Below are 72,089 nucleotides of genomic sequence, written 5' to 3' on the forward strand. Positions count from 1 at the left end.
TTCCAAAAGTGCCAGAAGGATGAAAAGGTCAGACGACTGCAGGAGGGAAGAACAGTGATGGAATGAAGGGACAAAAACCAGAATAATTTCACAAAGTCCAATATATATATATATATATGTGTGTATATATATATATACATATATATATATATATATAAGGTGAGAGTAAAACAGTGATCACAATAATGTTTTTCTATAGTCACATACCCGCTGGGGGCTGGATTTAACTACCACTGTTAATCATGGCAATGAATTAAAGCAGTACTAAAAATTAAATCAAGCGTCACCACACCATAGTCAGAAGCAAGATGGGGTGATGGGGACTTCCAAACTTCAACCCTGTGACGGTGGCGACAGGGAAAAGGGGACTCCAGTACGACTGCAGAGGGATCTGCCCCAGCCAAAGGTGTCACCAGGATGGACCCAGCTACACCGTGACTCTTCAGTTGCTGACAATTCTTTCATTACTCTGTACTTGACATCAATGTAAACAGGCAGTTAAAAAATTTAGTCCACCAAACACATACTCCCTCCCCCCAAATTAACATACAAAACCCAGAATCATCGTCACATGATAAAAGAATGATTTATTAGAGCAACTTTATGATAAAATTATATAAAATAACGATTTGCTTTTTAAAGACGTCCACAATATCACCTTGAAACAAAATGTACAGATACTGCCTATAATCCAAACAAAAATAAATTACCATTCAAAAAAAATAAAAGGTGAAAAAAAAAATCAGGGCAGGAGAAACAAATCAAAATTATACACAGCATTTCAAGAGGGTGTGGAAAAGAGAAAGTCATTAATTGATTCAAGTTATACAAACGTGTTTCAGCTTTACTCTCAGACAGCTCAGCTTGCATTTGTGTTGCATGCAAATGGAATGATCCAGTGAACAGTTCAGAACAGCAGAATCAGCAGCATAACAACAGCAGAGAGTGAAATAGGCACAATTCAGCACGGGGCACATTGAGAGTGAACAGGTAGCTCTGTCTGGTCTTTGCAAAAGTTATACACATTTACGGAACTTCAAAAATAGCTACTGTGATCTGCAAAACAAGAAAAAAACTAGTAGTATCTCGCACTTAAATACTTTACACTTTATCTTTTTTTTTGTCTCCTCTTTTTTTCAGTAGGCTGTATGTAAACATTCCACTAGTTGTACCTTTACTAAAATACTCAAAGATGATGCAGACGTTCTTTTCTCCTGGAGCACGACCACGAGGTGACATCACCACAGATCCATTTGGGTCCCCGCTCACAAAGCTCGTACATTCTCGCTGGAATTTACATTCATGCCATGAGCACAGAGTAATGGGTTTTTACATTTGAAAGCGTCAAACTGAGAACATGATTTTCAAGTATACTGGAGGAGCTGAGGGCTGGGATTTTGAAAGGTGCTCACGGCATTAGGCACCCAAGAGAGCCTGGAAACCCAAAAAAAGGACTTGAGCACTTGTCTTCCCTAAGACTTTGAAAATCCCACCCTCCATTACATTTCTTTAGTCAGACACAACACACAGACAGCAATATGGTACGAGAGTGACCCACGGGGCAGTGTCACCCCTACCGAGCTTAACGCAAGGCCCATGCGCAGCTCTGGGATCAGCCAACACTGATCCTGGGCCACCCAGAGGCACCGCGACACATCTGTGACAGTCACACCACACCTGTGACAGTCACACCGGGGTCACACAGAGGCATGTTTTTGTGGTTCCATACAGTACTGCTTGTAAGAGCGAACAGTGACTGAGGGAGCTATGGTCGGGTGCCTCGCTCTTTGGCTTATGTGGAGCAGACAAGTGCAAATGGGGTGTACTTCCAAAGCAGCGAATACAAGAAAAAAAATACGTTGTGTTTCGTCATCGTCTAGCAAAACTGTTCTACACGCAAAGATCCAAGGATGGATGTTGTGTCAGGACACAGCAGCGTTTTATAGTTTGGCTGAGTTGCAAATCAAACAAATCAAGCTGCACATCCTCCCTCCCCCTTCACACACACATTTCCAAATTATAAACAGACACTGACTGTTGCACCCTTATCAGTCACTTGAAGAGGTACCATATTTTGTGGGTTGATTTCACTGATGTAAAGTGTCTGCGGGCTCTCCCTCATGTTCAGAATAGAGCAACCAAGGAAAAAAAATCCATCCCTGATGTGTTCGTGAATGAAGGAAGAATCAAGCAATTTTCATATGAAAGTAAACAGAAGCCCCATCAAGGGCATGGTGTAGAGGAACAAAATCCACTAGAGCATAGCCATGAAGATGTGGGAACATGGCTAACAACTACTAAAAGTCAGATGTCTGAGTAACTCACGTGTCTCTACAGCAAAACAGAAACTAAGCACAACACCTTATCTGCGAAGGTCCTTCAACTCCTAGTGAGTTGGGGTAGCACCTGGTCTGTTCAAACCCTAACCAAGAAGGGCTCGAAAAATTGTGTCTCATATGTCAGGAATGATACCACCACTTACGATATTAATCAAGGACACAGTCAGGTATTTCAAGAAAAGACAGATCAGAATAAAGGACTGAATGCACACGTTTAGATAGTGCGCATATTACAAGCAGAAGAACATCAAGAGCAAATTCTTTTTTTATTCTGCATTCATCTATGCGAAATCTTCATGGAAGAGTATCCCCACACAGGCAGATGAGTCTTATAACCTACTGGAAATCTTGGAAGGATACTTGCACCTACTGTTTACCAGCCAGCACCTTGCACACTCAAAAGACACTAATGGCCTGTTGGCAGACTCCCATTTGGGGAACAATCCTGTTTCTGCTGAAGTGGATAGAAAGCTCCCACTGGCTTCACCAGGAAAGCAATCACGGGCTTCACTAGTGAGATCAAAGACTTTGTGAGCATCCCTATTTATTTAAACTACTTTAGCAGGTTCCCACTGTTATGACATTCTAGCAGAAAAGCTCAGGTAACTACTGAAGCTAACTAAGGAATCCACTACTCACCCCAAAATATAAAGTCAGCACACGAGAAGCAGTCAAACTTGGGAAACCATTTTCACTGGTTAAACTACACACTGTATGAGGGCAAAGTGGAACTCATCTGCTCACCTTTCCCAGTAAACGCATCCTCTGCAGCTACAAAAGAATTTCTTTACCTGATTACTGTTTATTGACCAGAATGAATGAAAAAGGAATCGATGAAAGACAGAAAAAACTGGGAGCAAACACATTTGGAAGAGGTCCCCTCAAAACCAAAACTTTTGTTCCTGAAGAAACAAAAATTGGTTAGTGTTCTGTGGTTTAACAGAAAGACAGAATACAAACCCCAACTTTTTTAAAACAAGAAATTGCTCAGTGCAACTGCACATAATCCTTTGTGTTTCAAGGATTATAACAGACCAAAAATAAAATCCAGACAAAAATCCCAAATGTAGCAGCGCTTGATACTGTTGAATGGTTTCTGAGGAACACCACAAAATGGTCTTCAAGAAACTCTGAATTGAAAAAGAAACTCATAAGAGAACCAGCCGTCAAGGTGGAGCTACATTTAAGCCATTATTCTTTTCAGTGCTGTCAAGTGAGCATTAGTTCACAGCAACTGTGCAATTAAGTTTATTACATGAGCCATTGGAACAGATGTTTTTCCTAACAATCAGCTAATTGCAAACATCTTAGTCTCTGGCCCAACCAAGAGCATTTGTAGCTCATTGTAAGAAGTCAGTATACTTTTTCTTTTTTCTTAAAAAAAAAAAGCAGCTTAAAGACAACATTTGTACCGAAATAATGAAAATTTGGTAAGCTAAACTGTAAAATCTGACTTTTTGTACCTGCCTCAAACTTTGGGCCTGAAATACCATCAAAAGTATTAGTAATTTTTACATTCATAGCATTAGTAATTTTTACACTTTCCCAAGAGAAAAACAAGAGGGTTTATTCTGTCTTGTTTTGGCATTTGGACTGAAAAAAAGGATGCAGAGCTTCAGTGTGGTTGCCTTTTTACAACTGCTGAAAAGGACTTTACACAACTGCACTGAAGGTTTCTCCTAGAAACCCGCGATATTGCACCATCATTCTGTTGGATTTGCACATTGATTCCAACATATGCTTCACTTGTACACTTCGAAATAAACCCAAACAAACAAATAAATTGAATACAGTACCAAAAAAAGTGTTATTTTAAGTTGTGCCTCATTACAATTGAATAAACAGGCCAACGCAAGAACACTTTAGCTTCGGCAGTACTGAATGGAGTGTATGAAAGCCTGTTTTCTTATGGCACGCTGGAAGAATAAGTGAGTAATTTTCTAAAAATCAGTTTGCCTCTATGCTGAATATGTGCTGCTCCACAGTGCTCGTCTTGTTTAAAAGGCATAAACAGACTTTCCATCCACCCTCACAGCATAGATTATGTTTTGTTTTGTGCAATGTGCTAGCAATCTAAACAACTGCTTCACACAAACTGTCCACAAACCACTCATACACAATACTAATGCGACAGTAGATTACAATATGATAGCAATACAAAATATTGTATCAGATCACATATTTCTCTCCGTCTGGAATGAAATTTGAATCTTGTAAGCTAGAAGACCCACAGTTCGATTTCTGCGTGTAGTTTCTCATCTGTGCTGGGGACAAAGTCTCCAGTGTGGACCCAGAAGTGTTAGCAGTCCTGATTTTAGTGGCTGTAGATTGTTTAGCAGCAGAAGATGCTTTGTTACTGGCAACTACATCCAAGTTTCCAGTAGGGTCAACGATAGCGTTTATGACTGGGGAAAAAATAGAAGAAAAGAAAAAGAATAAAAAAAGAGAGAGACATATGAGCAGCATTCAGCAGTTTCTAAACAGAAGCTTGTTACCTTCATTTTGAAGGCAGCAGAACTGTAGGCAGTACTCTCATTCATTTTAGTCACGATATTTTCTTCATTAGTACCTTCAGGCCTAAGCTGCTTTAACAAGCAAAACCTCTCCCAAACTGAAGCTACAAGGACACTGAACTTTCTGGTTAAATTGTGAAAGACAAACTGCAGCAGCCAAATTGCAAGCTTAAAGCACAAACCCCAAATGATGCCTTTATGTTTTAGTATGTCTTTATTAAGCCTCTCGATGATGCAAGAGCCTGTCTTGCCTTTTCTAGAGCTCTCTGGGCAAAACTGAAGTTCAACAAGCGTAGCACAGCTTATTGGCTGAAAGAGCTGCCAAATATTATTTCAGCTAAACAGACCTTTGTCCATTCATTTTATGGGAATATACTAATTACTACAAACAAAACATTTCCACAGCAACAGCTTCCACATTTCAAGAGTCAACAACTTTCTCAAAAATTTGGCAGCACAAGATAATCTAGTGTTCATTCCATATGCAGTTGTCAGAGAGCACCGTGCTAACAAACTAAACTTCTGCGTCCTTTCCCATCTTTCACTGGTACATCAAGCCACATTATTTTATTTTGTGCAAGTTACTGGCATCTGAGATTAAAAAAAATAAAAGAACATTTTAAATAACCAACCTTCAAGCTGTTTCTGCACTCTCCTGAGCTCCTTCAGGATAGAACTGATTTCCTAGAAACAAATGCACAAGAATAGAAAATTAAGCAAAAGTACTCAACTGATGCAGGAATGTAGTCTTACTCCTGCCTTATCTGATCAAGAAGATTCAAATTGTTTAACAGAAAAGATGAAGCTAGTTATCTGTATCGAGGTGCACGGGGACCTTTGCTCTGCACCATTTCACCAAGTGCTACACCACCACCCAGTTCCCAGCCACAGTGGATTTTAGATTTGAAATGCTGGTCAGGTCAACTGAACAAAGTCTCCTCCACTTCCTCCTTAATGCTGAATACATGAAGATATTTGTAAACTCAACTCTTAGACCAGACAAAGCAACCGGTCACATATATACTGCTGTAGCACCAAGCTATACAGGTCCTGCACGGTGTTAAATGTACATTTAGGATCAATCAGATTTGCTGGGTCCGTTATTGTACTTAACTCCCCACTCACAGTCCGCACCAACAGGAGGTCATGAGCACAAATACCACCCTGGGACTGAAGTTTTTTTCTCAACCTATTATCAAACTGCTACAGGTGAAAACAAAGATCCAGGACAAACAACTGTGTAGGATTGAAACTGTGGCAACCACATGGCAGGTGAAGCTTTGGTAGCTGTTTAAATGAGGCCTAACGACCCTGAACTTGAACACCTGTTAAGGGACTGGGTCTTTGAAGACGAATCACAAAGGGAGAGGGGAAGAGTGTGGTAAAACCCAACAGCTGAAGGAACACATTCTGTCGCCCTTCAAACAGCAACAAAAGCTAGCAGTTCAACACATGCAAACGGACTAGAAATTTCAGAAAATTATTTGAAAATGGCTAGAGCTTGTTATTTTGGTCTCTTACAAAGCTTTCATGGACAAAGGCCCTCCATATTTCATTTGTTTGTATGGTCTTACCTTGTTAGATGTCTTCAGAATTGGCACTTCATTTTCTGAATTAATTTTGGCCTCCATCTCCTCCCAGGTCCTTTCTGAGTTTTGAAACAGAATCCTGCAGCACAAGAAGTGGAGCAGGTCTTAAAATTGCCATCCAAAAGCTGCTTGTTTAAAAGACTTAATTATCACAAGATGTGGCAACAAAGGAGATTAGTGGATTAGCAACTGGACAAAGCGCCTTTGAGCTGATTTAGGAACAATCCAAAGTCCTTCCCTAACTGATCTCTTCTAGAACTACAAGCTTTGAAGAGACTTCACAAGCTTGGTGACCTGCAGGCTTTCCAAGAGCCTTGGGACAGAGAAGACAATCTACCAATTTTCTGCTGTATGTTTGCAAAGGCAATATTTCAGGGTTAAGGCAACAGGCATCACAAATCCAGCATGAAAATTTCAATGGGCAAACATATGAGGAAAAGAGATGGCAAATAATCATACTACCCCTTGTTCACTACACACACAGTTTCCTTCTTCTAGCTTCCCTGTGTCTTGACAACCAGACTTTCTGAAGTGACAACAGCCTTATATTGTTCCCAAGTGGCCAGCCCCTCCTTCCATGATCTGTAAACTCCCCTCTTCCCCTTGAGCTTACCCAGCAGCTCCCTGTTTAACCACACAGGTCTCCTGGCTCCCTTCCTTGACTTCCTACGTGTCAGGATGCTCTGATCTTGAGCCTGGTAGAAGCAGTCCCTGAATGCCAACCAACTATCTTGAGCCCCTTTACCTTCAAGTAGCCTTTCCCACAGGATTTCCCCATACAATTGTTTGACAAGGCCACAGTTGGCCCTATTGAAGTCCAGGGTTGTAATCCCACTTGCTATTCTGTTCCTACCACATGAGATCCTGAACTCCACCATTTCATGGTCGCTGCAGCCAAGGCAGCCCTCAACCTTTACTGCTTCCACCAGACCACCCTTGTTAGTGAGGATGAGGTCCAGCAGTGCACCTCTCCTATTCGGCTCCTCCACCATTTGCATCAGGAAGTCATCAATACACTGGAGGAACCTCCTGGCCTGCGACTGGCTGGCTAAGTAGCCCTTCCAGCAAACATCAGGGAAGTTAAAATCCCCCACAACAACCAGGGCATGTAATCGTGAGGCTGCTCTCAGCTGCTTATTATCTTCCACAAGTAGCAAGTAACAACATTTCAGGATAGAGACAAAGTTACTTACTTCATTTTTTCAGCTAGGTTTTCTGTATTTTCACGGATTGTATGTGATAACTGGGACACCGGGTTTAACATCAGATTGTCAAATATCACCTAAAATATAAGGGCAAATCAGAAAACTTTTTAGCAAAAGTGGCATATTACGAAACTGGAATTTTTTTACAGTAAATGATCTCCACTGAAACATCTTTATCTATGTGGATAATACTTGAAGCTCAAGAGAGATTAAGATGATGTGCAGCTTTGTTGCAGCACTTAGGCAAAAAAATACTAACTCATTCAAATTTTTTTCTAGAGACAGAGAGACACAGTGGTTTGCAGTAACGTCAGCATTTTAAGCATTTCTGAAAGAAAAGCTGAAGGCTTTCCAAGCCTCACAGGCACCTTCCCTCCCCAAAAAACCCCAAAAGCCAAATCACAATGCAAGAAGGCCCACAAGCAGTCTGACTGAAACCATCTAATGTGATTTATATGAGTTCAAGTCACCTTCACAGCCAGGTATCCCACCACGTTCCAGTCTGCTTTACTAAAAACAACAGAACCAAGAAATCTGAAACATTCAAGCCCTGTGGCTCAGCAGGGCCCCCCGGCTTCTGCCGGGAAAGCCCATATCAGCTGAGGGCACTCTGAACCTGCACCTTTTATTCAGCCTTGGCACCTGTCCACAGCAGCAGGACACTGCTTCCACCAGCCATGGGACAGGACCAGTACCTCCCAGTTCTCCCCAGCACCATCACCTCACTACACCTTGAGTTTCAGGCTTCCTCACCTTTGAGCATCATCCCAGCGACTACCCTGCTCCCACAGCCCAGAAAAACTGCATCAGATTGCGTATGTTGGAGGGGGCGATGGAGAAAAAGTGGCTTGCTGTCTGCATGGCACAGCACCCAGCTGCGCCGCAGCCCTCCAGCCCAGCTGCAGAAACTCCTCCTAAGGTCCAGATTCTGCCACTGCTGCTCCGTGGGCAGCTCTAACCAGGATGCCGGTTGCAGTTTCATGGCATCTTATTTTTCTATCCGTGCTGCAGATTTCGAAGTTGAGATTTTTGTGGTTTTCTTTAAAATAGCAGTGAAATAGCTCAAGTGGGCTCTGATACCGAATGCCTCCTCCCAAATGAGTGGAGTTTTACAGAAGAGAGGAAACTTCCAGAGAGTATGGGCAAGAAGGGTGATTCTGTTTCACCCCCCCTTTTATTTTTAAACACTATACTACACCTACAAGTCAAGGCTAAAAGCCATTTTTTTTCAGTAGCCTCCTTTGGCAGTTTAGAAAGAGTAGGCACATATACTGCAGCTTAAAGCCACAAATAAAGTAAAGAAAAAGGTGGCCTGCCTCCTCACGGTTTCTTGTCCTTGTTTTTCTTGAGGGATCCTCTTCTCTATTATCGTTCATATTTTGGTCAAAATCCTTCAGTTCCACTGATCCCGGAGGCACCTTCTGGTAGTTCAGACTTGCTTCTGGAATGTGCTGCACCAACTTGGAAACAATGAGTAATGAGTCATTAAAAATGAGCAGGGCAGGAGGCACACAGGCACTCACTGCAGGTATTACAGATTTTCAGGCAAGCCCCAGAGGAACACTGATTCATTTACGTCTTGTTCAGACAGGTATGGGTTCCTAAGCAAATTACTGGACCCCAATCCTGCAAGCATTTACCCACTGGAGTAATCCTACTTAGTGGAGCTATTCCACTATAATTTTGAGTCTTGAGCGCATAGTTGAAAGTACATCTTTGCCTTTTTTGAATTTAGGTAAAACTCAAAAAGGGCCAGTTTTTCCATATCTTATGTTTTAATATATCAATGCAACATTAAAACCACACTAAAATTAATCAGAAACCATTTAGTAACACATGGGAGAGATGAAAAAAGCAATATAAAACCACTGACAACACAAATAATTAACAGGAAGAACAGAAAAGACAAGACTGGTTGACTGACAGGCAAAAACTAAAAGAAGGGGAGGAAAATAACAGTGACAAGACAGAGATATAAAAATAATGGGATGGAAAGTGCACCTGAGATGGATATGCCAGCCGAAAAGATCTACGAGCAATCTGTGTTAAAACAGAAACAAAGAGATCAATGCTAGTGAATGGCTGTGACAGCAAGTATCAAAGAGAACACATGGTTATTTTGTGTTGACGTTCCCAAAAGCGCATTCCTGAGGACCAGGGCTCGATGCCCACCCCCCGCATGCACCGAAGCCCATGAGGTCCTTGTCACCAACCAGCTCTGTGGCCTTGGGCAGCTTCCCAGTTACTGCAAAATGGACTGTGCTGAGTGAAATCCAGCAGCCCCCGGAGCACAGAGAAGGGGCTGAACAACCCATCCACATGGCCCTTTGGTTGGCAAAGCACATGGCTCTTGCAAGAAGACCGTGTGCCATCCAAGGTCCGGGCTCCCCACACTGTGCAATAGCACTTGGGTTACACACAGGCAGAAGGCAGGAGATACGATGGCACAGTGGCACAACAACCAAGATATTTAGCTAATAAGCTTCTCTCTTTCAAGCATCTTTTTGCAAAGTGCAGAAACAGTAAGTCAGGCTGCTTGTAGCAGTGAAACAGTGCCAGAAGGGAAGGAGATATTCCTACAGTCCAGTAGTTCTCAACACAACCAGCTGAAAACACAGTGAGGACAGCACCTGCTCCACCATCATCAGGAGATTTCATATGTCACCTGCTCTCTTCTCCTCACACCTTCTGTTCTGTCACACCCATAAGTATTTCTGCTTGTCACACCACCACTCATACTGAGTATGTTAAACAACAACTTAACGAACATAACTGGGCTTTTAGGTTTTTGCTATATCATTATCAACTTTAAAAACAAAAAAAAAGACCAAGCAAAACGATTCCATGCAGAGCTAAAATTTGCAGAAGTGGCCAGCGATGTGGGGTGACCCACTTGACATGTTACATTCACAGCAGCTGCTCGGCTGTGCAGAAAGCTGAGTCCTGTAAAACCCACACACCCACAACCCAAGGCTTCCCAAACAACCCCTGCCTTTGGTACACAGGAATCATTAAGGTTTCATCCTTGCTGAACTCTTTTTTTGTTTGTTTGTTTGGGGTTTTTTTGGTTAATTTGTAGCAGTACTCAGCTCAGTATGCAAAGAATCTGGGTTATTATAAACTATACAGCTGGGGCTACAAAAACAAACAAAACCGCTCCCAACATGAACTGGGGAAACTGAAAAGCCAACACTGGACCTGAAAAGACAGGACATGCAGAATAAGGTTTAAATTTAAGGCTCCATCTTAAAAGTTAAGAGAACACTCATTATTTTAATCTTTAACCAAGCTTTGTAACAAAAGTAATTTGAAAAGCAACTCATTTGAGGCTGACAACTGCTGTGCCACACACTGGTCCAAAGTGAAGCTACTGGTACAGCATTAAACCCTCAAAAGTGATTCCAGCATCAGTACTTATTTTTCCTGCATTTTTCCCCACTTTTTTAGAACAGATATAAATATGTAATAGTAGAAAGTTGAGAGCTACCAGAATGGCAAGAGCCAGAGTGGTATATAAGACAGTCACACGCAGCAAACATTTCTTATTCACACACTTCCTTTTATCAGATGTTTCAATACATAACTATTATAACTACAGCAGCTATTTTTCGTGATTATGTCCTTTCCTAGAATATTTAATATAAAGTTGTTTAATACACATTCACAAAACTCACAGTGCTTAGCATCACACAGACTGATCTTCCGATATTTCTTAGCAGCTTCCCTGTAATAAGCCCAACTAATTATTTTAGCACAGATTCAGCAGCACCTAGACGGAGGGAAGCGTGTCTGCTGATTCTAGTCCAGTTCCAAAGACGAGATGTGCATTTATTAAACCCACATCAGTTTATATTTCTCCCATTCATAATGTGACCCCCAAGCTGCACTTTTCAGCATCCCAAGCTATTCAGGATTCAGCTCCACATCTCAGCGTCGCCAGCAGAAACTCCTGCTGATTTAACCTGCTCCTGGCTATCGCTAACACAGGGCAGCTCCACTGATGTGCGGTGGCATTTTGGATGTAACCCAAATGTGCTCCCAGCCACCGGCCCTGCTGAAATCAGGGTGCTATCCAACCCTGTTTGGAATGGATCTACTTAAAAGCCTTTAGGGTGGTTTCAGTCACCCCTGGCTGAACACACCAAAGGTTATGGCCCCTGATCTGTCTTCATAGGCTCCTGCCACTGCTTCTTCCTTTATGCCACTGTGAGATGTCAAAAACTGGTCAACCACTGGGTACTGCTGGGAGCATTGCCTACAGTGCAGCACAGCCCTACAACTGCTGTCCTGACTGTGGTGAAGGGATGACAGGTATGTCCCAACAGCAGCACTGTGAAGCCACATCGCAGATAAACCCCCAACTTGCCTGGGTCTGAGCAATCCTGGCTTTGTGACCCTGCCATTCAGCATCACAACCATCATTTCTGCACCAAAATACTGTGTTTTGCACGTGTTTCTCCTCTAGCAGCAGAGGACGTGTCCCCCTGTATGGGCTGACTTATGGTTGTACCCTTCAGTGGCACCCAACCAAAAAATAGGCTGGAAGGAAGCGAGTGCTGAGTACTGGCCACTACCAACCCACAGCAAACATTTCATTTGCAAGTCAGAAGTAAGGCAGACATGTCACCTTAACTGCTTGAAAAGAAAGGCAGTTTTTCAGGTGTGGCACTTGCAAGGAAACAAAGCAATAAAACACTATCTCAGAGCCTAAAGTTATTGCGAAACATTTGTGCACTGCAGCTCCAAACAGCCCCAGGAAAAACCCCTCCCTGAGGAGGCTGCAGCTCACCTCGGCTTAACACAAGCACAGCCACACTGCCCTGATCTGCTGTGTATCTCCCTAAACTTCTGCTTTGCACCTTCAGTAATAACCACACCAGGGTCACAGAGTCCCCAGGTACTCTCTTGGCAGGGTAACAGGTTTGGTCCTTAGCTTTGAACTCTGTTTAGGACAGGTCTGCAGTTCTCACAACAGAGGGTCAGAAGGCCCATGTGAATGGCAGATAAAGAGAGTTGTGTATTTTAAGCCCACACTGGTGGTAGACAGGAGGGAATTTGGATTTAAATAGCAGCAAAGGCAATTTTGCTTTGGCAGCTGGAGCGGCCTGGTGACCTTGCAGCCAAGTTTGAGCTGAGCCGAGTCCCGGCGCTGCGGCACTGGTGAGCCAAATTAAGAAATTGCCTCTCCCTTCCCTACTCCAGTGCAGACAGACTGTGTTACGCAGTTTGGGAGCTTCACTCAAGTGCTGGAAGACAGCACTTCCCAAGCTAACTTGCTTTCTTCCTCGCCTAACTTGGCAGCTGGAAAGCAGAGCCCCTGCCCTCACCCATCAATACACAGATGGAGAGGAGTCAAGAAACACCTGCACAGTGTTTCAACAGCCCTGGCACAAAGGACACTGCAGAAGAACAAAACACAGAGCTGATACAGAGCACACAGCCATCAGCGCCTTGTCATAAACAAGAAGGGAGGCTCAGGCTCCCTGGTACAGCAGCACAGCAGCGCACACCCACCCCATCCTGTTCTTCAGATGCAAACTTCAGCAACATTAATCCAACCTGAGGCCATGAGATACTCAGCAAATAGTACGAGGAATCTAACATTTTGACACTGGGGCACTCCTGCTTTCTGGAGGCACAGTAAGAATGCCCCAAACAAACGCTAAACCTTCCCAGATCTTGACCCATGCAGCCCACTCCCACCTCTTGCAGGGTGGGTTGTGGCACAGGGGAGGTCAAAATAAAGAGCACCCTAAATAGACTGCGGTCAGTCTTTCTGGTGGTGTTTTTAAGGGATGAAGGTTTTTCAGTGCAGATGCTGCCCTGGTCTGCCACCACAACTGTGCCCCATGTGCTTACAAGTGTTCAGAGGCAGAGATTTCTGTCCTTCAGAGTCTTACCTCTTCCCTCGCTGATATGGTGGAAGCAGGAGTGTTGGGCACAGAGCTGAGGGAGGTGCTTGGTCCCGTCCCCGAAGAACTCTGCGAGTCCCCATCTCCAGCAACATCGTGAATCTCTCTAGCAAGGATGGCAACATCCTTCACCAAGGTTTGGCTGAGCCTAAAGCATGGGGAAAGCAGCAGAGTCATTAGGACACATGATGCAACAAGCCTCATATTCATAAAATATAAGAAGAGCAGCCACAAAAAGTTTGTGGGAACTTCTGCAGAGGCTATGTAGAGCAGGTTTTTTTTTGGGGGTGCCTTGGCAGGGTGCTGAGGAACACTCTGTCTGCATACAAAATACATCTGCTCTCCTCCTGAACCCAGCTTCAAAGTAGAGATTTGATTAAAAGCTAACTACCAAAAAGTACTGGAGACAATCCATAAAGAAGCTTTATGTTATTGCTCCCCCACGCATCCACTCTATTTTTTCTTCTCTCTCACTTTTTTAGGAGCAGTCAATTTTTATTCCTGGGACTTCTTTGTTACTTAAATAAAAAAAATCTCAAATCCTCTTTCCTTCTTTCTTGTGGTATATACCAAACTATGCCTCCACGTTCTCCAGAAGGGCTGAGGGATTACCAGGGTAAGCACAGCATACCTTAGAGAGATCTGGTTTTCAGAAACCAGGTCTTGAGACTTCAAGCCCCTTGACAGGTGTCCAGTCAATACTCAGTGATTGCACCTTACTTGCTCTAGATCTCAGAAACAGTTTCTAAGTCTCTGGATTGTTGCCAGCAGAGCTTAAAAAAAACCCCAAACCTTCAGACCAAAAGTAGCTGTTGTGGTAATGTTACAGAAAAGTTTCTGAGAAAAAAAATAAATCTTACAGCTAGCCAGCTTCATCTGAGACACTTTCTTTAAATGAAAAAAAAAACAAGCGAAGTGATAAAACCATCAGTTCATCAAAACATGTCTTCAGAAAGAAAATGCATAATTGAACTAATAAAAAGCAGTTTGATCTGCCTGCCTAAGGTGCCCCCTGTCCATGCTGGTTCGGATAGAGCTGTCACCCAGCACATCCATTATGTGATTCACTTACGGTAAACAAGTCGCATTTTCCCTTTTAACTCTCTCCGACTCCTCTAAACCCCTCCCAGATAATTTGGGACCAGCAACGGAAATCAGAACTGCAATTATGAAGCAGACTCTGTGACCGAGCCCTGCAATGTGCAGCGCCAGACAAGTCTGACGCAACCATTTATTTATAGCTGCCACAACCCAAAGCTGGGAATGCTGCCGGGAGGGAAACCAGCGTCTCCCGCACGCAGAGTTTGTGTGGCACAGGTAACACGGACTGGTTTGGAGGCTGACACACTTTCTAGCAGCCTGACAGCAACGTTCACGCAAGAAAATCCCTTTTGAGATCAGTGCAGCAAGTGACACGAGTGACGTAGAAATGCTGACCCAAAGAAGACAGAAGACGGCTTCCTCAGTCAAAGGTATTTCAAGTATGACCAGTACAATGGAAGACCAGTATTTCTGGAAAGTTGGCATAACACAGTTGCATATTAGAGATGTCAAACCTCAAATGCCACTGTTTAAAAAAAGAATCTATTTGCTTTACTGCTGAGAGGTCCTCCAGGCAACCACCAGACCACCAGTACACAATAGGTCCCGTATCCAGGAACATCAAGCTAAGAAATGACTCATTTATACACAGGGGCCCAGACAGATTTTCTTGTTTGGATTCAATTGTGCAAAGCAAAGGGGTTTCTGCCCCGCAGCGACTGCTGACTGCTCCCTCACCCGCCTCAGGCAGAGCAGCTTCAACAGTTTACATGTTCAGTCTTTGCTAATCCATTTGACTTCCTCTGCAGAGAATTAGGACAGTTCACACCAACCAGTCCGTGCACACATGGTGACTTCCAGCAGAAAGCAAAGATAAGCAGATATAGACAGGTACGTCTTTTGGCAGAGCTAAAAGAGGATACCCATCCACAGCTTGAACAAGAAACAAAGCAAGATACAACCCAGCTTCCCTGCTCCTTGGCGTTTGCTAGAGAGATGGTGCAACCAGCACAGGCTGTAAAACTTCATGAAAACCTTCCAAGTTTGAACATACTGATGTTCAGATACATAGGAGATGGGGGACATGCAACAAGAGTGTCTCTTCTTCTGCCTCCACCCCTCCATTTGTTTTGAACATGAAAAAGCCTCAATCCATTTTCAGCATGAGTCAATGCACAAAACCCCACCTCACCTGGCTATTTCTGCGATCTCTGCTGTTTGCGCCATGAAGTTGTAGGGGTCTGGGTGGTCATCAAAATCTTCATCATCATCCGTTTCTCTGCCGTTGTGCTTCTGCTTGCTCAGCCCAGAGCCACGTAACCTCGGTGTCTGAGTGGCTGTTGAAGTATGGGAGCGTTTGTGTTTAGGGGAGCTGTGATTTGAGCCATATTCTTCCTCCGAAGTAGAAGTGTAATCTGAACCCTGTGGTCTCCGCCTTGATGCTTATAAAAAATGAATTGGTTTCAGACCGAGGACAGTAGTAAAGAATAACTACAACAGGGCAAAAAGGTAACACGAAACAAGCCCGAGAACACACTGAGAGTTTCTGTGCAGATTTTAAGCCAAACGGCACATTCTCAGAGCTTATTTCAAAGCTGAGTGCTTCTATGGCTCCCATTCACTACACAAATTCAGAGTGGGAGATCCCAATGGAAAAGTAAAATGACTGTGTTAACAACTTCATGTAGTAAATTATCACAGACTTGGCTTTCCATGCACAGAAGCTCTGTGTATAAGTAGCACACATTTGAGACTCCTCATAGTCCCACAGAAGTCCTCTTCTAAAAAGAGCCCAATTTTCAAGCCTGCAGACGCCTTTCCAATTAGCTGAAAGTACAAGCAAAAGGAGGGGTCTTTGAGTGAAGAACAGACTATGGTGTTTGGTGTTATTTGCAAGAGTCCACACCCTCACATTCACCTCCTGCCTCACAATTCACCATTAATGTGTTCATCCAGTCAGGTCTGGCTCCGCTGCCCAATTCTCCCAACCGCTTCTGCAGATGTGGAGACACCCAGGTCCTCCTTGTATGGGAAGGATTGAGATGTCCTTATTTGAAAACTGGGCTCCTGCTGTTTGCTGCCTCCCTACACTCTCTACAAACACGGCTTCATTCCCTTCCATCCTTCCCTGGAGAATGAAGACCCACCAAACACAGAACCAGTCGGGTTATTTAAAATTACAACACCTAAAAGCTTCACTGTGTTATCAAGATTATCATAACACTGAAATACTGCAAGCAAATTAAGCCAGCATAATAGATCATACAAACAAAAGTAATTTGGCATATAAGATGCAGGTAGAAACTATAGATAATTACTGTATAGTGAAAAAAAGTATTCCTAGATATTGCTATCTCGGCTATAGCTATATAAATGTCTTGTCTTAGGATTTTTATATATATATATACACGTATGTAAAGAAAAAATAAATTTGCTCATACTCCATCAGTAGATACATAATTTATTTTAAATACAGGTTTAGAATCAAGAGGTCACCCGGTCATTGAAAATCAATTTTGAAATGAAGAGCCTGATTTTCAATCCCTGTACACCAAGGGAAATCAGAATTAACACCCTTCATACCATCCAAATTACACTGTGTAAACAAATCACATACACAGAGCAGCAGGGGAGACAAGGCCATTAGCTTTCCAAATTGGTAACTTGGATTATTCTGTTATCTGTGCATTTCACACGAAGTTACTTCAGATGGCCAGGCAATCTACTGGCATTTCTTGTCTCATGGCCAGATAGTTCATTCTGTTCTCTGTTAGCAGGATTAACTTTCTCTCACTGGGAGAGTTGGAAACTATTCTGATTAGCTAAACACTTTAAGAAATCCTTGAATAAATCAGCCGCATCTGCCTCCTTACTCCCAGGGCTTTGACACTCAACGCTTGTATCATGCTAAAAAATCTCTTGATGCCACAGTGCAACACTTTGGTTTATCAATGTTTGTTCCAGGAACAGGGTGCTAGGTGTTGATTCATTATATCTATAATAGCATTAGTACTGGAACATGCATCATGCACTTGGTGCAGCACTAGGAAGCAAGAAGCACACCAGCACACTGAGAGCTCGTGCAAGGCCCACAATCCGATCAAGGAATTAGGAGGTTAGTATTTTAAGAGCAACTAATTCAGAGGAAGGATGAGCATCATCTGCTGCAACTATGCACAAAGGAAGGTGTTAGCGTGCTGCTACAAAGCGCTGGAAATCAAAAACCAATTCATTTAAACCAACTGATCATTGTTCTCCAAATGATTTGCAGTCTGTGGTCCAAAGGCAGAGAGGGTGCAAAGAGTTCCTCCTGTATGGAAAACTCTGACCACATGATTTTGCTTTAAATTTGTTACTGTTTAACAAGAAGTCAATAATAGCATCATCTCAAAAAAGGCAAGAGAAGAGACTGTATATACTCTTTTAGCTCGTCCACATTCTGATTTACATGCATATACAAATGTGTAAGAAGAAAATCATTGAAAGGGAAGCTGGATGCACTAAAACAATCCAAATCAAAACAAGCAGCAAATAACATTTTTAGCATGCAATAAAAATGAATACCGCAAGAAGGATAATTATTTTAACTGTATGAAAGTATACAAAAAGTATACAACCCAGAACTCTATGACTCCTTACAAAAAACACAGATCTCGTGAAAATACCATCCCTCTCAACAGGCCTGGGAAAACCAGCCAAAGGTGTCTTCCCATCCCTTGTCCCCTCATCATTAAAGAAAACCTAAGCAAACACATCTGCTTTGCCACATCCATGGTAGGTCAAGAAGCATGGGTATAGACCAGGACTTAGACCAAAGGTGTCAGGGACAATCTCTGATTCCCAGTTACCAGGTGAGAGTGGTCATCTGCATTGTCCACACTATTTAATTAAAGGCTGATTTCAATATGAGAAACATTGATATTGCAAGGGTCTGCTGAGTGCACAGCTAGGGGACAAGACAGCCCCCAAACCTCCACCATGGGGGAAACACAACCGTGCACCTGCCTCACCTATGGCAAAAGGGAAAGAAATGACACAGGAGCGTAAAACTCCTGGGACAATCAACGTGTAGTGTCCAGCTCCACATTTGCATTTACAGGAAGAACATGGGAACAGCTTTCACAAAAGGGCATTTATTTTTTGTTCTCCTGTTTCAGAAACTTCAAACCTGTCACGTTGGACACCAGCTGCCATCAACACCACTGTAAGCTCTCTTGGAGTAAACTTTGAATCTTAGAAGTCAAACTAAACAGAACAGAAATCTTTGTAGCACTGAAAAGGCATTAAATTCTTCCTACTTAACAGAAAAATTGCTAATGTGCTCCTGTCAAATGGCAATTGGTAATTCAAAAAACAGTCACTGAAAAAAAAACCCAAAACATAGCTATTGCAATATCCTCACAGACAACTCCACAATAATATCTCACTGGGTATGAGAGATGCTCTGCTGTCTCCAAACCCACAGGAAATCTCAACCTCTGTATCACTCCTTAATTCTGACTTTTGTACTCACTGATGCAGCGCTCGTGTTACTGAGATACCAATCCTGGGCAACCATGTGCAGCCTATAAATCAGAAAGAGGGCAGCAGGAGACGAACATAAAGCACGAGCACTTACTGGATGAGGAGGAATACTTGACACTGCTGGAGCGGGTCCTGCTGAAAGGCTGCTTCACGGAGGCAGCGGCTGCTGTTTTCCTCGCTGCGGCTCTCACCTCTGAAACACCCGTCTTCCGATAGGACTCCACACTCCGGCCTGAAAACCCCGTCCTCGACTGTGCCGTCTCGGAGTCACTGGGCACTGTAAACGAACCCGCTCGTTTCCTCGGCATGGCGAGGATGTCCAGCCGGGAGAGCTTCTTCGTCTCTGTAGACTGCTTGGGGCCCTGAGTGGTGGCTTCAGGGTTGGAGGCTGTTTTCTCAGTATCAATGCACTCATTGTCTGAAGCATCTCCCAGCCGGGCACGACGTAGCTTCGAGGCCCTTGTGGGTCGTGGGGTGGACAAACTGTTGGAGCGGGTGAGAACTTGCTGGATCTTCTGCACATTCGATGTAGTTTTGCTGTGGTCCTCCTTGGTGGCCTGAGCAAAAGGTTTCCTTCTGGGAACTGGCCGGGTTACAGAGTGCTCGTGGTCAGACACAACCGCGTCAGGAACCGGCAAGTAGGGCAAGCTCGAGCTTCTCTCATCATCCGTGAAGTCGAGCGACCCCTGCGTCCCAGCACTCCGCTTCATCTGGAAGCGTTTGGTGGCCTCCACGTGGTTTGATGCCTCTGGTGCTTGTGTCTTCCGCTTCTCCGTCAGCCTGTCCCGAGCGCTGGGCTGCCCACACTGGTCCTGGATGGAGGGTGTGGAGGAAGATTTCTCCTTCTGCAAGCTCGCAACCGCTTTGCGCTTCGGGGCACTCGTCGGGACATTTTTGCCACTCACCAAGCTGACCGTGCTGGCAGTGTCCACGTCCGAATCTCCCGACAAGGAGTCCTCCAGCTGACCAGCAGTTTCTGAGGGCTCCAACTGTTGGCTTTGACTAAGTAATTTGGCTTCCAGTGCTGCCAAAGCAGTTTCAGTGTCCTTAAGGAGAAGATGAGTCTCCTGACCAAAGTCCATACGAGTTGACCGAACAGCCTCTAAATCCTTAAGCAGAGGGTGACTTGAAATATGTGGAAGTTTATTTTGAGGAACACCAGTGTTTGATTTATCTTTGGTAAAACTTTCTTGTCTAGCAAAAGATGATGTTTCCTTTCCTGCCATGTTTTCTTGATCTTGAGGAAGAGTCTGATGAAGGGAAATAACCACTTTCCCAGCTGCATTTATGTAAGCACTAACATCTTTGACTGGTGGTTTTCCAGGAGCTGGTGTGCCAGCAGACTTGAAGGAAAACTCCTGATCCTTGCTGTCTTTTTCTGCTCGAGCATGGGACACGCTCAGAGAGAACTTGGATGGAATCCCCACATCATTGCTGTCATCACCAATGTAGAACGAAGTAGAAACTGGCTCACTTACAGCTCTCACATTTGAGACTCGGGAGGATCCTGGCTGCCGGCTCTCTGATCTTGTGTCTTCCGCCATCTGCTCTAGCATTTTATTGTTCTCTTTATATTTCTTGCCTTTTTCCAGGCTGAAGCCATCGTCAGATCTGCTGGCATCACTGAGGCTATCTGGATCCAAATCTTCTTGGATGAAGAGGCGGCTGCTGGTATCACCATAGGCTTCCACACAGGGGTCCTTCACGATGGTTCTCTTGGTAACCTCAGAATAAGAATCTTGGCAAATCAGGACCGTGGGAGCGGGGCTATCTGATTTATCGCTTGGTGGGAGTTGGGGAAGAAGGCGCCTTGTTCTCAAGGGAGCAGCATTTTCTGGTTCCCCAGGTTTTGGGGCTGCACCGCTTTCTGAAGAGAGTTAAGTGGACAAGAATCAACTGTTGTACAACTATAGCACTTATTTATTTAAAAAGAGCTTGATCCCACAAAGTACAAGTCCACAAAAGTGCTTAGAACTAAGCTTTTATGCAATATGAACATCAGTGGGGCCTGGCTGGTGCTTGCAGCCTCAGGTTTATCAATACACACACCATACTTAATTCCTTTGGTGGATCAGAGTGCTCAACACCTTCCGTGTCTCAAGGCAGAATTTCAGGCTCATCTTCCCAAATATACCTCTCAGTACAAGCACATACTTCAGAGGATAATGGCGGTGCGGGCATTTATCTACCATAACGGCTGGACTTGATGATCTTAGAGGTCTTTTCCAATTAAAATGATTATATGATTCTATAAATCAGGCCACGGGAATAAGACAAAAGGCCATCAGGCAAACCTCTGTAGTTATGCAGTGTTTCAGGTGTCATTCTACACAACACAGCCTATTTGACTAAACAGATGATGTTTTTCACAAGTGTAAGTTCTCATATAATCATATCCCACAGCAAAGTCTGAGGAGAAAGACCTCATACCAATTAAGAGGTTTTGAATTAGAGCTCACCGCCCCAGTGTGGGTGGGCTTATCAGTACGGACACATTTCATAAAACGAGTGCTCATATTTCTCCCATATCTGATACTGCCTTTAAATACCAGGATAACTGGTTATTTGACTATGGTAATATTTCAAACACTCCAGGAGTCAGGTTCCCACACAATGTGAAAACAGTGGCAGTGACCTCCAAAACAAAGGTTTCTTCTATTCTTTACTGTGTCTATCTATAGCTGTTAATGGCATGAGGGTAATGGCAAATATTTCCAACCAAAAAAGGGTGAAAAAGTTTACAAAAGCCAACAAAACGTTGTTCTTCCTTTCTCGTGTTTCAACAGGACCTGGGGCTCTGTAAACTGCCTTCTCAGCTACTAGAGGAGCATGATCTCCTCCCACTCCCCTTCTCCCCTCCATATCCTGTTTTCTACACTAATCTCCACACTCCAAACCTGCCACCCTACAGCAAACCCCAGAATAGCCTAAAATTCCCAGCACAGCCAGACACAAGAAAAGCAGAAGTCAGCAATTATGTCCAAGATAACTTGTAAATGATTTTCATTTGGCATCACAAGGCAGTCTCAAGAATCACTACTCAGGGCTAGTTAACACCCAAGAAGGCCCTTGTGATCTTTCTCTTTCCCAGGTGCCCTTTAGTCATACCAAACATAACATTTAAGAACTTCTCGGATGAGTCTGAAATGCAAACCAGAGGCTATCTCCATCATTATTCCACTGGGAACATTTCACTCTCTCCTTCTCATCCCCAAATACATTAACTACAACAGAAAATAAGTCACAGCCAGATGCACAGGCACCCTTAACTTCTGCTTTTCATATTCTCCTGGCTTAGATTTAGTCATCTTCAAATAGTGATGTCAGGATAAGACTTACCTGCACCTCCATCACCCTGCCCAGAGACAGATTCAGAGTAACTGTCCGCAAGGCTTGCCCACCTAGACACCCACTTCTGGCTCCCCTGAGATGCTGCAGACATCTACAATGAGATGGGGAAGGCAGCGTGAGAAATAAAGTTTGTAAACCAAACCCAGGCCACAAAATCTCACCTCTCATACACACACCACTCAGCCTCCTCAAAATGGAAATCAATCTACGCATCACATTTCTGCCCAGACGGAAAACCCATCTACACCTCCACCATCCCAGCAAATCCACCTGGACTGCCCGTACCTGCGCATCAGCCTGAGATCCACTCACAGCTTTTGAGGCAAGTGCCTGGAGCAAGGGTGACTTCTGACTAGTGCCATTTTCACTGATTAGATGCTGATGAGAGCCAGAGTCATCTTTTTCTCCTTTAATTATTGGTCTAAAGGCTGAAGAGATTCTGGAAAATTCAGGAGACTCAAAAACACCAAAAACCTGTAAAGGTTTGCAAAGGAAAGATTAAAAACCAAGAAAACTGAAAAATATTAGCCCAAAACCTAATCCATAAATCATTAAGTCAAAACCCAAAGGGCCAGAAACACTTGCCAACACTTCCATGCAAGCTAAGTAAATAATTTTCTTCTCTGTTCCACAGTAGCAGCTTTAAATACACTCACTCATTCATAGTTCATCCCACTCACTCCCACCTTTCCTCTCACCCTCATTATTTTGGTGCATTGCCTTTAACAATAGTAACTTTCACTGAAAAGGAGCCCCTTTCAACCCTGAGAAATTCAGGATGTGTCAGGAAAGCTATCTACCAGCTAATTCACCAAGAATTAGAAAAAGCTGAGAAAGCTCCATCTCCAGGGTCTTTCAGAGACTATAGCAGCAAGTGGTTTGAGCAAAGCAGCCTCACACTGACACGTCAGTTCCTGGGAAAGGATGCACCTCAGAGAGGGGTGAGAGTTTGAGCTGGCTGGCCAGGTTCCCTCTGGAGAGGCTTTCCTAGGGGAGGTGACCAAGATCCGTGCCTCCAAAGGGCTTGTTTCTCTTCCCTGACTACAAGTAGTTCAGAGGAAGATGCCACCACGGATAGTATGTAGGCTGGGCTGAGATGGCCTTAAAAGTTCTCCACTCTCATTTCTATTTAAAAAAAAACAAAACACGTGCATGGGGATTGGGGTGGGGAGAGTCACCTCAAAACCTCAGCGAGTCCAGAATTCATATAATTGTTCTTGCTGAACAGAAACACTGAGGTCCAGTTACCAGCTGTTTCCCCAGTGGCAGGTCTGCACTGCACCAAGTCCGTGGCAGAGTCAAGAGCAGAACTTGGCCGGCTCGCCTGCCTCAGTCACACGGCTGCCAAGAGTACTTTCAGAAATAACTGCAATTTTTGTGGCATTTTTCCTTGTATTTCCCCATCAGAGCAATTACCTCATGTCAGGACTAGGGCCTTGCTGTGGCTTGAACACCCTGCCCTGAAAGCTTCCGATCACATTTCAAACAAGATTTAAGGAACAAACATAATAAACAAATGAGTGAAGCTAGATCCAGGCTCACAGAACACTATACACAGCTCTAAAGCCAGGTTCATTTAAGGCTTCCTTTAAACCTCACCATCCTCCTGCCTACATTTCACTAAATCTTCATATCCACTTGCCAGTTTTATTTTCATCATAGACCACAGACAAAAGTTAAACCTGAAAAATCAGCCAAACTTTGGTTTGCCCTGTGGTTGCTTAGTGAGGTGTGTGTGGGGGGGGGGCAGTTTAAGCCTCTCCCTCATCTCTGGGTTTTGCTTTTTAAGGGTTATCATTCAATTTGCAAAATTCAAACAAGTAGAGATCCATCTAAGATTGCTTCTGCCCTAGACCACACCCTTCACTAGCTCTACCAGCTGCCACTTGCCCTGCCAGCAAGCTCTCCCCTTTCTAACCAGGCACAGCCAAACACAGAACCACCTACCACCAACGCTTGTGAAGGACCGAGAGCAGCAGCTCCTGGCCTGCATTTCCTTTGTCCCACCACGGGATGCTGCATCAGTGATGGGATGCAGCTCCCGTCTTCCTAACAGCGGGCAGGAGGTGATGCAAGGCCAAGGCAGAGGCTTGGGAGCAGCCCTAGAGAGCAGAGCCGCTCTCAGCAGTATCAGTCACATCTTCATTCTGCTCCTGCCTTTCCTCTAAACAGATGGCAAGCCTGCTCTTGCACTTTTGCATCCAAATCCCATTTTGGAAGCAAGGCAACTCTTTGCTGTGGGCTCACCTTGCCTTCCTGCACTCTGTGGGTTTTTTGTTTGTCGTTTTGTTAGATTTTTTTAAAGATCAGCCTCTCAGTTTGTCCAGGCCTATCCTTAACACAGGTCACCCAGATTTCCCCACCTTAACCATAAATCCCCACTGCTCCTGACAGCTAATGAAGTTAGGCCCTCCAGCACAAGGGCAGAAGCCCAAGCCTTCACAGCCTTCAGCTTGCTGACCAAGCACAAAAACCAGCATTTACCTGATCTATCATTTTTCGTGCTTCCTCCACCTCTTTATCCTGCGACTCCGTCTCAATGGTGTATGTACCCGTCTCGCTCACGCTGTCCTCCTCATCATTCCTCCTGCCCTGGGCTGACTTTACCTCCGGGGGTGGGGCAGGGGCAGACTCTGGTTCTGATGATATAACCACACGTGGAGCTACCGGCATGGGCAGAGGCGCTGGTTTCTCAGCGCTTGGCTTCCCAGACTGACCAGTCTCCCGCAAATACTCAGCCATAAAATCCTGAGCCATCTTAGACTTCCTCCCAATGCTCCCGTAAGTTTTGGCTGATGTTCTGGAAGCAGAGGAGGACGAAGAGTTGATTCGATCTTCTGTCTTCTCTCTCTTGAAGGAGCCAGATCTTTGGGTCCCGGAGGAGCTGTTACTCGGTTTGCCTGCCTGGGCACCAGAGTGGGACGGTGGTACTGCATTTCCCAGCTTCTCTGCTGGCAAAGCATTCTTACGCTTCTCGACCTTGGTCTTCAGCCCCTGATCGGTGTCGCTCTGGGAGGAGTGAGCGCTGTGCGTGAAGGACTGTGACCGCTTCTTCCGTGGCGTGTCCTCGAAGAACTCGATGACGAAGGCCTGCTTGTTGTGCAGCATCTCGTGGGGATCACGCCTCATCTGGCGCTGCAGCTTGGTTTGCTCCGCCGCACGTTCGCTGCCCGTTGTCGTCTCCTTCTCCGCCTTGGGTGCCACAGGGTCTTCGGAGTCACTCTGTGTCCCGTCCTCGTGCCTATTGCCTGGAAACAAGGTATGTAGATTTGACTTCCATATTCTCCATTGCCGTGGCCCTATCATTACCTCCCAATTGAAATTTAGCTTTTCAGTTAGAAGAAAAAAACTTATAGGATTAAACAACTCCAAAAACATCTGCTGTGGTACAGGGATTGCACCCCATCGGAGGAAATAAAAGAGAAGGCACCTGTCTCCTGACCCCACTCTTCACAACAGATCGGCTATCCAAGTTATTGAAAACCAATTCAAGAAATCATTTCAACCCCAAGGGTTTCTGATTTTGTAACACTGATGGTTTCAGATACCTAATGTTTGCTTTTTCTTTTTTTCATTTAAATAAAAATGATGACATTATTTTCCATTCTGTCCAATTACTGTAGTCCAAGATCACCTTGTTAGGTTCTCTCTGTTAGAGAGCAGAAATCTCTCTCTAGGATCAGTAAATAAATCCCATACGCTGCATCCCATGAAACCAAATCCCCATAATGAAAGACCAGATCAGTGCGTTACAAGTGCATGCACCTCTGAGCACCCATCATATCCCATTCTACAAGGGTAAAATAAGCCAGATACTAACAGAAAAGTGGATTTGCAGGATTCGTTACTTTTTCTGAAGTTTTAAGAACCACACCATGACATCCCCATGAGTTACACCATCCTATCATCAGCCAAGCAAAGGTGAAATTATTACTTAGAGTTCACTAAGCTTAAATAGTTTATTTTCACCCATGTTAGTGACAACCATCTTTACAACCTTCTCTTTGTATCAGTGATGCTTTGCCCCTCAGCACCTTAGCTCAGGACTCTCAGAAAGTAAGTTAAACAAAAAGTTAAAAGTAAAACAAAAAACAAACCTTTTTTTGGAGAAGGAAACGGGTGTGAAGGCACACAACACGATTCAGTCAACGACCAGGAACCTGTCATCGGGAGAACGGGGAAAGAGGTCTCTGCGCTCTAGACTGTAATATGCAGCAAGATATACTGGCTAAAATACCACGTGTTTGAAAGGAAAACTGCTCAAACCTACTTTGCAAGTTCTCCAGACACATGGGTGAAGACCATTTATTACCTCGAGTTAGCTGTGAAAGATTAGAATTTAATACAAGATCCATTCAACCCAGCAGTCAGTCCTCTGAAGAGTCTCCCAACTCCCTCAATGAGGGAAACCAGCAAACTTTGCATTGTGCCCAAGGGCTGATAAGCTTCGTCCTTAGAAGGGAAAGTTCTTAAATTAAAAGGTCTTTGCTACGAACGCTGCTGAATGCAAAATGGTGAAGACACAAGGAAAACCACCCACCATGAACATGGATGACCCAGCAGAACACCATGCATGTGCCCTCAAGCTTCTAAGGCCTGAACTCTCTAGCCTCGACAACAGGCTTTATGTTCACATTGTTCCTGAAAGCGAGCAAATGTTACTAACAAACCCCAATGGTGAGCGTCTCTGATTCTAAAGACCCAAACCTGGTAGGCAGCCAGCAGTAGCCTCCAAGACATCTTCAAAATTACCCCTGTCAGTAGAACACGTTACACAGCTATCGCAGATAAATGACACCCTGTCCTCTGCCAAAGCAGAGCTGGATAAACTCCTCAGGCCACCAACACTGTAGCTTTTAATCGCATGTCCAAAGAGTTCATTTCTTGATATGCAAATTATGCATTAAATCACCCCAGCTTCTTTCCATGCCTTATGGACTGTGAAGAGGCAAGTGCCGCCAGTCTAGTATTCCTGTGCATTGCTCAGGAAAATCCTAGCATGAGCAGCGCCTCCCTAACTCCCTAGTTTTCTCCAAGAGGAATGAGCAAAACTACTGAAACACGCTTGTATTCCTGACAATGTTCTCCAGCAAGTCAACACAATCCAGTATCATAATAACAAAACAAAGAAAAAACACACCACACCACCAAAACCCTCTATCACACAGTCACAGTAGACTGAAAATTAGACCCTAAATAATCAAGCAGGGCACTCCAACACTGTCCCTTATTGGGAAGAACTAGAAACAAGCAACGACAACAAAACAGTTCCATTTCCTGGGGCTGGAAATGTGAGATCTTTTTGACCACAGGAGCTTCTCAAAAACTGTACATAAAACTGCAAGTTGGAGATGCAATAGGTAAAACTCTTCATATTATGAGGAGGTTTTTTTCCAACAAGGACCAAGCAAATACTCCTGTAGGGCAAAACAAGGTATTGCTTTCTTTTAAGAACGACCTTAAGCACAAGTAGGTCTGGTAACCTTCAATACAATTTTATCACTTAAAGGTGCAGTTAAAACCGACAGCTTTTCCAGAGGTCTGCAAGGCAGTGAAAACGCAGGAATCAGTGGTCTCCTCCTAGCTGTTCAGTGCATGGCCCAAGAGAGACATCCAGGCAAGCCCAAATCTTGCAAAATACATGAGAATCATGCGACTCCCACCAGCTGCACTAAGAACCGGACCCCAAACTACAATTCAGACCTTTGAAAATCCCCAAAGAATCCTCCACAGTGACATATTTAACAGGACACAGGTCCACAAAACCTGAAGTTTTTGAACAAGGCAGGATTTCAGTGAAGCTTTAGTTTATGAAAATAAACATTCTACATGGACAACAATTTCCTTCACTGGTGATGACATATATCTCAACTCTATCACTAGTCTCCATGTTAGGACATCTGGTCATCCAACCAAGTAGCTCTGGTCATTACGGCCATCAGGATTATCATACTTGGCCCATTCTGGACTACAGCTAAAAAGAAGTCATTCATCAGCTAGAAGGAGCCAAGAGAAGAAAATCCACTGTAATACCTGTGTTCACCAGTCTGCCTGACCACATGGAAATAATTTTAGACATTTAAAAATCAAAATCCTTTTTCTAAAAACTGTTACTGCTGAGCTGGCATTACAGATGTAGAGGAACCAGATTAGAGCGTCTCCAGGCCAGCACCACACGTGACTTCAGGGCCAGGTGAAGAGCCTGCTTGCTGGATTCAAAACCATTAACAGTCATTAAAGAAATGTTCTTTATCTTGCAAATCTGGAGCAGAGACAATTAAGTCTAGTTCTCCTTGGCAGGAGAAGGGGTTTCCCCCTTTATTATGCTGCATTTGCACGTCCAACAGAGAACTATGTCCATATGACAAGACATTTACTCACCTTTAAGCGTCCTCACATGAACTGGCAGGTCACTCTTCGTACTGTACACATCTTCTCCTGGAGACTGCCGTCTCATCAAGCTTGGGTCATTCTGGACAAGCCAGTCGGCCACTTTGCTCTCCGCTGACATCACTTCTGTATGAGCCGGTTCCTTACTATATGGTCTTCTCTGTCTGAGTGAAAATTTAGTTACGTGATCTTTTATCTTTATTTTACCGGGGGTACCATCATCAAATTCAATGGTGAAAGAGGCGTGACTCTGTACAACAGGGGTTACTACGGCATCAACATCCTTTGTCGGGATCTCATGGACCTGTGTTTCTGGAGATTTTGATGGCTGCTGAAATTCTTTAGTTGGAATCTCAAAGTAACTTGGCTCTCTCCGGAAGGCAAACACAGACTGTTCTTGGGCATCTCTATAACCAGAAATATTGCCATTCAGTTCCTCTTCATGCTGGGTTATCTCTTTTGATCTTTCTACAAAAGGAAAAAAAAAAAAGAAAAGGCAAAACCTTAAATACACAAACATCAGCTGAAATGGATTAAAGAAAAAAATACTAGTTTTGTTTTAGATACCTCTGTACTCTGGCCTCACCACTGAAATCTGTGATTACTGCACTGCTGCAGCCTCACCAATGTTTATTATTTTATTAACTTCGTCCTTTCTTCCATTGCCCCCCAAAGAGAGAGCTGAGCACACACACACAGTTGTATGTTTTGACAGAACCTGTGTGGCTGGTGGCCTTTAAGGCTGCCTTAAGGATGCCTGGGCTGATGCAGAAGGAAGATCTTATTTGACTTTGCTGAATTCACTTCCACGCACACCTGCTCAGCTTTCCACAGTTCAAAGGAAAAGCTTGAGTGTACAAAGCTATTCAAGGCATGGTTTTGTTGGAAGAACACCTAATTCTGTAACATCACCAGCAATAAATCCACATTTTTTTTCAGTAGAACCCAAACATCTTGGCTAGCGGGTCACCTACTTACTTCAACCTCTTTGGAGGGCTGCTAATCACAACCCCTCTCTGCTAGAGAACAGATACGCTGCATGCTCATCAAAATAGAACACCCTTTTGTGCAGTAAAGCATATGCTTGACAGAAAGATGAGGTTTAGGGCACATGTGAAAAATGATGCATTTTCCATGCATACAGATTCACAACAACAGGACTGGTAAGACTAAATGGCTTTCAAGGCTGATGAGGTGAGAAACAGATTGCTTCCACATTAATCAAATCCAGCCAAAGCATCAGGTCTTAAAGCACCTTCTAGGTAGGAAACTCCTGGGAGACAAAGTAGATGTTTTATTTGGGTGAGTTACACACAATCACAGATACAGCACTGCTGTAGAACTAGGTCTCAAACAAGCTCACCAAAGCCTTTCTCATCCATACTGCGTTATTCCACAACTGCCATTTCAAATATTTTAGGGGAAACACTAATTTTCCCTTATTCTGCTTTCATCAGCAGCTATCTACACATAAGAATGAATGTGCACATACAAGCACCAAAAAAGCAGTAATGAAAGCCTCAAAGCAGGATGGCTTCACACAGTAAAGATCAAAAGCGTGCAGAAATTTTGTCCGCCCCACCTTCTCCTACCTCAAATCACCTCCGTTACCTGAGTAATGTTCTTCTTGCCTTCTGTCCTCCTTGTTATTTGCATCATCTTCACCCCACCAGGAGGGCTGCCCATAAAGAGGTGTGCGGTAAGTACTGGTTTCTAGGAAGAGGATAAGCAAATATTTTGACACAGAAAACATCAATTTACCAGGTTCACAGAAGTCAGTCACATGCCAAAACGGAAAAGCAGCAGGATCAGATGACATCATATACCTGTCACATTGCAGTTGTAACAACAGCAAATTGTACATCATAATGAGTACGTTCAGGCTTTTCTTCCCACCCCCCACTTTTTAATTTTTTACATTCTGCTGCAAGATGCTGACTCCAGTGCTCTCTGTTGTCTTTCATAGCTGCGTTTCCCAAATACCAGCTTTTCTTCCTCTCTAGCCTCATTATTCACAGAAAATGGAAAGGTTTTGGCAGGACAAACTGTGAAACGCCAACCACAAAATTGTCTGCAACTCATCTGCAATTCAGGTGAAAATCAGACTTCTTTCCTGATCTTAATCAGGAAGACTTTAGCTCTGCCCTTTCTCGCCCCACCATGTCCTTGGATGTTGTGAGGCCAGGGATTTTTTTCCAGCTACTCACCACTCCCACTCTAAAGTGACACACAGCCACAACAGGAAATTCTTGATGTGTTACAAATTTAGGGAAAATGGTAAAATCATCTCTTTGCACATATATAAAGAAGTAGTAAACTCTTGCTCTCTAAAGCTTAAAGTAAACCAAGTGGATTCTAGAGTCCTTGCAGGACAGAGGTTTTTCTCATGGAGAAGCTTCCCCTAGAAGAGCCAGACTTGCATCGTTTTCTCTGCTCAGTGAGGATGCACTGGCATATCAGGGCTTTGCTGCAACAGCTGGTACCCAGAGGAGCTGATCCACTGCTTTTCGCTTTGTCTTCCACAAGATTGTGTTTTGGCAGTGCCTTGGGCTGCTGCTTTTTATGCAACAAGAAGAATACACCTCAATTTACCTGTGGTATAGTTATTAATATTATGTTTTTATAATAGTTTAAGAGAAGCAAATAAAGTAGCTTTTGATCTTTCATCTAGAGGTGATATAGACACAAGGATAGGTCAGGGGCTGAGGTTAAGCTCCAGCTTTGTTAACTGCTTCTGCCTCTACCCATAACAGCCATCAGCACACACTTTACAGGCCACGTTTTAAACACTGGCTGCAGCTACAGAGCCGTAGCCGGGCTTCTACCAACAGCTGCTGCGCACTCGGCTTGTGGTTTTAAAACCGCACACTGCCCTGTGCAAAGCAGCCCTCAAACAGCCCTGCAATTTCGCATACCCTGCTTTAATAGGGACATGACAGAAAGCAGTTGTCAGCATAAGGGAAGCTGGGAGAGGAAGGGGATTTAAATAAGTCGAAGGAAAAAAAGGAGCCTGATTTTATGCTGCTGTTTCTAACACTACACAGACCCAACAGCCACTACATGACATGGATTTTTCTAGAATAGTTCCAGAGATATATGAGCTCATACATTGACAGTCCACAGGCAAAAATTTTGCTTTACAGATGCAGCCCACAGGCCCTTTTCAAGAGATCTTCATGTTTCAAAATTAACCACGCTGCCTCCCTTCACACTGAGGATCAAAAGAGGCTGAAAGCATTGCTCCCCTTTCCGCCTCGAGTGCGTGGAAGACAAACTGTGTTCAATTTATGTAGGCGGCCTTTGAAAGTTCAAAGGAAGAAGCATTTCTCACCATGAATAAATTGAAATTGCTAAGCAATACATTTCATAACTGAAGATGGGTAAACCACTCAAGGGGAAGGGGAAGAAAGGAAAAAGAAAAAACCTGTTCACAAGGCTGTCAATGAAGAGAGGCACTCAAGCAGGGTTTGGTCTCTGCTGGGCTGAGACCTTCTGTCATGGAACCTCTTCATGCCATGACTTGCCCACTAGACCCCCATCCCATCCCAACCACACAGGATCTACTCTACCGTCAGATACTTCTTTTGGGCACACACTGCAATGGACTATCACCCCCTAAACTGCAGTATTGATCTTAGGGTTGACAGCCAAGTGATAGTCAGGGTCAGCAGAACAATACATCGGGTGATGCACAAATCCCAGCTATGTCTGGGGTAACTCATGCCTGAAGGTGAATGGGGCACAGTGAGGGGCTCAACCCTGAAGAAACAGATGAGATTTTGGATACTTGTCTCAGATGAATACAATCAATTCTGAAAGCTCATCGTTGTTTTATTTTAAGCTGCTGGTGGAAGAAATCCTGAGCATACTACCCTACAGATGAAATGCAAAGACTATCTCACACCCAACTCTTGCTCAAGCAGCATCTTTCCCAAGCACAGGTGCTGTTACCACTTGCACCTTGCAAGGAGTTGCCTCATTACAGCTCATCCAGCACATCCCAGCCCCTCACAGGATCCCAAAGCCCCCCTCGTCTAGAAGCTTCTAGTTATCTGTTCCAAGAAAATTTTGTTTCCAAAGGGGCAGAAATGAGCTAAGAGAGCTCACATCCATCTTGCAGGACAAAACTCTTTCCAGAAGCTGTTCCAACCCCAAGATCTCTGTCTCGCCTGCGTACTGGACACAGTGGCTATTGCCTTTGTCCCCAAGAAGCTTTTCTACTACAGCGAAAAGGCAGCTAGGGGAGCAAGTCAATCTTGGTCAGACTTTTCTGTTGATGGGGAAGTTTGGGATTGCAAGGAAAGCTGAAGGAAAAAAATATGATCTATAAAGAATAACGAGCCAGCTCTTCTGCCTTCTCAAATTTCCCCCTCTACCCTAAAGACCCTTAAGAAGTCCTTGGAAATTCCCTCTCTGACAAAAGTTAGCACAAAGCCAAAACCTCAGGGCAGGTCAAGGAGCACAGACAGAGAGAGCATCAGGGTGGCCAGAGAGCACAGATCTGTCCCTTGGGGATCCTGTGTCATGTCACAGAGCTCATGTGGCCCCACCTGCACCACTCTGTCACAGCGTGTGTAACACACCTGCTCGCTTCTGTGGGGGTTTTTTATACTCCTTCCCTCTTCCAGTCTCCACAATAAACTGGAACTTCATTTTAAAGACTGCCAAAAGCACAGATGGAAAGCTGAGGAGTCAACGTCTTGATATTTGGGGACAGTTTCAATATTTTAAGAGCAATTAATGTTTCCACTGAGCCTTCATATTAACTTGCATTTTGAATAATATTATCAAGTGACACCACCACGTTCATTCTTAGCTACTGCTGGAAAGTGGCCAGATTCTCAGCCAGAGTAAAATATCCCTGACTTCAGAAGAGCTACAGGAATTTGCTGTCCTGCTTATGTCAGAAGCTTCTGCCCCTTCTAATTTGCCAGCACAACCAACCTGATGCCTCTCCCTGCAGCAGCTCTAACACAACAATATTATATACAAAGGGGAGGGGGGAAGGCACGATAGGAAGGCAGCTCAACCAGATGGCTGTGACAGAAGCAGTGCAGGGAGCAGGTACATACGTGGCTGTGCCAGGGGCTTTGCTCTTCACCAGCAGGGATGTTTTTTGGGCAGCAACCTCAGCCCAGACCTGCAGCATCCAGAGCAGCACATCTTGTATGTCCCGAGACACACACTGCCTGTCTGTTATATTTTAGTGCAAGATGGAAGCTCTTAGAAGAGCAGAGAGACTCGAGGCTCGCCCAAGTCAGCAGTGAAGCGAGGAACACCAATGAAAACTAACTGCTCAGTCGTTTCAATGACATGATACTCCTTCCAACTGATGGCAGCTTGTTAACACCTCTCCCCACTCTGTGCCAGGCTGCCCAGATGGTGCCAGTTCACTTAGACATACTTCTTGGCTCATCAGTTCAGGAACACAGCCTGAAAACCATCCTTTTGGATAACTGAATTGAGGTCAGCACAAGCATTCAGCCAGATAAACACCGAGCTATCTGTGACGGTGTAATACAGGGAAGACCACTGACATGCACATGTTCTGCTCCTGCATTTCAGTCTTTGAGGCAGTCACTCAAAAGAAAAAATGAAGGCTATTTCAGTGCAGAACAAGGGAAGTCCATTTGTTTCACAAGTCTGACAACAATGTGGCCAGTTAAATTAATACAGAATTACTGATCATCTGAAGAACATGCACCGCCACAAGAGAAAATGAGATGTGTTGATAAAAAAAGATGTATTTATGGAGAAGTGAATCCCACAGAACAGCGGGGCAGGACCAAAAATACAGTCCAGGTGATAAAAGGGAAAGGAGAAAGCCTGTGTTAATGCCGCTTTCCATCAGCAAGTGGGCAGAAGAGCTTTCATGACAAGCAGGCAGTTCCTACAGAGAGGGGTCTGATTTCCCTTGAAGGTGTCACCTGTAGCCAGGACAGGACCGAGGGCTGCACCCAGGTCCTCACAAAGCTTCAAACCATCGTGAGAGGGAGAGAGAGACAGCAACCACAAATTTCTTTGCTGACAGAAGCACACACAGCTTTGAAGCTGTCTACAGCAAGTCATAACAAAAGCATGAGAAATCCTGGTTGCTTTAAGTCAGGCTGGTTTTGATTCATTATTAATAACGTTAATGTCTATCTTCAGAAGATGCAGAGTAGGCTTCTTACGGCAGAGGCCTTGGGGAAAAGAGAAGATAATCTAGTTATAACTTTTTAAAATTAATTCCTTACATCTCTGCTTTTTTCCTCCTCTCCAAAACAGAGAATCCATACCTAGTTGGAATAAACAGAAAGGAATTCTCTGACTCTTTGCTGCGATATATATTTCACATGCACAGAGCAAACCTAAGCCCTGATGTACTTTTCTACCTGCTGTGAACATACACTTTCCAGAGGCTTTCAAATCAGGCTGATAATCACAAATTTATTTGCACCAATTACACGGTCAAGCGTTTAACATGCTGCAGGTACCAGCACCCTAGCTCAGATGAAAAGCAGATACACCACCAACCGCTCCCCTAAATTAAAGGCCAGGGCAGAGCTGTGTGTCTAAATAGCTATTACCATGACCTCATGGGGAAAGCAGCCAAAGACCATGGAAACCACTCCACAACTGGGCACAACTCCCACTGCCTCCGTCCACACCGCCTGCTGACCTCAGCCCCGGACACCAACAAGACTTTCAAGTCAGCAGCTCTGTGAAGACCATTCCCTAATGACATGGACGCTAAGTCAGCGAGCTGGCCTATCTCACAGATCCCAGGAGAAGCGCTGCCTCTGCAGCTGGTGATGCCCATTGCAGCTGGACACTGGAGGCGCCTCCACCCCTGGAAACCCAAGCCTGCAGCAGTTATTCTGAGGTTACTCATCAGGTCCAGCATTATCTAGTGCCATCAGCCCGTGAGGGCCTTAAAATAAAAAAAATAGATTAAGATCAGACTGAGGATTAACTATGTGTTGAGAACAGAAGACAAAGTAGCTTATCTCATCCAGTACCTCAACTCAGGTAGCAACAGACAGAGATTGTGACAGTCTTAAAATCTGCTCAGTTCAAGGCTGTACCTGGCCTCCTGATCACTTAGACATGAGAGCTGATGGCTATTTTTAGCACTAACTAGCTGAACTGTGGGCACTTTTCTTATTCGTATATCCAATGCAAAGGGCTGACCAAGCTCCTTGCTTCAAACATTTCACAAAGATGATTTTCTGCTCACAGGCAACATACACCCAAAATCTGGGAGTTCAACGGCATAAAGACTAAATGGCTGAGCTGTTTCTCATTCACTCTGGATCTCTTTATCCTCAGCCCTTCACCTCCTCCCATTTCTAAGCAGCCCTAATTGTTCACATTGTTTTGCTAAACCCCCTCCCTGAAAGCTTGCATTCCCTTTGCCTCTTTTCCACCGGGCCCTGGGAAGAGATCCTTCTAAAGGCTTTTGTCATCCTAGACCTTGTTTCAATTAGTCAATGCAAATTCCCAAATACCTATGGGCTTAGCAAAGCAGCTCTCTCCCCAAAGCCTCTTTCTGCTGCCACTAAGCAAGCCCACTCTCAGTAAGAACATTACATTCTTCCTTCCACTAATCATTTTAAATTGTTGCCACTACTCCAAGCAACCGAGGAGAAACTGTGCATGTGTGCAGCTGAAGACAAGGTGAATTAGTCACATCACAGATGAAAATGGGACCCACTGATCATTCCGCTCACTTAACAGAGATACTTTCTGGAGCGCGAGGTGCTGATCTAATGCTCAGACTCCCTCCCTTGCTTCAACAGGCTTCAGTCCAACCCAGCAAAACATTTCTGACAAAACATCCTGAATTCCTCTATCTTCACAGATTTTTTTCACATCTGTCAGTCCCACTGCACTGGCCCCCAGTAAGTACTCACAGCCCTTTTTGCCTTAGACCTATGGTCTGTGCCCACTAACGATGACAGAAATGCAATGCAGGTCTGCGAACCACATGCTAGAGAGTCACCTTGCTGAAGAGTCACTCAACATCCTGATTTTGAAGGTGTTCCACATATCAGTCGCTTATGCTATGTAGGTTAAAACCAACCAGTGTGTATTTTGGAAGGCGGCAAGAATAAAAATGAGAATGCTCATAAAACCACGCAGCAGCAAAAACATAATCAGTTATTGTTAATGCTGTTTAAGAACCGCATGTTCCTTGCAAGGCAGCTGGAGAATCCTCCCCGCCATGAGGTTCACCTCTTCTCACCCTCTGCAGTGTCATGGTTAATCACCACCAACTTCATCCCTTTAACTGCACGCTTGTGAGGCAAAGTCACAAACGCCACATCCATAGGGGAGGACAACACATTGACACAGCTAAAGGAACGCTAAGAAAGGTTTTGCGGTGTGGAAAATCGGAGTTGGGCACAAAAGCGCGTGTGCATGTGCTTCCTTGCACAGCTGGAGGCAACAAGACGACCAGGGAGAAAAACTGTGCCGTTTTAGTACACTGTGCCAGCTCAGAGGGATTTTCATAAAGACAATACACAGGAGATTAAGGTCAGCCAACCCACTCCAATTAGTTATCAGGAAACCTTAATGGATTTACACAAGTTGTACACATTTCTAGAAAGCTGCTGTCTCTATCCCTAGGTCACCTCACCCAAGGTGATGTCTCACCCTTTTACTTGCTCATCCCCTTCCCTCCATTCACACCCCCTGAGCTCTTTCCTCCCAAAAGACCAGTGGGCAGTCTCTCTGGTAACCCTAAAGCTTTCCAATCACTATGCCATGCGGCACTGCTGGCAGTCGTCTGTCACTGTGATACTTTAAAACAGTATTTGTTCCTCCTGTGCATCATCAAGCTCTAGAAGGCCACCAACTGATACCTGACCAGAACTGGGGAGAGACCTGCCAGGGTAGTAGGTACAGGAGGTGGGTGAGACAAGACTGCTGGGGAGGTCTTAACCCACCATGATGGGGAACAGGGAGGAGGCAAGTGTGAGAAAGGGTGTTTAAAGGAAGGCAGCAGTGGGTATAGAAATGGGCAACGAAAGAATTTTTTAAATGGAAAAGGCTTGCAGCGAGACCAGCGAACCTGAAGGAAACGACTCCCAGCTTGGCAGTCAGTTTCAATCCCACACATTGACACCTTAGAAAATACAGCCATTTTAAGACTGTACATGGCTTTGGGAATTAAATGGCTTATTGTTTCTTTGCCTGTCTGCCTGCCAGCACCACACCACAGCAGCCATACATCTTCTACTCTGAGTCACCATCTCTGTTCAAACACCAGCTCATGATTAGGAAATTAAAAATGGACCAGACAGGTGCCAAAGAACTTACCAAACCTGCTTGGCCCCAGGTTCTCCAGCAGACACACAGCGACAAGGCCTGCGTGGGCCACCAGGCCAGCCGATTTTTTTTGGAGGCTGAAGCTCCAAAAACTGAGAGTCTGGCATACTAAGAGGTTTAGTAAGATGACCCTTCTGGAACTGCTCCTAGACGCAACCCACAACACTGCACTGTCAGAATCGTGACCCAGTGCAGGGCTCAAGCTGTACTTTGTTCTGAATCTTGATTAACTGGTTTCTGAGCAAGTACCTGTAATTGCTTTCCTCTCTCCTTTCTCCAGCTTTGCTTGCGGGGACTCTGTGTAGACACCATGCTCCATGGGCTGCTCTGCCCTCTTCATCGCCGTGCCTTTGTAGTTCATCTGAAGTTGGCTGGTGTACTTCTCATGCTGCAGAGACACAAGCAACAGTTGCAGGGTGCCCGTGCGACCTGTGTGCCAACCCAGGGGAAAGATAAACCACCCTTCCCCACAAACAGATCACGCAAAGATCATGCTGCAGCTATGGTCCGCAACAAAGAGAAAGCACACCTGAGCAGAGGCTACAGAACAGCAGAAATGCCATTTGGAAGACATTAAGTGACAATTCTAGTCCATGAGAAGGTCACTATGACTTAGCTTGCAAAATAGCTAATTAAGAAACCCTTTAAAGAATAAACTGAGAAGAATCAGAACTTAAGCCACTTTCCATTCAGGATTCAAATCCTGAAATCCCCTTTGTTCTTAAAGCAACATTATAAATTATTTCAGGGCATTATCTCAGATTTTCAGCAAGGGCAATTAAAAATATTGAAATTACTTCTCTCCAAACCCTTTCTCCAGCTAGGAAAGTGATTCTGCCTTAAAACAGGCTCCACATTAACATAGTAAATGAGCTATTTAAAAGTGGGTTTATTACAAGTAAATTAATAAAAGGGTGTAGCTATTCAGATTACCCCTGAGTAAGTCCAATGAATCATTTGCCCAATTCTAGCTGTTCTATTTCCGATCCTTTCCAAGTCATAAACATGGAACCAGGACTAAGACGACAGTACCTACTATGCAAGAGGTGATGCTTGGCACCAACAGCCGGGTCCCTCAGCTGTACATACAACTTTCTTGCCTAGAGGGGGTTGCCTTTCTGCCTTAGATAAGAGGATGCTTGAATATTTCGTACCTGCAACTGAGCTCTTTGTTTAAACAGCACCTCACTCCTGAGAGGACTGCTCAGTAAGTAAAAATTGGGAGCTTGGAGGCAAAAATGAGTTGATATACAGGAATAAATTAAGCAAAGTTCAGCCTGCTGGAGGAAGTGTGATGGAGCTGGCCTAAGACACCATGCTCAGAAAAAGGCACCTGTGCTCCGCTTCTGGAAGAGAACAAGTTCTGCTGTGCTTTACCCACAAGTTAATGTGCTGACTGTTCTTTAATATGCTACAGTTTTAGTAACCCTTTTTGTTGGCAGTCATGAAATCATAAATCATTTCATCTACATGTTAGCACAGGGATAAGAGAGATCAAAGCCAAGATAACTGGGAAATGGGTCTGTTCTCAAAGGAAGGTTTTAAGTCCCAATCCAATGTGAGCCTCACATTGTGGAACATTTCACTGCCATCAAGAGTGTTTTCTTATTTCAGGCTGTTTGACCATTACTAGAGCACTTAACAAAAAATAAAAAATAAGTAAATAAAAGGCACCTGCATCCAGACATCCTTACCTTTAATGCTTCTTCTGGGACTTTGTGTTGAATTTGCTCCAGGACGTACATGTTTGAATGTACAGAACACATTAAGGAAACAGCGAAGGAATTGTATGGACAGAGAAATCTAGCATTTAGTCATAGAAAGAAAACAACATCATAAAACCAGAGAAACTTAAAATACACAGGGAAGCAACAGTTACCTGTGCTGCATCCCCACTATGGTCTTTGTCACGAACATTTTGCAATGGCCTTTCAGCCACTGCAGTTTCCTGGATGAAAAGTAAATCAGGTCATGAGCTGCTGTGACCTCTTAGGAAGGGAGGCAATCAACATGATTGAGCCTAGGCAATAATCCTCAGCAACACCATGTTAATAAAAAAAGGAAGCATCTGGTAACGTCATTGTGAACAACCCAAACGGGACAGCAGAGAGTAAAGCGGAAGAAAAAGGAAAGAAGGAAAATGTTAGACTAAAAATAAACCAAGTGATACTGGCATAGCAGGGAAACTCCACACAGCCTGCAAGTGAAGCTGTAAATGGAAAAGAAACAAATGCTCTTTGAAACAGCGCACAGCCAACTCGAGAGCTCAGGAGACGCTGCCGTCCACACGGAGCTGAACATGGTGGGCGCAGAAAGCGCCGCTAAAGAGAGCGGCACAGAGGCACCAAAGGAGAGGAAGAGATTGCATCTGACACAGCAACTACGCTGAAGCAGAAAGATTTGTCTAAAACCTACATTCTTTAAAGTTTTCCTGTTGAGGGCAATAAATTCTACAATTCATAAATGCAATCATTCATTTCACATGAATATCCATGTAAGGGTTGCAGGACTAAACGCTCCAACTCAGCTGCTTAGTGCTCACAACTGCATTCTATAAAAAGTTTAAACCTGCATCGCAGCCATTAAAACCTACCCACGCTCTAGGCACTGGCTTACACCTTCGCTAGACTGGAGCTCACAGCAAATCTTCTACGAGTTTCCACACACATCTAAGGACCAGAAAACACACAGCTACATCAAAAGAACATTTGCAAAGTTGCAAAGTGAAGGAAAGCTGGAACAGAGGTTGCCAATGGGACTGTAACAGGCTTCATCACGCGTGCGTGGAGAAGCCACCTTTAATGACACGATCCCAGGTGACAGTGCTCTTCTACTGGGCAGCACTCAGCAGCGGGCTCAGACTTTTTTTCCCCCATGCATGCCTGAACCCTCACCAACTGCACCCTGTTCACATGATGATCTGAAGGCAAATCATCTTAAAAAAGAAAATCAGTAACTACCTCTATTAAAAACAAACAAACAAACAAAACAACAAAAAAACACTGTGAAGCAAGGATTTGTTATTTCTAAAATGGGGAGACACAGAACAAGACCAAAAGTATGATCTTACACAGCGCCTAGAACACCCTCTTTTCCAGCAGATCCAGGATTGCATGTATTTACACATCCTTGTTGCAACAGCGAGTGCTACTGAGCTGTCACTGCTCAGAGCCAAGGTATCCAGATCCCTGGAGCACCAGGGAGGCTCAGCCTCTCCTCGCTGCTTCAGCTCCCTGGGCTCCAGCAAGGTTTGGGGTATTTCAAGGGTTACAACATGGCCAAGCACAAACCCATTATCATGGGGACAACAAAAGACACAAGAATGTGGCCCTGGGGTCAAGGATGCACAGGAGTTTTCCAGCAAACACCTCCTCCCTCAACGTTAAAATTTAAGTCTCTGCCTCTATTCTCAGAAGTGTCTGGACTATTTTAACTGAGATTTCTCCACAAAAGAAAAAAGAAACACAGAAAAGATGCTTGCTACTTCTACATTCAGCCTAAGTGGTTGAAGTTTGGCAGATAGAAATAATGAAAACTAAAGTGAAGAAAAGGATTAGATTACATGAAAAGGTAGCAATAGGAGCCTCTACTTAGCACTGTCATTCTACAGGTTCAGAAAGGCTTTGCTTATAGTCAGTCATATGGTCACATCAGGATAAAAATGAAATGGATGAGGGCAAAGGTGTTTTAGCGGACACAAGCAAGATTTGTGACTCTGTAAATAAAGCAAATAACTGCAGCCAAGCCTCCCCCCACAGAGGTGGAATCTGCTATTGCTAAAGAGAGATTTACTCTTGCATTTTGTGGCAGAAGCAATTTGCACGGGCAAACTTCAATTGATACAGAGTCAAGGGTCTGACCACAAGCCCCAAAGCTAAATGTTTAAGGCTGAAGACTTGCAAATTGTCTGAAAGCAAGCCTTTGGGTGAAATTATTAATAAAAACAAGTTGGAGGAAAAAAAATATATTAATTCTTACAAAAGCATATGAAATATGTTTGTTCCCTGGGTGGTAGCAGCTGCAGCTGCCATCCAAATAAAAAGACAAAACCACAATTCTTTCTTAGAAAGAAACGGAAGAGGCAGAGCCTGATTCAAAGCCCAATGAAGGTAGCAGGCATCATGTTAAAATGCTCTGAATCAGGTCCATGGTGGAGAAACAAAAGCTACAAGCCATCCAAAGGCTCCAGGAAGCAAAACAAACACCCCTACTCATTAGCCACAATTAGTACTGTTAACTCTCCATGCAGCAAAGAGCAAAAAACCCAATGAAAGACCATGTCCCACTCCATCTTCGGAGGAGAAGGATATCATAGCCGAAGCGAATGACATCATTCAGTTTTAGGGTGATGTACTTCTGGTCAGGAATCCTCACATCATTGACGAATGTCTGCAGGAAAGAAACAGAGGAAGGATTATTGAGTGAGGGTATCAAGGTGACGCATCTCAGATGGACGGTGCTCCCGGAGGGCACCCATGACCATCTACCAATGGCATCACGCACATTCAGGGTGCACCAGCACAAAGTCAGCCAGGAGAGGAGCTAAGTCCCCGAGAAAAACCAACACCAGCAAGTAGCTCCCATTGACAAGTTAAAGCACCCAAATTATGCTTCAAAGCAAGGTGCTCTGAAGGAACCGCTGGGGAGATTTACCCTTCCACCAACTGCAAATGAAATTTTAGCCCCCAACTTGAACACATAAATGAGGTGCCTGAAGTCAGGAACTCTCGGTTCTTCTCCACCCTTCACAATCAACAAGTGCAGCAAATGGTGCAATAAAAGCTACAGTAAGTCGTACTCTAATTACTGAGCGGGGAATCAGCTTTCTGCCGGATGTCAAACAAGACCAGTGTTAGCCTTAAGGCCTGATAAGTTAACAAGCAAAGCCTGTCACAGAGGAAGAGAGAAATTAAAATGCACAGGAAAAGAAGCATTTGCAGTAGCATCACCAGGATGTCTGAGGCCACATTGTCCAAGACACCATGTATCAGTACGACAGGCTCCTCACGCAAAAGATTCACATGCCCATTTTTCCTGTGCCCCTGGCAGTTAACTGAGGCCCAAAGAAACCATGTTATCCTTATAAAGGTGCAAGAAATGTATTAATACTTCATAGTTGTGAACAAATATCTCAGATGCCCGCTCTCCAAGGGGACACCCTAAGGAACGATTCTTGCAGAACAATGGAGGAAGAAATCAAGCACTTGTGGATATCCTTCACAAATAAACACACGTACTGTTGTGATAACCTGGGCCAAATAACAATAAATCAAGAATCTGGGTGAAGAAGCACCAGTGTGCTGATGGTGATCAGGCACGCAGTCACAGCTGGGGCAGTTTCCCCACTTTGTGAGGTGAGATTCACCCAGCCCCACAGATCGGGAGCCTGCTGCTGGGTCTTTGTAGCCTCACCACAAATGCAGCTTGCTCTAATGAACCAAAATTAAGCTAGAAAATTAATTTACATGCTTTCACGACTGAAGCACAGTCTTCTCCTTCTGCCTTCTCACCTCAGCCAAGCCAAACATGCATGATAAGACCAACTATTAACCACAGAGGAAAAATAAATGGTAGAGCAGGAAACTAGAACCTCAGCAGACAACAGCCCCCAGCTTCCTGGCAATTTACAGAAGAGCCTGTAATTTCAGAATAAAAGCAGGGCAGCTGGTTAAAAGGCACAGAATTCCTATTTGCATGATTTTTTTTGAATATTTTAAAATCCTGCAACAGTCAGATCTGGAACAGACATAATTATTTGCTGAATTCTGTGCAAAACCAAAGTCTGCAAGAAAACTCATTTTGATGTTGCTACCTGTTTGTCCATGGTTACTTCAAATAAAATAACCCAAGAAAACTCTTAATTGCAGATAGAAAAGCTCCCTTCAAAGCCAAAAGACCCTTAAGACAGACTGCAGAATCAGATAGCATTATAATAAAAACAATATAAAACATTCAGAAAGTTAGTATTAACCAGATTATCCAGCAAAGCCATGTAATGCACTGTTGACAAGACATGAAGTAAACACACGATAAAAGCAAATACTGAAAATGGAATTAAAATCAAGGTCATCAAAAGTGATTTCTTTAGTTGCAGGGGGGAAAACATGAAAATTTCATGAACATTTTCAAATTAGGACCTATCTTTTTCTCATGCAAAATAAATTCAGTTTGCCCACAATAGTCTTCTCCAACAGAAGTGTGTTTGACCAACTGCAGAAGACACGCACTGCTGTGCCTTTTACTGCACTGCCTCTCTAAGCATAAACCTGTTATTAAAATGTTGCAAATTCACATTCTTTAGTCTGAGAAGGCAAAAATTAGTGGTACAGGCCTCCCCCCTCTTGCAAGCAGAATTTCCAGCTGCTATTTTTGCCACCATGAGTTAAATACCACAGGTCTTGAAACAGGGATCCAGCTAGAACCCAGGCCAGTTACTGGAAATATTCCCATTTCAGCAGGGCTCTCTGCCTTCAGCTATTAGGCTGAGAAGGATTAACACTCATTCTTGCTGTTTTTGGATGCCAGAAGAGGCAGAACAGTTGAGGGTTGCTTTCACCACTGTTTTTGTACAAGTTTCGGGGTTCATCTTGTGGTTTTGTGGCTGTGATGGTGAAGGGCTTCTGTTTCTAAGCCCAAAACAATGACTGCAGTAGAACCCCTACTGGGAAGACAATTATGTGAATCTAGCCTGGACCTGCTCCTACAGGGGAATAGCTCTACTGGTATGAAGAAGCAGCCAAAGAGAGGAATGCTGTGACACTGGGGCAGTTTTAACTATAATGGCATATTTTTAAAAACCCCACAGAATTCAGGTAGGCAGACAAAGCCCTCATTGAGCTGCCTGACACCACTGTGTGAACTGGGAACAGAGCAAGGGTTAAGATTCAGGCAGGCTCAGCTCCCTGTTCTGGGCTCACTTTATCCCTTGGTCTTCACACAAATCAGGCTCAAGGCTGTCAAAAAAGCCATTTTTATTATTAAAAGAAAAAGAAGGTGGTTTTAAGTAGTTACTCCCCAAAGAAATTAAATATCTCATCATCCCATAAATCACTCTATGCACTGAAAACTGAATTGCCAAAAGGTCACCCTGCTCGTGCTGAACAGCTGCTCCAGAATCTTCACCAGTTTAATGTTAAAATCCACAAAATGAGACTGAATTTATTTCCTCCTCTTTTGCAAGAGGCTCTACGATTTTGTGAGCCCTGAAACACTCTGCAAGGACACCACAAGAGATGGAAAAAGAAATACAATACCCACCAAAGCTTTCCTCTTCTAAGATAAAATGCTATATGACCTCCATCTCAGGCCTTGCAAATAATTATGCATGTTTAGCTTAACTCATGCCAACAGTAGCAATGATCCAAAAGGGTCTAACAGTAGAATTAAGTAATTGCACAAGGGCTTGCAGACTCAGCACATTGCTCGTTCACCTCCATCGGGCAGGAGGTTTGTTACTTACGCCGTTTAAGCTCCCGAGATCCTTCACCCAGTGCTCATCTTTCTCCTTGTCATAGTTGATTACAGCGTGCTGCTTATCGACACTGCGGGACTGGCAATGAAAGCACAATGAATGTGAGACTGGTCAGGCATAGGAGACACTGTTAATCAAAGCAGCATTTAAACATTCATTTGTTGTGGGGTAAGGACAGAGTCGGGGGAAAAAGCAGGAAGGATTAAATATTATAAACAGTAAATGCTTCCATGATTGTTCTAAACAATTCACTGAAGACAATACACTATTTGCACGGAGAGAGGAAATAATAATAAAATTAAAAAAAAAAATCACTGAAGGCTGTCAACACTATGCCATAATTTCAATAAATTATATCAATACACACTGAAAACAAAACCAGTCAAACTGAAAGCCTGGGGGGCAGGATCTCAGCCAGTGTGAACTAGAAGAGCTCCATGTTTCATCAGCTAAAGCCAGTGGCTGCATCACTAGGGACATTCCTATTTCAGATGATTTCTTCTTATTTTTTGAAGAGAAAAAATAGTTTTCTTAAGTTACAAATCAAACTTATTCATAACAATGCATATACTGTTCCCAGGACTATGTCCCAGAGTTGACTTAAATTCTAGGATGTTTTCCAAGTTGGAGGGAGGTTAGTAAACTTGGGATGAGAAAGAAAGCTACTCCAGGAAAATTCATATTTAAAGCTAGGTTTGAGAACACTGAACTGGGCTGTGATTTGCCCTCACTGGCTTTGCCACAGTGCACAAGTACCATCTTATCATCAAAACAGGGTATGACACTCCAGTAGGAACAGCCTCAGGCTTCTGAGGAAGAAGTGTTAGAACAAAACCTCTGAATTGCTTTGAAATATGGCTGAAGTCTTATGGCCATAAAGACAACAGGCTGTCTGTACTGAGATCTACTGCTTCTTGTAGCTCGAATTCTTCCTGCGGTTGACCCCAGCCAGTCTCTGGAACCAGTCACTCCACAAGCACACGACACCGAGACCTCCCTGGTCTCTCAGGCCAGGGGAGGGCAGGACATGCTACCAGAGCAGGGAGACAAGCCAGGCTCTAAATCAGCTAATCCTCCTTGTCCTGGGCATCTACCAACAAGTTATTGGTGAAAAGTCCTTCCCTTCTCCCAAGCACAAACATGCTGGTTTCCACAGCACCGCTCTCAGCAAGCTATTACCTACTTCCTTGCAAGCATGCAGAGGCAAGGACTGTTTCAGGGGAATTCCTTGGTGAAAACAAAGGTTTTTTTCTGGACAAACTGCTGTCTTTTGCAAGAATTTCTTCCGCCCTTGCCAATGTCAAGCACACCAGTAACATAACAACAGCTGATAAATGGCAGCTCCTCCCGTTGCAGAGCATATGTCAGCCCAGGAGACCTGTCGTCCAGAAAAACACTGAAGTACCAAGATGAAGTAAGCACGTACTTGGTCAGAAGACCCTTCCACCTTGCGATGTCCCTCACATCATTCACAACATGTCACTGCAAGCAGAGACAATGAGGAGAGGGGCAGCTGACTCCAAACCTCCAGCGGCCTCACCAATACATCTATCCACACACTGCTGAATTTACAAGGTGCCAGCTCACAAGAAACTTTACACTGAGGGTGGTGAAACACTGTCCCAGGTTGCCCAGAGTGGTGGTGGATGCCCCATCCCTGGAGACATTCAAGGCCAGGCTGGATGGCACTCTGAGCAACCTGATCTGGGTGAAGATGCCCCTGCTCATGGCAGGGGTTGGACTAGATGACCTTTGAAGGTCCCTCCCTACCCAAACCATTCTCATTCTATGAAATAAACAAGGCAGCACTGATGCTTTGCTGCCCAACTGATGCTGCTCGAACATCAATCACTGGCCAAAGAAATAACCACGAGCTGGTGGGACAGGCAGAGATAAAGTGGTCATCATCCATGGGCATTTATATGAATACATTTCATCCTGCTGGAGTCAAACAACCATGCACAGGGGTCCTGCCCGCACAACACAGCACAACAGCTCTTCCCCAGTCCCTCTGCTACCAAAAATTGTGGACATCGTTGTATCCAACGTGACAGGAGGGAACGCTGATTAACTGGTGCAGCAGTGTTTGCTTTAGCTTTTTACAGCATGTCACAGAGACTCATTTAAAGATTAACAGAATTTAAAGGCAGAACAATCCCTCTCTTCCCCTTCCAAGGGCAGAAAGGCTTCCACCCCAAAAAGGTAATCCAGACCAAAAATTAGGGTAGATTCTTATCTGGTACAAAGTCACAGGTCATTTTAAAAAAGAGGTTATTTCTGGGAACCAGCTGTCTCACAAAAAGTCAGTCTGCCCTAGATCTGACCCTGATGTAAGTCAGCACAGCCTTCGGGCTCTTGTGTTCTACAACAGCTGACTACAGCCACCCAGGGGTCCTGAACCAGACAAGGGTCATCACAGGGGAGCAGAGATGTATTCCAGCAGCATGACGTTCCCCTACATAAAAGCAAGAAGAGGTAATCAAATAAACCAATTTATCCCAAAACTTCCCATCTTCCAGAGAAGTTTCAGCTGTGTTCAAGACAGAGTCAAAGTAATATGCAAAAATTTGACCCATAGTCCTGATACTGCCTCTCAGCATCGCTTTAAAGAGCACATGAGGAAGGCGGGAAACTGTTATACAGATCGCACTTGTGTGAAATTTCATGCTTTTGCCAAGAAGAGAGGAATTTTCTCAGTTTTGTTTATGTTCAACCAGCAAACATCACAGGAACTGGCAGCAGGAGTTCCTGAGGACTTGTCTCCAAGGAAACTCAAAATACCTAAAAATCACTCCTTATTTATTTTGATGCAAACTTGCCAAAGGTCACTCTTACTTGAGAACTGAGGTGTGGTGTATTTCAACATCAGTCACATTTAACATAAACCGCTCTTGCGTGCAGTGACAGCAGCAACCCAGCAGCTGATACCGCTTTTGTTCTCAGAGAGGAGCAGACTGCCTCTATCCCACTTCCAAAGAAAAGACTGACCAGTTTCCAGACTGGTAACGGCTCAGAGCCTGAGAACAGCCCTGCAGAAGTCACTTCAGCCCAGCAGGCCTGTGTTTCCTAATGCATGACCCACTGAATCAGATTGAGTGACATAAGAAGCCTGAGACAACAGACATTACAAAGCAGCCCAGGAGTGCAGAGCTCCCAGTGGTCTGTGATTCCACTGGAAAGATTTTAGGCATCTGTAAGTTGAAAAGCTGCACTTAAGTTGACCAAATAACAAATCTAGGAGGACTTCCTAGCTTAAATGCACGCTTGCACCAAATACTGAGCCTTCCCTAGGAACAATCACAACCTCCACAACAAAAGGCAAGATGGATCCGTCAGGAGTGGATACAAGGGTCCAAGCAGTAAAAAAAAATAATGATTTCCAATACAGTGTTAAAAAAACCTGAAGTTCCTACACCCAGATGTCAAAAACAGAAAACAACTCAGCTATGGCAAGGATCACCAAGATTCTCATTGTACCCAAACAGCAAAACCAGAGCTGGAGAACCTCAGATGAGATCAAGAAAGGGAAAGAAGTCAGGGAAGGGAGGTCTCCTCCTAAGCACTAGTTATCTGCAGGCAAGAAATAAGACTACACTCTGAGAGGCTGGGAACAAAGGAAGAACACAGCATTCTCACCATGTCTCAACACTGGATCTGTTATCAAATGAAAACAACTCTCAGAAAATCAGAAAAGCACACATTGTGTTTAACAACATTTACACTTCTCTGAAGGAAAAGCATGGACACCCATTTGTTACTACACTAAGCTCATTCAAGGTTTACATTTCCAGACATTCAAATAACTTCCTAATATAAGGCTGTATTGCTTCTCCCATCATACTAGCTACAGTGCATCATGTTTTAAATACCTAGTAGATGAAATGCACACGTGGCATGTATCTGAAGACAAAGTATTTTATAGCTCTTCTTACTTCCAAGATCATATTAAACAGCACAACTCATAGAGAGGCTTGGCACCTCTGGGTCTGCCAGTCCCATACCAACACCATCTTGGATCACCAGTCTCCAGTCAGTCATGCAACCAGGCAGGTCGCTTGTGATTCTCAAAACTGCATGCGTCAGATCAGCAAAAAGCACCTGCTTAGCATGGGAGCAGCAAAAGCAGCTTCAGAAATCTCTACAGAGGTATATATACCACGCTGGCTACGTGTGCTGCAGATGCCCCACAGCTTTGCATTTGGTCTGATACATAGAATAGGGCACTTGGGATGAAACCACAAGCTGCAGAGATGACAAGCAAAACCCAGAAGGAAACAAGACCTGCTTAGGAAGGCAGGAGGAGAAATACAGCCAGACAGCCTGCGTTTCCCCACAGGGCCGGGGAGCAGACGCAGCTCAGCTGTCTACATAGATACAGATGCTGCTTTTTCCCCAGGAGAATTCCCATGGGCAAAAACCTACTGCTTGGGGTTGAGATTTGGACCTCAGCCCTGCCAGTGCCACAAGGCATTGTGGTACTGGAGATAAAATAAACAAACAAGAGCAGTTTCCCTATTCCTCACTACGGTCTGTTGTGCATATCTGGCACAAGATAACTGCAGCACCCGGGCGGCAGCACGCAATAAACATTTGCTCAAATACTTTCCATAATGAACAGGTTACATTTCTGCCAGCACTGTGCTCTGCACAAGTGTCCCAGTAAGGAAATACAAACCTCTCCCAGTGTCCCACTTTAGAAGAGGGACAGGCAAAAGCAACTTAAAAAAAAAAAAAGACACACCACCTTGCATTCTGGCCTGAAATGTTTTCTGCTCCTCAAAAGTAAAATCCTAGATAGTATTTAATGATAGATATGAACACTGAGTCTCCCTCTTTCACCATGATGCATTTCACAGAGTTGTGTATATTTGCCACTTCAGTACTTTTCCAGAATATTAGAGAGCGCTCCGGCCTGCCCCAGGCTGTTTGCAAGTGAGACACCCCCACGAGAGGCAGCCTGATTGTTCCCAGGGGCATCTGCTACCGGTTTCTATAATAAATGATTCTTCCTAAGCAGACAAATGTCTCTTCAGCAAGCGTAGCCACCGCACCCTGAAGCTGGACTCACATTACAGCTCTCAAGCTGCAGCGGCTCCTGCCTTCAGTGCATCTGTGGCAGGGCCAGGGCCTGAGTATTCATGCAGAAAAATAAGGCACCAAACAAAAGAGAGAAATCCCCTAGGAAAATGAAACCATAATCCCCACAGCTTGGCAAAGAGATTCGGAGGCTGGCACAGTTCCCATAACAACTTAACCCGTTATTTTAGGGTAGAATGGGTTTTTGCTTACAGGTTTCCTTTTCCCAAAGCAGAGTGCTGGTCCAAGTGCCCCAGGGTCAGATCCTGCCCACGGGCAAGGAACATGCTGCCCACACATGCACTGCCTTTCCCTTCATTTTACCTGCCCACCCAGGAGGCATGGAAAAGCATCACCCTAGGTGGAACAGAAACCTGAATTTCTACAGTGCCCTTGAGGTGTGTGCTAGTGCCTGATCAGGATCTCAGACATGGAAGGGGTCTCCTTTTTCCAGACATCTCTGGAGAGGGACAAGCCCTCCCTCCATAGGCCAGGCTGCCAGTACCTTGTCAGCCTTGTCTCACCCCTAATAACCACCTGCCTGCAGTGCCACCACCACCTCTCTCCCTACCATGACTCCAACAATGAACTTCCCTCCTGGGTTTGCCAGGTCCTGCCATGCCTCCAGCTTCCTCAATCCACATTTCATCGGACAATGTAACTCTCCTGCCAACTGCACAGTAAACAACTGGAGAGGCAAGAGTCAAAAAAACAACTCCAGGCCTGGAAATACAGGATGTGCATCCTTCCTCCCACAGCTGCTGCCGAGGCACCTGGAAACACTATCTGTCAAAAAGCGGAGCCTTCCCAAGGCTAGATCCCCTTCTGCCTGTAAAAAACCCACTTCTCTTGTGACACATAATGAATGACTCTCGGGATCACTGCAGTTCTCCTGGGAATAACCTAAGTGCAGGTTTACACCCTCTGGATAACTGCAGCAAAACAGCACGAGCAGGACATCGCCCTGTCCCAACTCTAACTTCCCACTGCAGCCCCGCACCTCCATGGGGAAAGAGTTTGGAACATAAAAGGCAGCAGAGATTCCCTGTGGCTTCTACTGGGGGCTCCCAAAGCAGGAAATACCTGAGTGATGGAGGGATACAGCTTCTGCACCACAGTGAATTCATCTAGAAGTACCCGGAAAAGATAACCTAACAAGTTCACACCATCCTCTCAGCATAATGATGTAGACAAACCACACCACACCTATTCACACTTGTTTATGTATATGCTTACTAAACTATGTAGGAGAGACATTGTATTATCAAGTATGGCCTGGGGAAGGTAAGATACGTCAGGTCAATGAAACCTTGATGTGACCAGATGTCACATACAGGCAGAGTTCACCATCCCGCTGTATTATTTGTGGAGTGTGCCATGCATCCTGCTCACCAAACACAGAACAGATCCTGTGGGGAAAAAACGTCCAGTAACGACACAATAACAGATTGCATCTTCATGTCTGTGTACACAAGGGCAGAAGCAGGATTACACAGGCAATATCCACACTGGTATGTCGTAACTGCTCCGCAGTTATAAACACTTGACTTAGCAGCCATAAGAATGTTTCTTCAGTGCACAGAACATTTGTAATTCCCTAGTTTATTTTACCAAAGCAAGCTAAAAAGAGGAAAACATCTATTCAAGCAGTATCAAGTTACCATTTATCTGATTCACCAACAAAATGAACTTGTATCTTTAGCTCGCAAGCCCCTACCACTTGAACTGACTAACTGATACCACAAGTAGCACGTGATGTTCCATACGGACCAGCGACAGATGCTTGGCTAGTAGCACTCACAGCTATCTGCTGATGACAGAATAAAACCAAGTCTTGAGCCCACCTCATGCATACAGGAGATGCTGCTCAGCAGTCTCGTCCTGTAACGTCCACTTTACCCATGCGGAACAGCTTCAGCCCGATATGCATCACTCTCCACTTTTCCAAGTCCTGCTGCTCCTTCTCTCACCCTGCACAAATGACAGACTCCTTGTGCCTCCCCACTCAGCCAAATCTTAATCTCCTGGTGAGGCTTTAGAGTAGAACTCCAACGATTAAATGCAAAGCTCTGGCTTCCTGAAACACAGGTCAAGAGGTTGAGCAAATACTCTGGAAGTATCATTATACTCTTGGCTTCTCCTCACACTTTCCTCGACAGCTGCTTTGGCCACTGACTCAGAATACCGGGCTAGATACACCTTGATCTAATCTAGCACAGTTGCTCTTAAGTCTAAACCCCAGCCTTGTGCATCCCTGCACCCAGTTCCTCTGTGTTCAACCTGTGACAGTTCTGTCCTCCAATCTGCTCCCTTACCAGCCTCATCCCCAGATGAAACACGACTTAAAACAACAGTCTCAAACCAGTCCCTGCTGACCACATGCAAATTCCAATTTTTTTTAAAAGGTTTGGAACTTGGTCAAATATATTTATATTATATTTTGGGGGTGGGGGAAAAAAAGAAAAAATTAAAACATGATCACCTCTGACCTAGGCATTCAGTCTTGAAAAGCATCACCCCCAGCTCTACAATGCCATAACTTCAAGAAACAGGTTAAATATACTTTTAAACATGAAGAAAACTGCATTTTTCCTCAGAGTTGCTCACAACGAAGACCAAAGAAGGCAGCTGATCATGTCTAGAACAGACTGCCTAAAACAGATGACTGGAAAATAAACTCTGATCCCAAACAGTTACAAAGTTTAGCAGACTTATAAGCAATGGAAAACAGTGTCTCCTGATAGGAAACATCAAGTTGTCTTAAAAGACACACAGAACAAAGGCATAAACCAGAAAGCATTGTGCCATCTGCACCTACTCCTGCTGTAACTCACACTCACGTCTACAACCTCACCCAGTGCAGGACAACAGCACACCCAAACCATTGCTTTAAGAAGAGGGAAATACTCAAGGGAACACTGGGTAAACAGTTTGCTTTCCCTGTTTTTCCAATAAACATTTCTTGCTCAAACAAAAACAGGGAAAATCATGACCTTGCTTCCCCTTCTGTTAAATATTTACATTTAGTAAAAATGAAAAAGAGGCTTTGTTTAGGGGCAGAGGGAAAGGTCTTAATGGTTAAGTGAAAATTTTGAGTTTGCAAAATGTTTGTCTCCTGGGTAAATACCCATCACATTAAGCAAATGATCAAAGCTAATAAAGCAACTATATTTCCCAAGAAGAATGTGGAGGGGAGAATTACTTTGTTCAAGATGATCCAAAACCCTTCTTATTTGTCGTTAAAAATAGAAGGTAAACCTTTTCAGATAATTACTTTCTACCACCACCAGCCTTCACAGAAAAAACACGCTAGTGCAAGTTAGTGAAGGTCTAAATGTCCACACTCCTGCTGAAGGGAGCCAGTGAGACTGTTGAAGAAACCCAGCCCTGTTCTTCAGAAAAAGGGCAGAACTGAGCTCTTGGCTCTCTGTAACAACACTGCACACGCCAAGCTACACGACATGGCACTTTTCCCCCATGTATTAACATTCAAACCCAATGTAAATCTCATATTTACTTGTACTAAAAGCTTTACAGAGCTGCAAAAACATTTAAAATATTTCTAATCCTCTTAGTAGGTATAGAAGATGTGAAGGTAGATTATGTTTTTCCACTATCAAACCTGCTTAATTTAAGCTTGAAGTCTCTGATTTTCTTCACCTCTTTGTTAACCAAAAAGGAAGCTAGTACCTGTATGAATAAGTAAACACAGGTGAAACTAAAGCGTGATTGTTTGGTGACAAAGCCATAATTTTTTGCTCTTTAGGGATCTGATATCTTGAGACAACATGTTCCAAGAAAATATCTAAAGACAAGACACTCCTAAAATAGTAAAATGAGAAAGGTGAGACTGCAAGGTCTCCAGGACAAAGGTTCTCACTGTCGTATGTTTGTGCACCTTCTAATACACATGGTCTCAACGAGGAACCACAAACCATATCATGATGAAATCAGAAAGCAGTAACAGTCTTAGAGAAGCAAAAACACTGATCAGATCATCCAGTTCATTCCCCAGACACTGCCAGTCTGCTCCCAGTTGTGTGCTTTATAGGATTAAATGCCAACATCTTGAAATATACAAGCAAAATAACTGTGCAGTGAATATACAGTTTCAGGGTCAGAACCACAGAAATACTACAGGTGCATATACTGTCACAAGAGCTCCATCCATCTGCTTTGATAACTGCCCTGCTTCCTAAGCTTTCCCCAAGATAAATGATGGTGCCAGTCTGCACAACGATTTTGTGACATGGGCAGTCACAGTAGGAAAAAAGTCTATTTTTAGATCTCATCCTCCATCTGCTCACACACTACTTGGATATCAAGTCCTCGTTCACAGTCTGTCTTCTGCACTGAGTCTTACTATAATCACCTCATTTAGAGCACAAGGTAGCTCTGCAAAACATCTTTATAAGCAAACTGCTAGGAAAATAACGCACTGTGCTGTTCAAAATAAGACCTTATATGTGATCCTAGAAAATGCTTTATGACTGGAGATAGTAAACTAAGATGTTTATAAAGGGCCACATGTAACTCATGCCACAAACACAAGCAGCTGGCTTTTACAGACAATCCAGAGCCTTCATTCTAGTGAAATAATGAAAACCTCCTTTAATGCCACCACCTATGAGCCCCCAAACACAACTGCTTCACTCTCACAGATACTGCAGGCTCCTCGATGAATCTCAATTAATTTACCCTGTAGAAAAGAGCATGACAAATGCAGAGCATCACAAGGTTGCTAGTCCACACGCAATGCTGACAAGCCAGCTCAGACTTGCAAAGAAGCATGGAATACTCCACGTGGTATGGAGTGGCTCACAATCCATGCTGTCCGGTTAACCCCACAAGTAGCCAGAGAAACGAGCACTGCATTTTAAGCATGACTGATATTTGGGTACTTTTATTTTAGAGTGCACAACTTGAGACATGATTCTCGGAGTACCAAAACCTGACGTTAAAAACAAAACACAGCCTCAAGTACCTTCAAAAGGTATTAAGATGTGCAACCTAAAACTCAGGCTGTTTTTGTAAACTAAGGCCACTGTGTACGTTTTCTCTCCTCAAGTTATTAGAGAACACAGCAATGAGGTTTCTAAGCAGTCAAATGCAGAGTTACAGAAAATATTAGGATATTTTTAATGTTTCACCCATCAGACACATACAAACATGAAATAAAAGATAGTGTGAGTCATGGGAAAACCCAACCAAATGATCTGCTGTCAAACAGGAACATGCTTTTGAATCCATCACTGCAGCACAGCCGTGTCATTCGCTGCCAGCTAGCAGAGCAGTATAAACACTGCAAGCTCTCCTTTTGTGGACACTAATATTTCATTACAGCTAGACAACACCTTGCCTTTCAAGTACACCTTGTACAAGAACTTCTAACCCCTAAACAGGCCTGCTAACATGTCATACAAAACCCTGCAGTAACTACAAACACAGCCTGCCTAGTAGAACATCAGCAAAGCGTTTAGGACATACCTGTGAGTGGGTTAGCAGTGGGAATTAAGAGGAGGGAGTCCTCATTGTGCAGACAGCTTCCTAATTTTACCACCAACAGGCACATTTGCCACCTCTGCAAAGGGGCAAAAGGGGGGGCAAGCAGGCGCAATCAATCTTTTTTGCATTTCAGTACTCATGCCATGGGTCTACCAGAAACACTAATTGAATTCCGAGCTTCTACAAATTCCTGAGCTAAACTGCTCCTGTCAAAAGCTCTTAGCGAGATTCCAGCTCCATTTGTTTGGAGTGACATCCACTACATTATGCTGTCAAACATCAGACCACAGTCAACGCTTCAGACATGCTGGATGAGGTCCAGCAGAAACCCATGCTGGTATGGGAAGCACTAACACAAGCTGCAGGTTTGCCCGGGTAACACAATTATTTTGGGAAGAGGTCACCACCTTACTCACCCCACCAAAACAGCTATAGTTTCTCTGCTAAACATCACTATTTCCCTCCATAATAAAAGCAACTAGGTGAGAGGTACGAGCACTGACAATTTAATCAAACCTACAGGGAAAAATAGGAGAAAAAAAAAAAAGCCTGCCCCTACTCAAATCACATATACTAGTAAACAGTGCATATGTCTTAAAAGCTACAAAACACAGCAGCATAATTGCAGATCAGGACAGAATGGTATGTCTTTGCTTACTTCCAGCAGCATGAGGATAGTTAATCTATTTGATTAATCTCCCACCACTACAGCTCCTATCCATCTGATGACAAGGCAATTTGAAAGGAACCTCACTTGCACTTTCACAAACATATGAATTCTTCATGAGAACTGCAGACTCAACACAAAAAAGGAAGTTCCTTTTAAAAGATGTCATTTGAAGAAAGCATGCAACATCTCCACAGATCCCCAGCATTACGTTCACACCTACTGCATCTTTAGAAGAAATAACAAAAACTAAAAAAGCCATGTTACCTGGAGCATCAGTTCACAGTCATCTCTGCCAACAAATATCATCTCCCGAGGGAGCCGATGGCGAATGCCAGTGCTGCTCACCAAGAACCACGAAGTCACGCTCATTTTGCCGCTTGGCACTTAATCTTTATACATCCTGAAAACAAACAAAAAAAAACCCACAGCACAGTGAGCTATTAATGAAGTGTGGAAGTACACCAGTGCATAGCTGCAGTTCCAAATTTCCCTGTGCCATGGAACCCAGTGCTGCTTTTTGCATTTCATGTTCATGTCTTGAATTCCGCGTGCCAACATGCAGTTGTGAAGTGTGTGCCAGGACCTGCTGCCCATGTGCCACACGCAGGAGCTCTGCAGCTCTTGAAATATTCCTGCAGCAAAGTAAGACTCTTGGTCTGAAGAAAGGACTCTTTAAAAGACGAAGCATGGAGCTGAATCTAATCAATGAAATGATAAAACATGGGGGAGGAGGAGAAGGGGGGGAGACATCTTTCCAGAACATTTCGTCATTGCTAGCACTGAATCACAGCTTGAGCTTCCCTCATCAAAGATCTGGACCAGCAAATCAGTAAGGTGACATAACCTGTCTCCTTTAACCTTTCACAGTATGCTCCCAGGAGCAGTTACATCGGTGCTGGGGAGGAGAACACCCTCCCTATTGCTCATCCCACTTCCACACTGATATAAGCTGGGAGCCCACACATCACTCCTTCCACACGGCATGAGCTGGTCCAAAAACCAAACCACGCTGCCACCCCAGGACAGGAAACACAGGCTGCAGTTCCCACCGGCGGGTTTTGGTGTGCACGGCCCCCCTGTCCCCTGCAACAGGCAGCAGAGCTGTGACCTGCGAGGGCAGCACTTATCGGGACTCTCCCAGCCACACCTGTTTGTTGTCGCTGCTACAGCCCGGCTGCGGGCAGCCTGTTCCTGCGGCCTGTCCTCCTCCCTCTCCCACAATATCGCATTTTCCTCTCGCTGGCTGAAGAAAAAAAAATTAAAAAAATAAATTGGCACACACCAGCCTCTCGTCTTCCCCTCACCCACCTCCTGGGATGGAAACTGCATTCCGAAATTCAGCGAGGGAAGGAGATCTCCATTCCATCTGCGCTCTCCGGCCTCCCCCGCCCCGGCGGCCCCGGCGAAGCGCAGGTGACACCCGCGGGAGGATGAACGGCCTCCCCCGGCGGGGCGCGGGCCTGGGGGCGGCCAGGAGAGCCCGCCGCCCTCTCTGCCGCTGCGGACAACGAACCGCTCCGGGAGCCGGCGGTAAAGGCTTCCGTGCCGCGACATGCGGCCCCGCCGCGCCCGTCGCCCGGCCCTGCCGAGGATCCGCCGCCTCCCCGACAAAGCGCCCGGACAGAGAGCCGGAGCCGCCTCGCACTGCCCCGGGCCGAGCTGCGGGGCGGCCGCCGCGGCCGGCTCCGTCCCCAGGGCCCCGGCTGGGCCGCGCTCGCTGCCGCGCGGAGCGCAGACAGCCCCGGCCGGAGGGGCCGCGGCGGGGCCAGGTGCTGCGCAGGGTCCCCCCACCCTCCTCCGCGGGGCGGACACGGCCCTTTGTCCGCCGCGGCCCGGCTTCCCTTCCCTCCGCCCGCCCGGCCGGCCGGTGCTGCGGGAGCCGCCCGCCCTCCGCCGCCCCTACCTGCTGCGGTCCTCGGCGCGGTGGCAGGCCGGGCGCCGCGCCCCGCCAGCCGGCTCTGCCTGCCCCGCGGGCCGCTCCCGGCGCCCGCCCCGCCCCCGTGCGCGGCAGGTTCCCGACGTCAGGAGGCGGCTCCAGCCGCCGGGCCCGGCCGCGGCCCCACCGCCCTCCCCCGCTGCGGCCCTGCCTGAGCTCATCGGCCCGGAGCCCCCAGCCCGGCTCCGGCTTCGGGCCGTGGCACCTGAGCGGCAGGTGCGGCAGGGACTGACGGGGATTCTGGGTCATGGCTGCAACGCAGGAGCAGCCGTGCCCTGGTTCAGCGTCCCTCATTTCGGGGTCTCTGAGAGGCTCCATGGACATCAGTGGAGCCTCACAACACCTTTGTGAGGTGGATACGGCTGTCCGCGATCTCGGGAGGCCCAGCGCTGGAGGCTGTGGGACAGGGGATGCTGCTTCCACCTGCCAGTGGAGAGAGTCCAAACATCACCTCTTCCCCAACACAGGTCACAGCACCAGCCTCTTCCCCCAAACATCAGACCACAGTCAACGCTTCAGACACGCTGGATGAGGTCCAGCAGAGACACATGCTGCGAGCTGGGTCTCTAGCTTGGAGAAGAGGAGACTGAGGGGTGACCTCATTAATGTTTATAAATATGTAAAGGGTGAGTGTCAGGAGGATGGAGCCAGGCTCTTCTTAGTGACAACCAATGACAGGACAAGGGGAAATGAATAAAAACTGGAACACAGGAGGTTCCACATAAATACAAGAAGAAACTTCTTCACAGTGAAGGTAATTGAGCACTGGAACAGGCTGCCCAGGGAGGTTGTGGAGTCTCCTTCTCTGGAGACATTCAAAACCCGCCTGGACACCTTCCTGTGTAACCTGATCTTTGGGTTCCTGCTCCGGCAGAGGAATTGGACTAGATGATCTTTTGAGGTCCTTTCCAAACCCTAACATTCTGTGATTCTGTGATTTTGTGGTATGGAAAGCACTAACACAAACTGCAAGTTTGCCCGAGTAACACAATTACTTTGGGAGTAACACAGTTGCTTTACTCCCCCACCTGGGTCCCAGCACCAGCCTTCTCCCTCTCACCCTCCACCGGCTGCAGGGAGTAGGTTGACATCCATCTCCACATGCTTCCCTCAGGTCCTCTCATGGGGCAGTACCTAAAGGCGTTTGACAGGACTGCATCGGTCTCAAGGATCTGACCACTGAATAAGAGCGTGAAATGGGTGATGTGAAAGGATGTGCCATTTTATGAGCTGCAGGTAACTAGAAAGTTCCTGAAGAGCAATAAGCACGAGGAGCAATGACAGGGTTTTTTTCCCTATCAGGAGGAAAACTGAGTATCATAATGGATCCAACTATTTGCCACTGCAAAAGCTTTTTCAATAGAGCCCACAGCTCCTGCAGAAGTCAGTGGAGCTTCGAAGAGTAGCAACTACTCACTGGCCCCCTGGCTCCAGCTAGCACAGGCTGCTGAGGAAAGACTATAAGAAGACAACAAGTTCATAGCAATGTTTTCCAGAGTTTATATTCCAGACAGAAGAGACATCCTTGCATTTATATACTGTACATCTAGGCTTGAGTATCATTTCTCTATTACCTGCAGAAGCTTCCCTAGGTGTCTTCAGTGCTGTCTTTAGAATTTTGGCTCAGGATGTAGCCTTAATAATGTCTGATGGCATGGAAACCATAGGTCCGGTATGCCACTTGCGGGGGTCAGTCCTATAGCAGCATAACCCCGTGGACTTACTCCTGTCCTACAGCTTCCAGTTGAGTTAATGTCACTGTGGCCCAGACAGCAGAGGAACCTGTCCCCTGGGAATGGTGGTGGGGAAGGTCAACCACTGCAAGGCTGAAGAACCAAGGAGGATGAAGGAAAACAGCATTTCTTCTTTTCCTTCCTCTTTCTGAAGAGCAGGAGGACTTTGTTATTATCTAATTAATGGTATTATTGCCTTCTTTAATCAACGTTTGACTTCTTCCCTGGCAAATACATCATGCCCCAGGGTGATTTCAAGGTGTGATTATCTTCAAAGGCTTCTGAGCTGGCTGAGGCTGCAGCATCTGTGTTTTATTGCAGTGCTCTTGCTGTCTCCTCGGAGCGGAGCACCACGCCCTTGCAGCACGCCAAGTCCCTTGGACGCCAGGCAGGACGGGGTGAGCGGTGGACATTTCTGAGGTGCTTTAAAGGCTTTCGCACTGCCACAATGCAATAGAAATCCTTTATGAGTAAAAATGGACTTCCACCTTATTTACCAGTCTGTCCTGTCATTGAATGATGTTTTATTATTGATTTAACTGACCTATAGCTAAAGTTCTTATAAATATTATTCACTTATTTCTGAACCACGTCTATTTGCTGGTGAGGTTGCTGTATGAGCTGATCTGCAGAGCATCTGTGTACTGCTATAAGGAAGTACAATAATTTACTTCTTTATACAAGCCTGCCATCTAGGCAAATCTTTGTTATAAGTTACTATAAAAAGGTTAGTGTTTGCTTTAGTCTCTCTTTAAGTCCAGTTTTACAGTTCATGTATACATGTGTATTTATCCGGGCAGTTGGTACTTCACTATTTATAGAGAAGAAAAACAGTCCTTGTTCCCACCACGTGCCTTCTGACCTGATTGAAGATGCAGTTGAGGCCAATACACTGGTCCTGGCTGAATGCAGCATTACAGCCTCTTTATTTTATTCCTGTAATCTAAAGGGAATAAAAAAGCTAATAAGTGGAATTCTTCCTTCTCACTCTCCTCACCCCTCCCAAAATAGTATGTGGGCACTGGGGGCTGCAGAACAGCCTGGTGCTACACTCCCATTTCTACATTCTGGGCAGAAGGAGCCTCTGCGGGAAAGAGAAGCTGTTGCAATGCCATACTTTGATTTTCAGGTTTTTTCCTATTGGAACAAGCCTCGTTGGCAGCCACTACAACCAGAAGGCTGCTCTAGTTTACACCACAGGCTGACCAAGCACATAACCACCTTTGAAAACATGATACTACAGAAATATCTTAAAACCACCTCTTCCCGCAGGGAGGAGGGAAGGTCTGGGAAAGACCTCAAGAAGTTGGGTGCAGCAGCAGCACCATGTGGCTCACACTAAGCTTGTGACAGAAGGTGCTTATCATGCAAGTCTCTCTACATTCATTCGCAGCGCTGTCACCTCCAGCTACAAGGGACATGCCCATGCATGTATGAACCTACACTACCCAGGTGGTAGGAGGTTCATTGTACTGTACATTGTGCAGATGCAGAGTAAGGACCAGTCCCTGTCCCAAACCACTCATCTTCCCAGTAAACAGGGAGTCTGATGGTGAGATGAAATGCCCAGGCAGAAGACTAACAGCAGGTCACAGGCCTGTGGGAAAGCCAGGTTTCTTTATCCAGACAGAGCTGTTGAATCAGGTCATCTGCTCTACAAAATACCTTTTGTCTGACACTCTGGACCCATCGCAGTTTGGAGCAGAACCACTTTAGATCCCTCCCTCAAAACAAAGGTCCCACCATCCTCAGAGGACCTGAACTAAATCAAGCTTTTTCTGCCAGGCTCTGATGTGAGGAAGATTTTTGACAGAGTTCCCAAACATGAACCGTCTTGCTGCAGAGGAGGCTTCTGGTCCTGACTGGTCACAGATGTGATGCAGATATTCCATGTGGCTTCCGCCCTGGAGGGCAGTTTTCCCTTTGGGTAAGCTAAGGGAAAGAAATAATTTTGGTTCTTGCTTAGATATTCACATGATGGGTAGTTTATAAGATGTGCAGTACTGCTAGGTGAACTCTGCCCATGTAACCTATCACAGGTTGGCTGAGCTCCAGTGTGCACAGCTGCATGCACATATATTCACAGGCACATGAGTAGCTCGTGAGTTCCTGACTGCTTTGCACCAAAGAGACTGTAGAAGTAGACGTCAGGTGCTATTCCCCAAGACTATTTCATTTTCTCTTTGCTAACTTACTTTAAGATGCATCAGGAGAGGTTTCCAAGTAGGTCGCACAGGGTTTCTTCACATCCTTCTGCATGGGGGTGGATTCTGCTCCCCAGTGATGACCTTCTTTTCCAGAAAGCCACAACTGCAGCCAGGCCAGTTCTTTGGGCCCCACTGCAGTGAGCTGTGCATGCTCCTGGTGTGTGCCTGCAGTGTTCCCACTTCAAATCAGGATTTCTGTGGTGATTTTTCATGCGAGCAGGAAAGATCTGTGGACTTCTGCAAGGGGATACTGCAGGTCTGAAGCTGTGTCTTCTATATAGATAATGGTGCTGTTACCTGCCAGCAAAAAGCGCAGGATTGAGCCCTTTCCTACAGAGCCTGTGATCAAAGTTTTTCATCATTGGTTCTGGGTATCAGTGTGCATTGGATCATCATAAAATGCAAATAATCCCCTTTCTTAACAGGCACTTTTTAAGTGCCATTTTGAAAATCTTTGACTTGATATTTTTGTTCATTTGTTTGTTCCTTGTTGATTGGTTGATTTTTAAACAACCAGGTATTTGTCAAGAGCATGGATGTTTATCCTGATTTTTGTTAGACCGGTGTAGCAATGTTGCTGAACTGAGTCTGGACCAGCAAAAACAATCTGCCCCTCCTCTCTGCCTTAGCATCAACCTTTCGTTCTGCCTAAAATCTTGGTTGTGCTGGTTGCCAACATTCCCATCTCCTGTACAGTCAGGAACAGGCCCCAGTCCCGCCTCGTCAGCTGGAAAACAATAAGACCATTCATGTGCATGGTTATTCACTTGCATAAATGTTTGAAAAGATACAGTCTGCCTGGGACAGGCCTCCGTCATTTGAATTCTACAAGATGGATTTTCACAAGATTGGTGTTTTAAACCCATTTTTAACACGCTATTGAGACAGATTCTTAGCTGGAGTATAGTAACACTGAGCAAAATGCCTTCAGTTTGGTGTCTTTGTTTTATACCAGCTGGAGAATGTTTTTTACCCACAATATAGTCCCATGTACCAACATGACATTTAGTTTTACTACTGTGGAATTTACTGAAATAAACCCCTATATGTGTTAACACTTGTTTCAGAATGTGCAGTATGGCCTTCTCCAGTCATTCGCTTTTATTCTCCTGCTATGACACAGAAAATATTTTTTTTTATTATTATGTAGCCTAAATTGTAAAACTATTTTTAATTTATGATCCTCATAACTTGGGGGCGAGGGGACGGGCAGGAGGAAATATCAATGCAATAAAAGAGTGGAGCTGTTGTAGCGTGAACATTGTCAGAATGTCTCATCTAGGATTTGTGTGGTATAAAACTTTGCTGAAATAATTAAAAACATACGCTTAACTGGTCTCATTTTTGGCATTTTTAATTAGCAAAAAATCAGCAATGATGATGTCGTGCTGTCTGATGAGATTAGGTCAGATGATACATGGCTGTATGGTGTGGCATCTTAAATAGAAATCACCTTATGGAAAGTCAGAGCTATTTTGATGTCCCATTTAAAGAAATAGCTTCTCAGGGAAAGTTGATTGGTTTCATAAGAGAAGCAGCAGGGTTTTTAGGACTCTTGCATGGGAGAATTGGAACAACAGGCAACTTGAGATCATCTCTATTTCATTTTTTTTCTCTTATTATTCTTCAATTAATTTTCGTGTATGTGCATATTTCTTATGAGAGAGGTTGCAAGCCTCCTTAAACAGAAACAATTATTTAATGTGGCCAGGAGAATCCGATGCAATGTGCATGGTCAGAGGGCTGTCCTTGGGTCTCCAAACCAGGATAGAATTCCTTCTCCCATTCCTCTGTGGTTGTTATTATAACGGGAAGGCAAGGATATTTGGTTGAATACCAGACATGTGAGATTTCCTCAAGCAGTTTTTCTCCAGTAACCACCTCTGGTTTTCTTTTCTTTCCTTTTCCCCTAGTACTCCACTTGTGCTCTTGTGTATTTTCAGACCCAGCCTGAGGTTTTCTTTGGGAGTACACGCGCGGCAGACTGTTCTCTGCAGCTGATCCTCTGCTACCATGTCCCGAAGGTTTGTTTGTTCAGAAGATGCTTTATAGACCTTCTCCCGCTGGATCAATTTCAGGCCTTTGATTTATATTCATGAAGAGGATGAAAATCCTGGTTTGAATTTAAACACCAGTTTACAGTAAAGAAAACCGATATTGTCATTCAACAGGTTCTCACTGATTTATGAACTGCACAGAGTTGCTCATTGCCTGAGACTTATTAAGACAAGACTTAGAGAATGAGAACTCAAAAACCCGTTCCTGTATGTTTTGATCAAATCATTGTATTTTACTGGAAATGCAAGACTGCTGAAATTTCTTTGCTGGCCTTATAAATAAGGCAAATAAAGAAAGTAGATTTTAGGTTACAGTAGACAGTTGCATCTCCAGAGGAATCATTACTATTGTCTCTGTAGCCAAGTGTTTGCTTTGCTAACCGATACTAGATCATACCATTCCAGTTAAATGAAAATGTTGGTTCTGCTTGAAACTATCTGTCTTACTGGTTTCTTGCATTATATTGCATTATAATTTTTGCCTGCAAGATGAAAAGCTTTGATGAAATATTTAACAGATACATTTAAAACACAAAAATCATAATTTCCTTTAAATGGAAGGGTATATCTACAATAACATTTAATGTAGAGGTAAAGGCCTTACAGGCAGAGAAGGTTCATAATTTGCTGGCCTGCAGGGAACAATTTACTAAAGCACTTGGAGGTTCACCTGTTTTCTGCCCCGTGAAGTTCAAACCATATTCAGCTGTGCTGATCTTCACTGTTACTCTTCCTTCACTTGAGGATGGTGGAGGATAATGTTATGAATATGGATGAAAAACTCAGCAGTGTCAGGACGAGCCAGCCTGCTTTGATGGGGTCAACTGTAGGGGCAGCTTTAGTAATTTATAGCATATAAGCCATCAGTTGGAGATCTATGTGCTTGTCAGGCATTTTATAAGAACTCATCAGAGCAATATTTATTTCTTCAGGGAAAACAGTTGGATCAGCAGCACCATAGCAGAATAAAAGCCACCAGAAGAAGACCAGCAGAGCAGTATTTTAGAGATGTAGTAGTAGCGGATTCATTACATGCCAGTCCTTAAAAGCTTCAGGATACTTTTGGATAATCTTCTTTATTCAGCAGGTGCATGAACTCCCATGCATTCCACATGCATTAAATCATCTTAAAACCCTGCAAAAAATGGGTGTTAGCTAACTGCACATGCATGTTTGGGGCTGTCCTTGTCAACACAGATTTTATAGGCAGAAACCCCATCCATTTCAGGTAAACAGAGTGATCCCTACTGACACAAGCTCTCAGGTAAGCTGGGCGTGGACAATTTTATCATTTCAACATTCCTGGCAAGTCTCAAGTTCCAGGGTATTTCCACGCTGATGAAGTTAACTCCTGAAAACGGGTTGTGGGCTGGTGAGACGATTGAAAAGGTTTGCTTAAATTGTCCAGAAAATACTCAGAATAACTCTCACCTCCACAGAGTTTCACCATCCTGCAGTATTTTTCAAGATGAATAAAATTCTGTTCCTTTTCAATACCTACACGCAGCAGATGGATACCTGCTGGGAAATAACGGCACCATCCAACTGCCATTGCTAGTATCAGCTGCAGTGTTTGGGGATGAATTGCATTTTCTACAGGAAAAGCTTTAGAAGAAACAACTCTGAACTGATCGCATCTGGCCACTGCAGGCAGAAGGACCATGTTGTAACTCACTAGACAAATCTAATATCAGAGGGCACAGGAGCTTTGAGAGGAGGATCCAGTCACCAGGTTTGGCTGATGCCACTCCTTTCCCTGGGGCACAGGAGATTTGTTCAGGTTTCTTCTTATTTTCACTAACTTGAGCTCCTCCATGGCAGCAGTTCAAGAGAAAAAAGGAGGCGGATAACAGCAGGAAATGGTGCCTTTGGGAAAAAACAGTGATTGTAACACCAGTCACGGCTGTTCACACCTGCCCTGCAGCTGAGTACTTAGGAATAAGAATGGATTATACTACTAAATCTCACTTAGGGGCTATAGCCACCCTTTTTTTGCACTGGGACATGCAGAATAGGTTCTGCATCACATCACAGGGCAGAGCCTTCTCCACGGCACATCACCATCTCAGCCATGTCTAGCTTCATTTTGCCTTTGCCACTAGCTGTTACAGGTCAAATTTCTTCTCTTGAGATCTTGAAGAAACATCCTAGAGCTTTCCACCCACTCTGTGCGAGTTGAATTTAAATACAGAGACATTAATTAGCACTGTATTTTATCTTAATTTCTCATTCATACTCAAGGGTTCTTTTCCCCTCTCTACATCAGACATTTCTCAGTACCTGGGCTTGCATATGCATCAGCTCAAGTGGAGAATGGAGGAGCCAACACAGCAAAGAGATGTCATGAAGAGGTTCCTCCAAGTGGTGTGCTTTGAGACTGGATGGTCAGGAAAAAAAACAAGCATGAAAGAAAATGCATGGAGAGTAAGAAATGCTGAATACTGTATGTCTAGGTGTTGTACAAGACTGATAACAGGTGGGACGTGAGAGTTGTCCCACTTTGGAGCTATTTTCCCCCCTGTCATCCGGTATCCAAGTAAACTGCAAACATTTTGAGTCAGGGACTGTCTCTTATACTTTGTACACTGCATTGAGCCTCTCAGCACTCCTACAATACAAATAATCATTCAAGAGAAGCCAGTATACCTGGCAAGGTTGAAAATCAGATCCCTTCGAGACCCTATATAAACTGGAGATAACTTCTTATTAGAATTTAACTATGAAGAAAATAAAGTGAGGAAGGGAGAGAGATGATGGTATAGTTAAGGTTAATGACATGGTCTATAATTTATTTGATGGACTGGTAATACCTGAGCAGAACAAATAAAAGAAACTGAGCAATGTCTTTTAATCAAATGATCACATTTACAACAAGGCATCTTATTAACAGGAAGAGAAGATGAACTGGAAATTTTCCAGCGTGTAGTTCAACTGGTCCTATGATCTGTTGTTCAGCCATAAGCTGGTTGCTCGGGACACGTCTGGACAAGGAGAGGAGCTGAGGTTAACCACACTCTGCACAAGTGCCCTTTTACAGTGAATTCAGCAAGCTTTATGCAAATATCTTTTGCAAGTATTTAAAAGGGAGGAAAAAAAAACAATACAATACTATCCTGGTGGCACAAAAGGACTTTTGAAATTTCCAGTTAATTCTTTAAAACATTTTGAACTCCGACGAGTGTATTGGCCAATTATTTGCCATGTTTGTTTGCTCCATCCCTCAGGATGAAAAGTCAGGCAGGAGCACTGCTTAGGCTTCCTCGCCCCTACAGATCAGCCTTTGTAAACAGAAATGGGCACAACAGCTTTCAAACAGATTACTTTTCCTGCTTTAAAGTGAAACAAACAAACCAACAAACCCACCCAAAATAGTTATCTTTTAAAATGACACTTTTCATTTTTCCTTAAAGAATAGGAGGCTGGAAATGGAGGGTGAGAGCAACTGTATCATTCCTGGTACCCTGCAGAACCCCAGCACAGCAAGTGCGAGGAGAGGCACCACACTGGTGGAATCGAGGTGCTCCCACTGCAGGAACTCCCTGAGTGGCAGGAATGTGGCCCCTTCCCCTCACCTGCCTCACAGCAGCAACCGGCTCAAGCCCAGGGGTGCCCATGATGAGAAAAGCCTACCCAATGTACCATAACCCACATGAAGGGATGTTGGTACCTTCAGAGCCCTCATCACAAGGTCAGGGCACAGACCATAGATGTTGACAGCGTCAGTGATGATGCCATAGGCCATCAGGCACTTCCTCGCGGTGCACTGCTGTAGCTCTGTGCTATATCTGCACTGTGCTATCAGACAAGCCATTTTCTTCCACCTCTGAGCTACAGCTGGTTAATTTTTTACACTAGAAGCACTTAGAGCGGATGGCGCATAGAAACCAGCTTTTAAAAACATGTTATGAGAGCTACCCGCTGTTGCAAAATAAATTTAAGAATGCCATTGGCTTAACAAAAGTAGTGTGCTGCCTTTCAGACTAATTTAAAACTAGAATTGCAGCCATTTTTAGCTTTGAGAAAATCAATAAGACCTTATGCTGTGTCAGTCCTTGCCTATTTCAATGTTTGAAGTTATTTTGGCAGCCAGTAGCAAAGATACCAACATCTGGGAGGTTGAGTTCACCCCTGAAGGTCCTTTAAGATTTCAGTGGGATTTTCATATTGCTGCAGCCTTGAACAATCAGGTCTTAAATTGGCCACAAGTACATTAAATAGAACAGTGCAATAAGCTGGCATTTGGCTCTAGTTTACATTTAAGATGATGCTCGCTTCAAAAGCACTTGCATCACTAGATGGAAATGGTAAAATTGATGATGATAATGTGAAAAGGGCTGAGGTGTTCAATAAATATTTTCATTCTGAATTTGGAAACAAGAAGAATCATGCACTGATGTCATGAGGATGATGCACTTTCCATCCCATTAGTAACCAGGGAAGCTATTAAACAGCATTACTCGAGATAAATATTATTGCCTTAACAGGTTCAGACAACTGTCACCCTCACAACTGAAATGAGTTGGCTCAAGGGATCTCTGACCCACTCCCACTTAATCTTGGAGAACTGCAAATGTTTTAGAGGACTGGAGTAATGCGACATTTTGGGTAAATCATAAACAAACAAACAAACAAAACCCCAACAACAAACAACAACAAAACACCACAAAACAAAAAAAACACAAACAAAGAAACAAACAAACACAAAAAACAATGCTAGGGCAATCAAAGTAATTCAAAGGCAGTCAAATTGGCAATTCTGGGAAAAGTAATGAAATACTAGTATAGAATTCAGCAAATAAAGAATGTCAGGGGTCAACATGATTTACAGGGAAGAAATCTTCTGAAAGAAACTTGATTTTCTCTTTTCCTTAAATTACAGGTTTGGTTGATAACAGCTACTAAATAAATGTACGATAATTTTGCCTTTTGTAGATTGGCTGATCATTTGCAATACTCTCATAAATTATGACAATAACTAAGAACATGTGAAGTGTCAGGTAAGTGAATTAAGAATGGACAAACTGTCAAGTCTTCAGTAAAATAGAGACCTCAGTAAAGACTCATGAGAAACACAAGTGTAACCAGGTTCTGATACTGCAGCCAATATCAGCCAGTTGCTTTCTCTAAGGTGAGTGTTTTGTGTGAAACTGACTCGAAGTTTTTTTTGAAATGGGGATGTCGTGGTTTATAGGAGTGCCAGTGGAAGCCAGTTTTGTATCACTGCCTCCTCTGCAAGTGGCTCTGAAATAATATCACTGTATAACAAGGCTGCAGCTGGTCCCTCTGGGTTTATGAAATCCAGAGTGTGCGTGGGGCAGGAGCTCAGCCCTGGGGCCTCTCTCCTGGCTGTGGGAGAGGGACAAGTGCTGTGGTTGGATGCAGAAGAAAGTTCATTCAAACTGCTCCACTTCAGTGCCCATGCAGAGCCCCCAGATCCTGCTCCAACCCTCCTGGATCAGGAGATCACTTGCTGGCTGGAGAACGGCCGTGTACCCCTGTGCATCACTCCTGGAAACCTCCCAGCCATGTCTGCCGTGGGACCCAGGGGAGCACAAGAGACTCGGCATCTCAGATTCTGGTTTTCGGTCACCAAAGCAGTTGTGCTGGGAGTATTTAGCACAGCTGAGCGCTTTGTCTGTGCTCTGGCTGCTTTCGTATAAAAATAGAAAGCCAAGAAGTAAACATGGTGATGTGTTAACATCTTTACACAATGAGATTTCACATCTTTGGGAACTTACGCTCCAAATTCCTCTTCTAAGGGAGGAAGAAGAGCAGGAGAGGCTTTGAACACCTTCATCTAGTAGGAATAGATCCTTCAAAACCTATTTACATTAGCAGAGGGTCTGACCGTGTACGTTTATTCTGCTCTGTACAATTACCACTCTTGCCTCCTGGTAATTATTTTACTATCCATGAAGCATTACAAAGCCTTTAACCTGGAAAAGAAAAAGAGAAAAGCAGGGGCATGTGGGAAAGACTTTGAACACCAAATTCATTCACCAATTAGAGGCAGAAGTGTGTGTTCAGAAGGTTAATTAACAAAAAGTCTGTCTCAAGGCAACTTCTGCTTACTGCTAATGGATACCATGAAAATTCATAAATTTGCTGCAGACTGCTGTGTGGGACTGCAACTCTCTGCTCCTTTGCAATGGAAAGGCAGGGGGTGGCCAGAAAAAACCCTCATTCAAATGAAGGGGTAAACTCCTGCTGACTTCAGCGAGGCAAGTTTTAACACACTGTGTCCTTGTCTGTCAGGGACACACATTGCCCCGTGCTCGGGGACAGGTTTAAACTGCAGCCTTTGCTATTTGAAGAGAAACTTAAAGCTCTTGGCCTAAAATTAGTGCTGCCAGCTGCATTTCAGGCAACACACCAGCTTTTGCTTTGCTCTTGACGTGAGGCAGGAAGGTCCAGACTACAAAGGCTCCTGATGCTCCAGGGAGCTGCTCCCGCTGAGGGCAGCCGCATGCAGGCATGGCCAGCGTGTGATGGGCAGGAGATCCAAGAGCTTATACGTGCCCAGGGAAGCTTTCCTGGGAATGGCCATACCCCGTCAGGCAAAGGGCTGCCTGGGCAGCAGTGCCTCTCCCCACAGCCAAAGTGAATTCCTGGAGAAAAACGCTAAAATCCCTACTTGCCCCGGGTATCACCAGCCACTAACAGCTCACGGCCTTCCTGAGGTCTCTGTGATTTCCCTCTGCTAAACAGCCTTTTGCAAATCTGCCCAGCTGCTCCCTGAATTCAGGATAATTTTTATTATGCACGACATAGTGTTGCACCAGAGATGTAAGGTACATGGGGCCATGGTTTTCTTTCCTTTGCCAGGGTACAGTGGGCTCCTCGATACCGGTGGAGGCAGTGAGGATGTAGGACACCTGTCTTTGAAGGGCTCACTGCATTTGAAGGCTGTTATAGATCAGCTCACACTGAGTTTTCCTTCAGGCCTTTATGCAATTACTGTGATTTCTTGGCATTGGGCGCTAATGATTCACCTCAGTTGAGTCATGCACGAAGAAATGTGGCTCTGGAAGGTTTCCCACCATGATCGCTGTGCTCAGCAAGTCCATGAGGTGAATACAAAGGATCTTGCAACTGTTAAGCCTTCTAGGGAAAAGGAGAGGCTTAAAAGAAGTTCAACAGTCGCTTGCACTGATCACAAACATAGACTTTGTAAATCAAGCCTAGCTCCTTTGCCAGAGAAAAGCAACTTCTGTATATTAAGACTTGAAGGGAGATGGTGCAGCTACAAGGCCGG

At 44.5% G+C, this 72,089-nt stretch overlaps 1 protein-coding gene across 8 annotated transcripts; it reads right to left on the minus strand.

Annotated features, from left to right (window-relative positions):
- Positions 1-567: 567 nt before the first annotated feature.
- On the minus strand, positions 568-58,948 carry CEP170B (centrosomal protein 170B). 8 transcript variants are annotated; one of them, XM_065063315.1, is made up of 21 exons: positions 58,805-58,948; positions 57,166-57,301; positions 45,639-45,728; positions 42,488-42,568; positions 39,874-39,930; positions 38,429-38,567; positions 30,476-30,577; positions 28,856-29,332; positions 26,572-26,634; positions 24,959-25,722; positions 22,760-22,948; positions 22,463-22,565; positions 19,218-20,990; positions 15,792-15,936; positions 13,547-13,706; positions 9,648-9,686; positions 8,963-9,106; positions 7,635-7,723; positions 6,427-6,520; positions 5,485-5,536; positions 568-4,744 (listed from the first exon to the last, which is right to left on the minus strand). In XM_065063315.1, the coding sequence occupies exons 2-21, from the start codon at positions 57,268-57,270 to the stop codon at positions 4,509-4,511; spliced, it is 4,902 nt and encodes a 1,633-aa protein (XP_064919387.1). In that variant the 5' UTR covers positions 57,271-57,301; positions 58,805-58,948; the 3' UTR covers positions 568-4,508. The 8 variants fall into 8 exon arrangements, with proteins under 8 accessions (XP_064919387.1, XP_064919380.1, XP_064919382.1 ...); XM_065063308.1 differs by having other exon boundaries at positions 15,792-16,041; XM_065063310.1 differs by lacking the exon at positions 58,805-58,948 and adding an exon at positions 58,210-58,703 and having other exon boundaries at positions 15,792-16,041.
- Between the last annotated feature and the right edge of the window lie 13,141 nt (positions 58,949-72,089).

Source organism: Columba livia, chromosome 5, assembly GCF_036013475.1.
Source record: "Columba livia isolate bColLiv1 breed racing homer chromosome 5, bColLiv1.pat.W.v2, whole genome shotgun sequence".
In the NCBI taxonomy this organism is placed as follows: domain Eukaryota; kingdom Metazoa; phylum Chordata; class Aves; order Columbiformes; family Columbidae; genus Columba; species Columba livia.

Excerpts from the sequence above, each read along its gene's own strand:
- CEP170B (XM_065063308.1), bottom strand. The coding sequence starts at position 57,270 with ATGAGCGTGACTTCGTGGTTCTTGGTGAGCAGCACTGGCATTCGCCAT. Across the intron at positions 30,578-38,428 it reads AGAGAGGAAAGCAATTACAG|AAACCAGTACTTACCGCACA; the intron begins GTACTTGCTCAG and ends TCCTCTTCCTAG. Across the intron at positions 20,991-22,462 it reads GCAGGGTGATGGAGGTGCAG|AAAGCGGTGCAGCCCCAAAA; the intron begins GTAAGTCTTATC and ends AACTCTCTTCAG.